We start from the raw sequence: 64,745 nt of genomic DNA on the forward strand, positions 1-64,745 counted from the left end.
ATCTCCACCATCAGAGCAGACCACATGCACGTAAAAGGATGTGTTATCAAAAATATCTATAATGGTGACCTTAAAAAAGTACAAGAAGTGCTAATGAATTTCTTGTTATTTTAGAAAGGGACTTTCTTCTCTGTTGGTGCGGAGAGCTTCCTGAAGCAAAAACAAATGAAGCTCTTCTCTCTTTCTTTTTAAATATAAGTTAGAAAACTTTTTGACTAAGCTTCTGCTCAGCTGTTCTCTAGCTATTCGGAATTAGAAGCTGATGCTCTGAATGAAGATTTCTAAAGTGTGTCTTTGCTCAAAGACTGCATGGCATTAAGCAGGAGAATGTGGAGACGTGCCTGCAGTTACGATAAAAATTGTTATCAACAATTTATTGTTATCAACAACTTACAGGTATAGGGCAGGGGGGGAAGGCAGGGAAGTGACTTCCCCAGGCCACATTTGGAGTTAGTGGAGGAGCTAACATTAAGATGAAGTGCTCTGAGCTCTCCTCTGGGCTCATCGTTCTGATGCTTGTTGCCTTCGGCAACAGGTCTTTCTCATGAAGCTCTCCTTCTCTTAGCTCATCTGGTTTCTCAGTTATGTTTGTTGGCTATGATTTCTTATTTTCAAGCCCTGTGTTGGAGGTGGATATTGCTTGGATGGAGTGTTCCAAGGGCAGAGCCAGGCTGTCCCACCATGGAGAGATCATGGCAGTGTTCATGGTGATGAGTCAGTACCAGAACCTCTGCTCCGACAATGTCACTTGTTGGGGAGCATGAGAAGCTGAGGTTTGGCTGTGCACAGCCATTTGGGATGCCACAGCAACCAGAGTGCAAACCCAATTGCATTACAACCAGTGCAGTTACCTCCTGCCTCCTGAAACCCAAAATAGGACTTTTTCTTCTGAATTTCTCCTGCTAAAAATTATACCATATGTTAGCGCTGACCGGCACTGCTGGCCACACTGAGCCATAGTGAGAAGAGGATGCTGGTTTTGTGCTGAGCTGAAGCAAGCCATATCCTTGGTACTTGTCCAGTTCCACCATGTTTTCTTCTCTCCCCTCCCTCTATGGCTGATTTAGCGAAGCTCTAGGGCAGTGTCCATTGAAGACATAGCAGAAAGACCCCAAGTCTGGACTTTGTGGCATGGTAAAATTCAGTAAGGTGAAAAAAGGATCAAATTATACATAACACTGTCTGGGCCAAGAACTGGGAAAGAAAACATTCATTTTAATGTCTTTATGCAAATCTTGAATTTCTTAATCTTCTTAATTCCACTTAAGAGAGATGATACAGATAAAATCATCTTGGTGGACATGGACATGGTTTGAACACTAAATAGTCAAGCGGTAGATACTATCCTTCTATTATACTTTCTATTTTCATATTATCTTTTATCTGTTCTTTCTGTATTATCTGAGCTGCACATATCTGACATGGCATCTGGAGTACTTTCCTCTTCTAACTTTAAATAAGCTGACAAAACAATCCAAATTGAGGAGGCTCGGTGTCTGGCTTTTATTAGTCACATAAAATATTTCGGGTTTTCCACTTGCTCACCATAAAAACAGCTAATGAGGTTATTTTTTTTGAGCGATACTCTTTGTATCATGCAGGTAACAGATGTAATGAAGATCATCATGAGGACATGTGAGCGAGGGGCAGTTAGAGATACACAAGATCCCACATGTTGCTTTTCCATCCCATTTCTTGCTTGCAGTAATTGTTGTTGTACCTTTTGGAAGCACGAGACCATCCCACACATGGTGGGATTCTGCTGGATGAAAGTGGTCTCCAGCAAAGTTTGCATATTTCTTGTGCAGTTGGGAAATGCAAACAGATTTGAAGCTGGGTGCACTCACTGTCTGAGCTCGGTGTCTCGGGGCAATGACCCTTTTTCAGGACCAAATGCTCTCTAGTTACAATGAGCTTTGTCCTGGCCTGGGGGAGAAAGTTTGAGGTCATTTGCCACACATGAGTAAGTCCTCTGCAACCTCCAAAGTCGACCACTGGGCAGTTACCTTGGTTGGATGGATGCAGGTGATAAAATTGGCTCTGGCTATAAAGTGTGAATAAAGTTCAATTTATGAGGGTCAGAGGAGAACTTCCTCAGGGTAAGTGGACTTGTGTTGAACAGCCTGATAAATAGCTGCTGTTTTTTGGGAAGAACAGCTACAGGGCATGAAATATGAGCTGCTTTATGGAAATAACTCCTGCACTTAATTAGCACGTTTTACAGTCAGCTCAATCCTGTCCAGGTCACCTTTCTCCTTCCTTCTCCTCCCAAGCACTGTAGAGGCCCTGACCATCAGGGGCCCTGAACAGCACAAGTGTTAGGGCTGGTTGGTGTTGCACCTTTTAATGCTATAGATTTGCCAGCTGCAGTTCATTGTTTTCACCTATAATTGCAGTTCACCTTCAAGATTGAAGTTGCCCAGATCTCAGCCCCAAAACGCGCTGTGCTCCAGTATTTATAACCTGTGCACAACACCGTAAGAGCCAGAGAGATGGTGGGGTTGGTGATAAGGTCTGGATCCAGGACTGTGCACAGATATGCTAGTTCATCTGAGCAAAGGGAATAAAATCTGATGGTAGGGAGGTTATTTTCGCGAGGGTCTCTAAGCACTGGGAGACAGTTATAGACACCAAGGCAATGCAGAGCAAATTTCAGTGCTAATTACAGCAGATGGAGTTTGTTTGTGACAGCTGAAAACCAAGTGGGAAGGTTTGGTGGGGATCCTTAGACCAAATGTGACATCTGCAGCATTTGGGCGTTCGGCTTTTTTGTAGCCGGTGCAGAGAAGCAGACAGTTCATCTCACCTAAATGCAGACATCTAAAATAGGTCATCTGAGCTGCGCCTACTCCTCTCCATTGACTGTGGCGGCAGACGGGTGACTAGCTCAAAAGCCTCCATCTGCACCAACATCTAATGTTAAGTGAGAAAAGATGAAAACCACCTTGTTGATCCCGAAGTGTTTCCTTGTCTGGCAGTCAAGCTTCCCTCCAGAGATGGAGTGCTCTGAAATCCTCAACAGGCCTGTTGGGTTACTCAAGAGTTTTGCACCTCAAACATCCGTCGTCTCATGGTCATTTGCTAATCCCAAGGTCTCCATCCCAACCCCACCTTTCTCCACTGTGCAAGTAGTGCTTGGTTCACGAAAATGGTACTAGCATAACAGCAACAGAACGGGTCATGGAAATTCAACCCGATGGAGAGGATACCCACCAGTTAGCTATTTATTTAATATTTCACCCAGAAGTTTCACTCTTCAGATGTCCAGCTCTGTTGACTAGCATCGGTACTCCCTTGTTAGCCAGAGCAACGCTTAATTGCCCTATTTTAGATTGCCTTCATCTACAACCCTTTGAATGCTGGTGTCACTGCAGTATTTGAGAACAGCTGAATGTGCATTAGAAAAACACCCTACAGAGACAATCCTAGAGCAATGACAGGAAATTGTGATTTTAAAATTATGTCCCAAAGCATGAGGTCTGACTTTTGTAGCATAAGCTCTGCCTGAGTTACTCCAGCGATAATTTGAAGGATTACTCTTGATACTGTAAGAAGAGGCTTGGGGACTCATCGAAAAGCTGATGTAAAAAAGTTCTGAGCCTCATTAGGAGCAAAAAAAAAGTTATGAACGCTTATTCTGCACTGAGTAAAAGGGTCAGCTTTAATAATTTATGCTCAAGGAGGAAAAAATGTACATTATTTTCTGTTACTTTAGCCTGGCTGATGCAAAATGTATCTTGACCTTTCTACATTCAGCTTTTCATTTTCTCTCTCTGTACTTCCTTCCTGAGGACCACACCGATTTTCTCGCTCATACACTAACATTGCTTGGTTAGTGGTTAGATTTAGAAACCTCCAGGTTACCTTAGCTGAAGAACTTTTCTAAATATTTCCTACCACTACTATTTGCATTTAAAAGTGCTTCCTTTTGCATTTCTGTAAGGAATCCCCAAAATCTGTACCGTTCAGAAGTTTTTTTCTCTCCCAGGGAAAAGGCACTAGATTAAGATCATCTAAGAGCTGAAATGCAACCGTTTACATTTATTTCCGCGGCACAGTATTTAGCCCCAGTTCTTGGAACACCTACAACAGCTTCCTATGAGGCGGTAAATTCAGAGCTGACTCAACAAAACTCATCCAGCTGAAATTAACTGTGCCTTCACTGAACTAAAGGGAAGCACTACACTGTGCCTTCCTAAGCAAAAGCACCTACCCAGCTCATAAAACTAAGGAAGATGTAGAAAGATGCCTCATGACGTGCAGCAGAAAGATTTCTAATGGTGGTCTTCAACCATGGGAAGTTCACTTGGTAATATAAGAGCCAAAGGTGGGATAGGAATACTATAACGTAACAATCTGTGCTTTGAAACTTGCTGGAGGTCAAGTTCATCTCCTCTGATTTTAGATGCGTATAATAAAGGGCATCTATGTGTGAGTTTACTGTCTAGATCCTCTTTATTTTCAACAGGGAAAACCGAATACTTACAGGGCAAGTTCCGTCTGACCTATTTAAAACATCTTTTCTGAGATACAGCCCTGCCCTAGTTAAGTCTACTCTTGTAGACTACGTGTCTTCATTGACGGTAAATGGAGTCTAGACAGCCAGCTCAGATGTTTGTCTCCCACGTGAGCCGCCAAAGGTGTTATGACTCCCACCTTTGGGGTCTGGTTATCAGATAGGGAAGAAAACCACCGCCTTGGTTAGACAAAAGCAGATATTACATATCCAATGTCTGACTTTTACAGCAACAATACCATTAATTTATGCAAAATGTGCATGTGTGCATTTAGTCTTAAACACCAGTACAGCCACAAGCACCTTTAAAACTGAAGGCCAAGCACTTTCTCTGGGCTAAAGAAGGTATAATTGGTACAAAAATCAGTCAGATGCTGAGACTGCCCAGAGATGTGAGTTAGGTGGAAAATAAGAGCTAATGAGAACGCAGGAGGACTTTGACCATAAATTACAGTGTTAGAGCACTGGTTTCAGCTTGCTGGGCTGTGGGTCCAGAAAGCGAGGAGGAAGAGCATGATTCTTACCAGACCCTAGACTCTAGCGCTGGAAGAAAACTCGAGGGGTGATCTAGTCCATGCCTAGGCATAATCAGCTCCACCTCTATCACTGCTGAAGACTGGTATCTTGCCCCTTTTCCATTGTCATTCATTCAGATTTTCCTTTTAGGTCACGTTTTCTAGACCCCCTCGTTATTCGTATTGCTTTCCTCTGAACTGTCTTCTGCTGGTTCATGTTTTTCTTAATGTGTAGTGCCCACAATGGGGCAGAGCATCCTATCCATGGCTTTATTGTCACAGTGTAAAATAAGGAATTGCTTTGCATGTTTTATACGTTTCAAAATTAGATTTAACATTTCTTACGTGTGACATTGCTAACTGGTCTTTTTGCATAGTTTGTTTTTGGAAGAACAGCTATCTAATCAGTGACGCCACTACTCCATTTCACAGGCTGTTTTATTCTGCCTACATTTAGTTCTTGCACTTCTTCTTTAAATTGCATCTTAATTTTTTTTTGGTCCAGTGTATTGAGGTCACTTTGATTTCCCTTCTTGCCCTCTAACATACGCATGGTCTCTCCTGGCTTAGCATCTTCTGCAAACACAGTAGAGATTGTCTGTATTCATCATCCAGATAACTGTTGAAAATCCTGAATAGCCTAAGGCCCACGTTGCAACCCCGGGACCACCTTTCAATACATCCTTCTCTTCTGACAGTTAATCGGTGCCACTCAATATGCTCTTCCATTTGACACGGTTTTGAACCATTTTAAAGGCACTTTCTTTTCAGGGATTTTCCAATCAATTTTGTACTCACCTTATAATTCAACTATGTTGTATTTCCCTAACTTGTCAGACAGTGTAAAAATTCTTACTAAAGTCAAGCAAAGAGACAGGTAAGGAGCTCACTACAGTGACTGTCTTAAGATGTGTACACTTTGCAGGATTAAGTACAATTAATTAACTATAACTTGATGGTAATAAAAAGGAGAAGGGAAGGAACAAATATGAACACACTATTATATAATTAATTTATCAGTTTATTTTAAGGTCCTGAAATTTTTCTGCTCAGGCTAGAGAAATGATGATTGCAAATAAGAATATCTATAGAAGAAAGTTATCTGTACTATGCAGCTGTACTTGCACGGGGAAGTATTAAAGAACCCAATCTAGGCATTACTATGTTAATGAAGTTGTGGCCATAGTCACTACATGGAAGGTAAATATATCCAAAGAGTTTTTCCTGTAAGCCAAAAGCTCAGCCAGACACTTGGTGGGCCTACCTATGGAGTAGCTGGTGCCATTGTGGTCTTGGCATCTCAAAAATATTTAGTGGATTCAGAGAAAGTCCAGAGAAGGACAACTGAAATAATCATGGGGATGGAGCAGTTGCCTTACAAGGAGAGACAGGAAAGGTCTAGGACTGTTCAACATGGGAAGGGGAGGATGTGGGAAGGTTAACTGTATCATGGAGGTGAGGGGTACAGTGAATGCAGACTGTTAGCCACTGATGGTCTCCACAACAGAACTAGGAGACATTTAGTAGGAGATCAGTTTAAAACAGATGAAGGGATGGATTTATTCCAACACTGAATACTGGACCCTTGAGGTTCCCTTTCAATTTTGTCGTTCTCACATATTTATCGCAGAGCTTGGCACCAGTGAAAGGAAGAGTTAGTAAGAGAATAATGAACCATGTCCAGGATGTTTGACAGGGAAGACTGTTCTCAGTCACTAAATAAGCCATTTAAATTCTCTTTTGAAATTCAATATGTATTTTCATCCAGCTGGATTTTTCTCATCCAGCTGTAGCTGCCTAAAAGGCCTGTCTTTGGTTTAAACTAGTTATGCTGGTTTAACGGTTGTCTGCAGATGGGAGGGAGGGAGGGAGAGAAGTTTGGATGGATGATTCATCCTGTAGATGTTGATGTCCAGAAGAGGAGGTGAATCACTCTCTATATGCACTTGTTGACTGTCTCCACTGACTCAAGGGGGAACTTTGACAACTGTGTTGACCATACAACTCCCTCTTGACTTGAACCTAAATCCTTGTTGACCTTGCAAACATGTTCCATTTAAGACGCAATTAAGGGAAATAAAAAGCAGTTAAAAACAGTTTTGTCGTTATAAATAATTATCTTGGGTGAAAAATTTCTAATGATCTTTTCTAGCACATGGTATAACGAGGGCTTTCCCTTACTTCTGCTTTGCAGCAGGGCTTGATGCTGCTGTGGAGGATGGGACGTGCCCCTTGCATGGCATTTTTAATAACTTTTCTTGAAAATTATAAGCGTGGTGGTCCTCTAAGTAATCTGTAAAGAAAGCCAAGAGTAGCCTATTTAAGTGCAAAACCAAGCTATTCGAGCTTCAGATGTTCAGTACAGAGTAGCACTGTATCCCATGCCTAAGCTAAAATTCCCAATACATTTCCTCCAAGTAAAAAAAAAATAATGTGAGTTAAGGACCACAATTGCCATAATTTCAAGGGCATATAAGCAATATACTGATTAACAGCATTTAGTTAGCTATTAGAGACACCACCACACAGTCCCGGCAAGGTCCGTATGAATTGGTATTCCCCTGAATAGAGGGCTCATGTAAGAGTGATTCATGGCAGAAAAGTTGAAGTAAAGGGAGAAAACACAAAGCTTGCTTATTTTAGTGAGTTATGTGGAAATTTACTGCTGCTTTGAGCTGGGAAGGGTTGCAATAAGATCACGGTGTTGCCTTTTCTTTAAGCTAGCTTGGTTTCGCTCACAACATCATTGGATTTGTAAAATAAGCAATGCCCAACTGAAAATTTAATACTGCTGCTTTATTTGAGATGATAATGTAAAGGGGCCAAGTCTCCCAAGTCTGGGAAGATACAGGAATCTATGAATTTTTGTTTTGTCCTCAGCTTCTAAATGATTCTGGGTTTTTTCCATCAGATAAAACTGCACCAGACACACTGTAAAATCCGCTACTCAGACCTCCAGACTAAACGACTTTGTGCACTAAGAGTTTTAAAAGCACTTACAGGATTTCAAAAAGCCCATGTTAAACCTAGACCTAAAGAAGGCTGGAACTATGTTTGTGTTTTACTCCCTGGCAACTCCATTTCTGCATCTTTCTTGATCTTGTGGCATTGCATAAAAATAATCTTCATAATCTTGTCTGTGGTGACCTGTGCCATGTGACGGTCTCTTTTCCTCCCAGCTCTCTGATGAAAAAAGAGGACTTCTCTGAGCAGCAAAACTCTGGCGATCGATGGAAGAAAGTCAACAAGCAACAGAGACACAAAAACTCTGGTGATTAATGGAACAAAGTCTACAAGCAACAGAGATATCAGCACCTTCTTTTCCTCCTATACCTTCTTAGGTGCTCAAGATGCTCCTATTTCCCTCCATCACTTTCCAGGTTTCCACTGAGTTTTCTCATCACCTCCACTCCTTTACTGCCACACACCTCTGTTGCTAACATCTAATGTTAAACATCTAAATTATAATGCTAATTATGTGGGTTTTTTTCTCATAACCCCCTGTTTTTTTCTCAGCCTAGATAACTTTCCCCTTTGCTGGGTCCCTCAGTTCTCACCTTCCCCTTCTCTACTTTGGGTCAGTTGCTTACTGAAGCAGCACTGTTTTTTCCTGGAATTGTTCAGCAAGCTGACCTATTTCACATAGCTGCATAGCTGACCTAACTAATTGCTCTCACAAGCTGTAACCGTCTTTTTTTTTTGGTTGGTTTTTTTTTGTTTTTTTTTTTTTTAGCTGACCTTTAAAAGGTCTAAATGCCAAGTTACAGGTCTTTCTCATGCAACTGTGCTTGTAGCAATTAACCACCTGGGGTCACCGTTCCTTCCAGTACAACTGACTGTACACTGCGTGTTCTTGCTAGGATGAAAACTCACCGTTTCTAATAAAATCTTACTGGCTCTTATCCACCCACACTCAGTTTTGCTGCTTGAAAGCAAATGGCTGCGGGAAGGAGGGAGCCCATCTCAGCTCACCTGCTGAAAAAAGACCTTTTTTTTTCAGCAAAAGATAAAATTCAGCTTGTTGGGAACCTGTGTCTGCAGTTCAAATTCAGAGTTTGCAATCATTAATTGACTGGCAGGATTCTGAGTAGCTGAGAGAAGCAGATTGAGCTGAAGAACTGCAGAAAAGGTCTCCCATCCCTGCCTCCATCATGAAAATAGCTTTGAAATTAAATAGTCTCACCAGGCAAAAAATAATAGAAAGAGATGTTGGGGAGTAAATCCCTGCATCTCTAAAGAACAGACCACATGTTTAGTAGGGGAAGGACAAATTGTGATAAACAGTCCGGGATTTCTTGCCGTGCAATGCAACAAATGCATCTTATCAACCCAGAGGGTTGCTGTTCTGCATATGCAGTTGCAGGTATCTTGGAAAAAGGTGAAGAATTGGGCTCTGTGATTTTCAGGCAGATGTTTCAAGAGCAAATCTTTCCAAGTCCTTCAGTGGGCTTTGGCATGAGTGTTTCCTATTACCCTGTTAAACATGGAAGATGATTCGGTACTAAAGCAAAGGCAGTATTTATCTATGGAGCACGGAGCAGCCCCTGGGTGAGAAAAGCATTTTATAGACAACAGTTCCTCAAGAAGTCTTACTTGTTCTCTGTGCCCTGTTGCATTTGGGTTTGGGCAGTGATCTCCTGGCCAAAGCCTTGATGCCAACAGACCCTCCAAGAGGACCTACATCAGTGAAGCTGCACGAAAGCTTTCATGAAAAGGACAAAGGGAGATTTAAGGGGAGAGAGAGAGACAGCAGGGGCTGTAGCATCTCTTCTGTCTGCTGCTCTTGTAAGCACTTACTAAAGTCTTGTTTGCACCTTTTTACATGCTGGGAGATGTATATACAAATACTACGTTTGTGCAGTCTCCCATAGATACGACATCTTCATTCACCCCCTGAAAAAAGGTCTGTTTTGGGTCACACTGAAAAGAAGCTCCCTTGTGTCAGCTGCCTTCCACAGGACCATCAACCTTGTGGGTGTGAGACAGGAGAGCCTCTGACAGCGAGGAACAGAGGCACTAACACAGCATCCTCTGTGTCTGTGGCTATGATTGATGGATGCAGCCGTATCACCATTTAAAAATGTATCACATCTATTCCTTAGCACGCCTGTTAGGAAGATTTCATTCTTTAAGGATTTAAGGAAAAGTAAATGTCTAGCACGTAATAAGCGTGATGGAATACCACAGACAGTTTAAATCTGTTTTTCCATAATCTATTCCAACTAATTCACCAGGTACTAACAGATAGTAATTTCTGTGGAAATGGCTGTAGAAACACTACATACATAAAGTGTGATACTTCCCTGATCATTTCCAGTTTTCCACTGACATTTGGAAGAACAAATTTCTCTGGAGCATGGCAAACCCAGACAATTTAGGAGCAAGAGAAACTCTTTCCAAACCTACCAGCCTTATCCTCACAGATTTTTTTTTTTTTTTTATCAAACTGTCCATCCTTCAGAATCTCATCTGTCTCTCAGAGAAACTGCAGACATGCATACATCAAAAAAAAAATGGAGTGTGGCTTTGTCATCATTAGCAGAATGCCTTCAAAAAGCCAAAATGGTACCCCATGGGATCTTTTCTTTGTAGGCAGAGCCCACAGATGGTGTCTGAGGTCCATCATCATGCACCAGACAACCATTCCACGGTGATGGTCCTTCTTGAAGGCCTGTCCAGCCACAGATTTCGGGTCGAGTGGCTGCACAAACCTGTTAAAATCTCGCCCTGTTGTACTGACCTCAGCTGTAGTGGAACAGCTCTGGAGTCAGTAGCTCTGATGTGTCAAACCACTTCCTACACACAACGGCACGCTCCGCCACACTGAGCATTAAGTTTGATTTCCTGGATAAAAGCTACTAATACCTGAACAGAGAGCAGCTTTTATTCTCTTGCGCGGAGCCAGCCAGTGAAACGATGATTTGCTGACCAAAGAGCAAAGTCCTTGCCGTGTACACAGAGTGATACTCCCCACCAGTCTAACCAGGCAGCAGACGGCTCCTTGGCTTGGTCACCACCAGCCCATCGCTTCTGAGAAACTTCACCATCCTCAGCGTTGCAAAGAAAAGATGTGAAGAAGTCCCATGGAGCTCAAGTGCCTTTTGATGTGGCTCTTGTTTGGATCCGTCAAGGGGAACAAGCCAGGTAAAAGACTATTTCTACGTTTTGGGGAGGGAAAATATGATTTGCTTTTTTGTGGTGGCTGCTGGAGGATGTTCACAACATCCTGACTCCTTTCAGGTAAGGAAAGTTGTTAAGATCTTAAGGAATTTGTGATTCTAAGGAAATGAGAGAAATGGGTTTTGTGCCCACAAACCATCAGCTGCAGACAATCCAAAGCATCACAGGATATTTTTTGTCTGAGTAATGTATGTATCCTCCAACCCATCGCTGGCACAGTGGGCAGATCAAAGCAGCCTTGTGCACCTTAGGTAGCTCTTTGAATTTGTTTTTTTTCCATTTTGCATGTAAATTTAGGAAATATAAAAATAGACACTGAAATGTCAGTACCTCTGTAGGTAAAATTGATAACAAGGCTATTAGTTAAAAAGTGCCATCCAAATTTGCTATGGGTACTATAGACATCATGTATTCTTTCAGCCACGCCTCCCAACCAGTAGTGCCTATAAACTGTGAACAGAGGCAGCTAATTCATTCAGCATAATTTTACACATTTATAGATTGTGATACTGCTTATATTTGGCTTATTTATTGTGACAAGTGTGTGCACTGAGAAATGGTCTGGTAATGTGTTAGCATATTTTAATTTCAACTGCTTTGTTCACGGGAAAAAAAAATAATCTCACATTTTCAGTGCTCCATAAATGTGAGCTGCTTCTGTATCTGCTGATGATGTCCAGGTTGAGAGGTACGAGCAGATGCAGCCTAAGGCAGGCTCTCAGATAAAATGGTGCTGTAACTGCTAATGGATCATTTCTAGCAGGGCTGCGAATTTTACTAAGGGCAGGGCATCTCAAGGGAAAACCACGTTGCTTATAACTGAGCTCATTAATGCAGGAAGTACCTTCACAAATATTTAACCCCCAGGTGATTTTATTCTCCTGAAAGTATTTAGCCAGTAAACACTGGACCTTTTCCTTCACGGGGCATTTTCATTGCCAAATGAAGTGCCAGTGCCCACGGCAAGTGTTTTAAGTGCTGCGTGTGAGAGCATCGCTGCAAGACGTTCAGCCAGAGATATGTAAATAGGATCGGTTCAGGGATGAGTCAGGTCCCCTGTATCACGCTTTCTCTATTACTGTGACTGGGACACGCCGTGAGGTTTCTTGCTGGCAGGTTTCATTTATCAGAAATCTTTCTGTTTTTTGGAAAAAAGTGAGGGGTGTTAGAGCAGTTGCGTTTTATGCTATTTGATGTGATTTAATTCTCCGGTGAATTAATAAATGCATAGCATTGCATTCTTCCCTGTATCACTAAGCTCTTCTTCCCTCAGCTTCCTGTCTTTATTTTCAATGTCGCTCCCAATGTTTAAACATAATATACATTTTTTTTTTTTTAAATTTCTTCCTGCAAATAATACGCTAAGGTAGAAACACCACCTTTTACCAAATTAGGGTTTTTTATTGTAGAGATGGCTGAAGGATTGTGACTGTAAGACCTATTGTTTTGAATCCCTTAGGAGGATCAACAAGGAGACCTGGGAACAGACATAAGCAAAGAAAAGGGAAAGAGGCTAGGTCAAACTGGTCAAAAATCGACTGTCTCATTTCATACGACGCTATTCATATTATCTTGCCTTAATATTTTCAGCTCGTCCCAGCACTGCAAGTTCAGCTTTGTAAGTAGATCCTGCCATAGACGTTGTTTGCAAGAGGGTTTCTCGCAAAATGCACTATCATCAGGAATAAACAGAATTAGGGGAATAAGGAAATGAAACTCCTTTGTTTTATGGGAACTTTCAATGATAGGTCTCAAAGTGCTTTCAGAGGGCAAAATCCTCTGCTATATATCTGGGGAAGCTAGGGCATGGGATGATCATTCATTTAGTAAAAATTAAACTATGCATTAGTGCTAAAGAGGATAAGAGAAATGTTGATTTTCTCAGGGACCGCATCACATTTATCTCATTTACTCTGCACAGCAGCAGTGCCTAAAAGCTGCAGGCTTGGATGAGGCTTGAAGAATGCTAGGTGAGGGTCAAATACAAGATAAAAGCCGGTCAGTGCTCCTATGACCTTTCCCTCTTGCTATTCGTCTTACAGGAATACACTGAATAGATTTGCAAGTTAAACCTGGAAAGGATTAAAACTCACAAAAGAAAAAATTTCGTTCAACTGAATTTCATTCACACAAGATGGGTACCAGATCTCAGTCATTTACATGAGAGGAATTTCTTTCCCATTATACTTGCATATTAGTGCCCGCTCCCATGGATTTGCAATGCAATGCAGAATAAATTAAAGTTGTCAAACACATACAAATGTTTCTTGTAAGGTCAACCAGAGAGCGAATACTTCTAGAAACCTTCCAGCTACAGTGGCCCCCAGCAGCAAAATGCCCAACATACAGCTACAGTAAAAAAAAAAAAAAATTGCTAAAATTGTGATCCTGCTGAGGAAAAGCAGATGTTACAGAGATCCTGCAGTATATGCTTTTGCCAGATGGAGAAATCTTCTCCCCACCTCATCAGATATGAGGCGTTATGTCTTTCCCTTTTACCACAGCAAAACCTCCAGTCTTTAGCTACAGCTAGAAAGCCCACTACCTATGAGACCCCACCTGGAATACTGTCTCCAGCTTTGGAGTCCTCAACACAGGAAGGACATGGACCTGTTGGAACGGGTCCAGCGGAGGGCCACGAAGATGATCAGAGGGATGGAGCACCTCCCCTATGAAGACAGGCTGAGAGAGTTGGGGTTGTTCAGCCTGGAGAAGAGAAGGCTCCGGGGAGACCTCATAGCAGCCTTCCAGTATCTGAAGGGAGCCTACAGGAGAGCTGGAGAGGGACTCTTTGTCAGGAAGTGTAGTGACAGGACAAGGGGTAATGGTTTTAAATTGGAAGAGGGGAGATTTAGATTACATATTAGAAATAAATTCTTTACTGTGAGGGTGGTGAAGCACTGGAACAGGTTGCCCAGGGAGGTTGTGGATGCCCCATCCCTGGAAGTGTTTAAGGGCAGGCTGGATGGGGCTTTGAGCAACCTGCTCTAGTGGAGGTGTCCCTGCCCATGGCAGGGGGGTTGGAACTTGATGATCTTTAAGGTCCCTTCCAACTCTAACCACTCTATGATTCTATGATTCTATTGACTTCATAGTCTTGCAGTTTTGGTCTCCCTGCTTTCTTCCTCAAAGTTCAGCTTTGCGTCTCCTGTTTTTCCTGTTGCATTAATTGTATCTTCAAAACCCAGCTTTTGGATGTTTTCTACCCATGGTTTCCATCTCCTGACCCTGGCCCTGAATCTTGGAACAACCTGGCCTACTGAGCCCTTGCTCCATCTCCTCCAATGCTTCTCCAAAACTCACATTTCCAAAGTCCGTCCATGACTTTCTTCACTTGACTCCCTGTTCTTCAATCCTGCCAGGGTAGCAGCACTCTGTCATCTGCTGTTTTTTCTTTATGTTCTTAATTTGCTAAGTGCAAGCCCCCAGACAAAGAATATACAGCCCACTTTATATGGAAAAATGTTTCATGCATTATAAAGTCATAAAATTCATTAACAAATAATTTCCATCCCACTCTTGAGAGCTCCAGCAAAAAGCTCAGTGACCATGCTAAGGCCACAAGTCAAATGAGATGACTCCTAAAGCCACATTTGAAATCAAAAGAATCCCACCAGACCTTTTTTTTTTTAATGTTACACAAGACTGGGACACATGCTTGTCATCCAGTTCTATTACTTTCAGGGAGGATATTCTCTACTGCCCTTCCAACCCAACAAAAGGGAGAAAAAAAAAACTGAGAAAGTTCTAGCCAAAGGAAAGGATCTGAATTTCTGCTGCTGTTTCAAAAGCCAATTTTCTTTCTCAGCAATGTTTTTTTTCCCTTTACTGAAGATGTGGGTGTTACTGAAGGCACAGATTTAAGCAAAAATGTAGCCAAACCTATTCAAAATCCAAATGTCACACACCAAAACAAGGCTTTCACGTATGATATTCTCAAAACCAGACATTGTGTTCTGCTCCCATACCATGCGCAGCGGTTGCCTTTAAAGAGTTTGAGCTCTGTGGCTTTACCACAGAACCAAGAAGGTTATAAACACCCAGAAACAACAGAATAAGAAAAACAAACGTTCGCCATTCTCCACTGCGTACATTTTCTAATCAGAGCACTGTGCTCGGGCTAGTTTTCCTCCCTCTCTCTTCCTTAGGAAACACTCTCCCTCTTTCCTAATGCTCCCTCTTCCAATTCCCCTCTGGGCTGGGGACATTTGCAGTCCAAGACCCCAGCCCAGCCTCCCTGTCTGGGATTCATCTCACTCAACTTCAGCTGTCTGCAGCATCAACTTTTCCACCGAGCTGGACATGTGGACCCCATGTGTAGCCAGGGGACAGAAAGTAGCCCTTTCAGGGAACAGTTAATCTACCAGATCGCAGATAAGGGTGCAGTGAGTCATGTCCTGTAAGTCTCTTTCTAGTGACTTCGCAGGGAATTGAAATGTCTGCTTTTTGTTGTCTGGGTGGCACTCAGTCTATGCCTTAAAATGGGAGTAAATCAGCAATTAATGGGGATGAATAGGAAGGGGAGAAACAGACATTCAGTCAAGAAACATCTGGGTCAGTGGAAGACACAACAACCTCTGCAAGCTGCTTTGCTGGGAACTTACAGCAAAGTGAGCTTTGAAATTATATTGAAATTTGAAATTATATCAATGCATTAGCTAAACCACACTAATTACTGATGTGAGCATGTAAGAATGTTCTTCCACCACTGTAGCCAACAAAAAGAGAGAAGCACCTGTAAGAATTGCTTTGGAAAACTTAATTTAGGAGTCTGGTGTCCTCTAGAGAGGTCTGCCCAGCTCCACTCCTTACAAAGGGAGTTAAGAAGGCAGGTTACTGAGGCGAAATTATGCTTAGCATGAGAAAGCTTAGTCCACTCTCAAACCAACTCTAGCCTTTCTGTATATGGAAGTATTTTTTTTACATTAGATTCCACTGCCTGAGTCAATAGCAAACAGCTGGTTAGTGTGATTAAGCCAAGAGATAAAAGAAGTGCATCTCTCCCAAACCTAATTTCTTATAATCCTAGAAAGAGTTAATAGGCAGCTCCTGCTGGTTCATATTCCAGTTTATTTTGCACTGTTTTTCCAACAGAGACATCTTCTAGTACAGAAAATTCAGAAGGCATTGAACTGCCTGGTCCTTAGAATAGGACATGCCTCTTCTCTACTGCTAGGACTATTACAACCCATCTCCCAAACCCCATAAGGCTGATCTTTCCTCCATCGCTGTTCACATTAAATCTTGTGCCTGGTGATTTCATCTGCATTGCATTTCTGTCACTTTAATTGCAGATTCATTACTGCTAAAATGACTTTGTACGATAAGCTCTACAGTATACCTAACCATAATCTCACAGGCAAATTACCATAAACTTCAGGTTTGCACCCTCGCCCCTGAGCTGGGATCTGTTGACAGCTTAAAAATCCACATAGACAATAAATGACATTAATCAGAGGGGAAAGAAGCAGGCAGAGCTGTAGTTAGTTTGTTAATGGACCCTCTGGGAAAAAGTTTTGAAGTTAGAAAAAGTTCATTACCATTTCAGTCCAGTTGTTGGTATCAGTTCCTTCTCTTCACCCATATCGGTTTCATCTTCAAGAGACCTATTCTATTCAGAGAGCACGTAGTTTCAGACAGCGTATGAACCCCCATGGCTGATTTAGCTTTCCAGCCAAATCAATGGAAGTGTCTTCATTTTTGCATCGTTTGATTTCTTGGTATCTCCAGGGAAAAGCTCTCTTCATCTCTGAACTGGGCAGGTGTGTGAACTGCCTAGTTTCTTCCACTGCTTCTACCCAGATCTTCAGAACAGCCGATCTCCTACCAATCCAGTCTTACCACCTTTGTATTTAGGGGAAAATTGTCCTATTTTTGCACCTTGCCATTTTAACTTGACATTGAATAATGTCGGTGCTGGTGACACACAGCCACATGACAGAGGAAATTCTGAGTTTAGGTTATTGTGGCATGACTCACTGTCTGTCTTTACCTAATACTAAAAATACCTGTTAGAAATTTTCCTCATTCACTTCCTCTGGACAAAAGGTGTTGTTCTGATGCCTTGTCTAACACTGCTCTAGCAACTCAGACATGGAAGAGAAATATGGCAGGAGAGCTTCATAAATCCTAATACTACCAGCACGTATACTATGAGCAGTTATGTGTTGGGTGAGTAACGTATTTGAATGGGAAACCTCAGGGAAGAAACCCAAGCACTGGAAAAACCTGATGGTGATTAAGCTGGTGGGTTTCTTTCTCCTGAGCCTAAATAATGATGCTAGATGCTGAGAGTAACCAAAGGGAGTTAAGCTTTTTTTTAGCACATGGCAATGAACTTGCAAAAGACATGGCATGGCAGGATATTCTGCTTGGCACCAGCTTCCAATAACTCCTATTTGATGATGTCTGACAGCTTATGTGGAGGTCCCAGATGCCCTGAGACACGAATGACATCAGGCACCGTACCTTAAGCAGGAATAGCAGGAATTCCACCTATCTTGTGGCTCAGATCACGAGGAGTGGCTTTCAGGTCTCAGAAAAGTTAGGAAACAATTTTGGGAGCACACCAGAAGATGCAATAACTACTTTTTAATGTTTATGTTTCACAGATGTCTATGATCTGAGTTCACTAGACTCCTCCTAATTCCAAGGACGTGTCTCCATCCACTAAATGATATTTGCTAACAGTTACAAAATTTCCAGAAAAGCTGTAGGCACCAAAATTCCACTAATATGGGGAGAAATGTAGATTCCCAGCTGCCTCAGGAGAGCTACATGTTCTAGCAATTCTGTAACTGATAACAGTGCTAAATCCTGTGAACACAATTACACTATCCTCTCTGCTTGGCCCATTTCAAGACATCATTTTAGTACCTCTAAGGGAAGAGGAATGGAGTCACAGGGAAGTTTTGGGATGTAGGAGATGAGAATGGTAGGTGGGAGGTGATGAAGCTTGTGAATGAAGGAAAGGGAGGACAGAGGACAATGGGCTCGAAAGAGAAGGAGATGGGGGGACACAGCACCTTGTCATGGGGAAGGAGAACTGGAGGATGTGGGGAGGGAAAATGAGAAAGCAAACAAAACCGCAAGAGATTTGAAGGTGGTGTGAGGGCAATCTTAAACCAATCCTTGCAGGAGCGTAGCCCTGGAGCAGCTGTGGAGGGATGCAGAATCCAGAGGAAAGATGGGCTGTGCAAAACTGGCTACAAGGCAGGTTACGCCTAGGTGTGCTGGCTACAAGGCAGGTTACACCTAGGTGTGCTGGCCTTTCAAAGGATTTACACTTTCATATCACACCAACCCAATTGAATTGACAGACTAATTCCCAGCCAAGTGCAAACCAGCAAAAAAACAAAGTTGATCTCCCCTAAAAATGTAAAAGTTCAGAAATCTAGTCAATGAGTAAATCCATGTTGCCATTCCCTAGTTTCCTGGCTTCTTCCCATCCTTTGGCTCTTTTATCATCCACATGGCAGCGATGTTGATATTTTAGGGGCAGACCATGCAGTTTCCTCAGGCACAAAGACTGAACAAAGTTCTAAAGACGATTCACTCCAGAGGTCATTCCATGCAGGCAATTTGATCCAGACCTCACCAGGTCTGCTTCCTCTCTGCACAGTCTTCCTACATGATGCCAGGAGGTCCAAGTGCCATGAAATCCCCCTGCATACCTGTGGCCTCTGCAGTTTTGGGGGATATTTATTCTCCCCTGATGGGAGTTTGAATACAACAATTAGTTTGAACCTGTGATGCTGCTAAATGTCGAAGCACTGAGAGCTCTTCTGGGTTCAACGGCCAAACTCTAGCTTCCATTCTCACAGAGACTTCACTGAGTGTGTAGTCATTGTCACGAGTTATTATCACATCTACTGCCACAATGCCTGGCTTGATAATTAGGAGTCATTTGTGTTAGGCATGGTACAAATACCTGACCAACACAGGAAGTTTAGGATCCAAATACAAGAAAGTACAGAAGTAATACTGATCAGCATGTTGGGTGCCTACCTGCTCTTGAAAGATGGGTAAAAGACTACTTAAAGAAAAGCATCTCTGAAGAGATACAAGATACTTAAAGACAGTGAAGAGGAATAATGGCAATTTGAAATATTCATGCAATGCTCCTCCCAGTGTGAGGACTGGAACAACAATAAGCCCAAAAGCTGCTGAGTTAGATATCAGATATGTTGGTGAGGAGGCCTAGCATAGGAAGAGAAGCCAATGGTTTGAAAGGATGTGATGGTTGATAAAGGGAAAGTTCTTGAAAATAGAAGTAAAATATTTGATGTGACAGCAAAACGGTTAGAAGTCAACAGAGGGAAGCAAACAGAAGGCTATGGTGAGGCCTAGGAAATTAATCTTTCCAAATGCTTTCTGGATCAGAGACAAGAATGTGGTTGTAAAGGCCAAAGAAGCAGATGCTGCAGTGGTTTAGATGCAAAAAGACAAGAATTTGAATGATGTGGATGAAATGAAAAGGCTGGGTGCTAGGAGTGTTGCATGAGATCCAGCTGCAGGGTGGATGAGTTGATCCAAGAGTGCCAGCCTGATGGGCATCGCTATCCATCCCCCTCTGTGCACCATTTCTGCACAATTCTTATCTGATGCGTGCAAGTTTAGAAGAACCCTAACTTCATTTGATCATCAATTAAAACAACAGTTGCCCTTTATGATGAGTAGGCTAAATGCTGTGGGTTTTCTTCAGAAGAGACTAAAGAGTTGTAGGTTTGAGAGCCTCCTGCTGAGATTCAGATCTACAGTCTGCTTCAAAGAGACTTTTGAAGTCTTGAGGGAAGCATGCTTTTAGCTTTCAGGGAAAGTGAGAGTACATGATCTCAACTTGCTGCTAATCTGATAACTCTTTAATTTTAATCACCCTTACAGTCTGTGGTAAACCATGTGGTTAACTATTTCGGGTACAGTCACTTTTCTCGAAGCCACAGTCTGGTGTAGTTTACAAGGCGAATCCTTTGATAACACAAAGACACAAGGGGATTAAAATATCCCTTACACAGCTTAGCTGTTAAACTGCTCAGGATACTTTTCATTGTTGCCTTCCTCAAACTTTGTGACTTTTACTAAGCGGCAAGATAATGAAAAGTAGAAAGGGCAGAAAATATCCAAGCAAGAAAATGATGGGTGGCTCTGGAAGAAAAGGGCACTGCAGGACTGGGTCTGGGAGTCGCTGATTGGGTTGCTGTTGGCAAGGCATGGCTTTATTTCAAGGAGAAGGCACTTTGGGAGTCAAGGGCAGACTCCAAATGATGAACAACTATCAGGGATTCAAGGCCCTTTTGCAGTCATTCTTGCTGGCTGCTAAGGCTGCATTAATTATGGCTGCAGAAAATGTGAAAACACAATGACTAAGAAATTTTACTCGTAATCGCTATTACTATTATGCATAAGCATAAAGGGCCACAGAGCCTTAAATAATCATTAAGTAGTGCCTTTATCAACTTCTGGGTCTCCAGCTCAGCTTCAGTGGGCTTTTCAAGTGCACTGGAATGATCTCACTTAATTCATTCCAACTGATTGGGAAATATATTTAGATGTGATTTGCTGATGATACAGCACTTCATGTTCTTGTTTTGGGACAAGTTATATTTAGGTTTGCAAACTTATTTCATGGTAAGCTGCTCTTTGGTGTGCTCAGACATAACTGAGAGTCTGCTCCCCTTTCCAATGTTTTCTTAGAGATGATTGCAACTTTTAATGACTTAGTTTTGCTTATTATGCCTCACTCCATAGATTCAGGGCTGCACACCCTGGTGCAGCCAGCAGCTCTACGAGGTAATTGTGTAGAGCTTCATTAAGAAAATGTTGGTAGCGTTTCATGTTACCCATCTGCTGGGTGCAGAAAGAAAGGGCTCAACCGCCTGCTTCAGGCAGGGGGGGCAGGAGCAGGCAGATAGGCCTGCTGCCTCCCCCCACAACTCCCAGCTGCTGCAGAACATCCTTGCTCCAGCATCCTTCCCCCTCTGGAAGAAACACAAGGGACTCGAATCAGGCCCTCCTAATTCAGAATCAGAATCAGAATCAGAATCTGATTAATCTGATAAATCTGATCTCCTAATTAAAAGAGTGTAGACAAATACAGGCTTCACGTCACTTGGTGGAGACTCTCCCAAGGGATTTTTCTGCATCCTGAACAAATCTATACTTATGAAATCAATGGCAATGACTAACTCCAATGTGAAGAAGGCTTTGGATAGTGGGATTGTTCTAAAATGAAAATAAAAATTGTTCATTTAAAATAACTAATAGTTTTACCAGACAATCAGAGCCTTTCCTTGGCTTACAGACAATCAGAGAAACAAAGTTTTGCTGCCCTTATGTTCCCTTCATGACATCCAGTTTCATCCCTCAGCTGTGATTTTAGCTCTCTGGCTGGGAGCAGAATTAGGCTTACTTAACTGAGCTATGAGCAAGACAGAAAAATGTGGGAAGCCCTCAATGAATAAGGCAGATGCACAGGCTGTCCTGATTCTCAGGCTTTCTGTTTGCAGAACAATGCCCAGCTCTTCCAAGGACCGAATTTGCTGATGTTACTGCTGAAACATATCCAGTGGGGACCAGACTGTATTATGAATGTGACAGTGGCTACACGAGAAGACGTGGCCAGTACCCGGGAATTCGATGTCAGAGTGTGCAGCAGGGTACTTATTGGGTCTACAACGAATTTGAATGCATTGGTAAGTGATTATTGTCCTTTTCCTACACTTGTAGAGGTGTTTTTCAGATGATGGGTGCTTTGTCTTTGCTCTTCTATTCGTCCTGCTGTAATTCAGCAAATACAACTTTTCTCACAGATGAGAAAATTTTGTTGTCAACGGCTCCCACAGTGGAGTTAGACATTACACAGAAGCCAGAAAGCAAAACACAGAACCCTGCACCCCAGAAGCGAGGAAACCTTCCAGAGTTTGACCAGAAAGGTGAGTAAGAGCCTATTCATTACTGTAACGCTTCTTCCACTGATTTCCATGGAAGCAATGTAAGAACAATGATTAATTTTTAATTATTTTGACAGACAGAGAGAAAAAACCAATTGCTATAATATCTTGGCTGAACAAGTGATATGGTGTAAATGAGTATTCTATAACCTAACAAAGAGTTAGGAAGGCTTGGTATATCCTCTTGTCTATATTTTGTAAAAATACAAATCATGCTCCTTCAAAAAGCAGTAGGTAAAATTTATCTGCTTTAACCATGTGCTACCTTGTGATCCCACAGATTTTTGTGGTCCTCCCAAGACTATTCCACATGCCTCTTTAAGACTGAACAAACAGTATTACTTGGGGCAAGTATTGCATTTCAAATGCCAGAGCGGTTACAATAAGCAATCCCCGACCTCTGGCACCCGCACGTGCAAGAAGGTGAATGGCAGAATCATCTGGACCCCCCTTGACCTGCAATGCACCAATGACAGCAGTTATAGTGACAAGTGGCCAGGTAAGATGGTTGTTTTGGCATCACATTGGTGTCATGACCTGTTCAGGCAGGATCCAGACATCCCAGCTCAACACATCAATCTTGCTTGGGGTTTGGGATGGAGACATTAGCGACTTCAGGGCTCTGACACTGATGGAGATGTCATCTCTGACTGATAGAGATGACCTGCCTGGGAGCATATAGCTGCATCCTATCTCCTTGGGTGTTCTTTCATACTAACTGCAAAATTGCAGGCATTTGTGAGCAGATAGAGAAACACTGTCATGTACTGGGAAGAAAAGAGTAGAACAAGTCTTTCTCTTTCTCCTTCCTCCCGGCAGCTATTGGTTATCTATTGTCACTTCACAGTAAGGCACTCTAAAAAGGTCTGTCTAAGCATCGCTCTTGATTGCTCAGGGTTTTAGGATCCAGAATTTAGCTGGTCCATAGCTAAACCTGAGTAATGTGGCTCAGTTCTTAATTTAATACTCAGGATGCTGTTTTACAAAGAGACAGCACAAAGCCCGCCAATATTGCACTGCAGACTTTATGAACCCACGTTGAGGAGGACAAGCACCATTGTGGTCTGGAAACTTGAGTTTCACTGCTTAGGGAGCCAGCGGGGCTCTCAAGGGAGTCTGCAGAACCTCTGCCTCTTGCTTTTACGCCTTCAGACACGTTAATGAAAAAAAACCAAAAAGACCTTCATGGCCTCTACGTCACCCAAATTACCTGCCTTTTCTGATGGCATCTTTCGAAACTCTACAATCATTGAGTTCAATATGCAGAGAGAAAACAGAGCCCCTTTCCCAAGCTTCTGTGATAGTACTGACGGTCTTGGGCTCTCTCTGGATGGCAAGCAGTGCTATTGTAGGTGGAAGGGCCCAGCTGTCCATCATCTCTACAGTCCTCAGCCTTTCATTACCCTCCCAACCTCATCTGAGGTAGGGGAGTGCTGTGGGCTAATTGTAAAGAGGTGGGAGCCAGGGAAAGGATCCCAAGAGGACTTTTCCTACCAATAAAGAATGGAAAAAATGGGTTTTGCCAGTAGTTTCGCCTTTAAGGGGAAATTAATCTTGCAGAACTGTAGACTGCATAGATGTCTACATCTGAGTTTGATTGCCTTTATAACCATCACCAGGGAATAGGTGTTGATGTTACCTGCCCTATTTCACAAGTCTGTTTTATCATTAGATGAATTGCACCCTTTAAAGGGTTGTTTCTCCCCAGTCACTACAGCAGACCCCAGATGATTGTCTCAGAGGTCACATCTACGTAATGGTAGATCAGGTGAATGCTAGCCCTTGTGACCCATCCCAGGCCATGTGGTAGAGCAGGATGCTTTGTGCAGGCCCTTTTGCCTGCAGAGTGACCTTTCAGGTGACACTTGGCCATCGTTGTCTGTCGTTGCTGCTCTGACTGTAAGAATGAATCACCTTACACACTGGACACACTATTTCAGCATTAACCCAGGACCTTTTCCCCTTCTTCATAGATCCATCTGTTTCCCTGTGGTGCCCAGTTCAGATTGTTTCAGGTACAGTAGTCACAATTTATTGTTTGGTCTTTCCTTCTCCTTCAAGACAGTCATTTTTTTCCATTGGTAATTTCACTTGGTGCTATCAGGATGAAAGAACTTCTTGCTATGATGGAAAAAGCCCATCAACTTACCAGTCCTATAAAATGATATCAAATAGTCAAAGATCACAAATATTTGAAATTTTAAAATTAGTATTATGAAAAACGTGAGACTGGATGATGAAATAGGCCATCTAGGCCTCTCATTCAACACAACAATAACTCCAGTTTCCTGCAAACATACACTCACACCTGAGCAAGGTCAGGTCTTTGCAATTAGCGCACCAAATATTTATTCCCCTCAAATGTAGCCTTTCTCTTTGTTATGATGCTACATCCTTCATGGAGATGGATAAGGAATATCCTCCCCTTTCTCGGTTCTTATCCCAGCATTCAGTACAAAGAGATTTTTCAAGAGACCACTCTTACAAGACCTTTTGTTAAAAACCTGCCCATATCTCATTCTGGCTCCAGTTCAGAGCTTCTTATTCAGGTTAAAGGAGAAATTCAATGAATTTCTTGTACCAGGGAAGTTTTGGATTACATTTCTGGGGAAAAAGAGTTCCTGTTTGAAGCCATCTTTCCAAATCCTAACTTGGCACCTTGAAAGTCATCCTTCCCAATCTTACATGAAAAGAAGATCTTAGCTGTATCCCATTCCCGGGAAGATACAGTTCACTTCATGCTCACCATTAATAGATATTAGATCAGCACATATATTGATATCCAGGCTGGAAACATCTATTTGATGGCCAAGAAATGAACATGGCAATTATTAAGTTTGCTGTGCAGTGGGAGAGCTGTCAGACCTAACCTGACTCTACCCTCGTCACTGCTTTGATGCTCCTCACCAGAAGAGCAAATCGATACAAAATCAAGAATTTCTTTCTCTTCGTAGGTTCAGCTCATCCATCCTTTTCCTCCTCAGTGACACTGCCGGTGACAGGTATGCCATTTTGTTAATTGGACTCAGACTTGACTGATCCCCCAGAGCAGTTACTTTGCCTTTCAATTTGCTGTTCTACCAAAAAGATCTGTCTCTGTCATAAGAGCTAATAAATATACTTCAAGACATGTCTATGCCCATGTATTGGCTGAGAAGTCTGTAAAGCAAGTGTAAATAGAGACTGTTTAAGCACTTAAGCTTTTTATAAAGAGTTTTTAAAAGACTCATAAGGGATGCAAAAGAAAATAGATTGATCTAAATGAAGCAATTTTCAGATTCTTCCTCTGAGACTTTCTGTGAATTCAGTGAATAACTTCAACTGGAAAAAAACAGGAAAAATGTAAACATTTAGATGATGTGTTTCTTTCATATTTTCAAAAGAGTAAAAAAAGGATGGGCAAATAAAATATTTTCTTACAGCTAAACTGATGCATTTAGATCAGTCTGAGGAGATTTTCTTCTCCCTCTTCCTCATCTTCTATTCAACGATTAGCTGCTAAAATAGAAATTGTCTCTTACTGTGCATACACTCAAGACTTTGTACAAGGGATTTCAATTCCAGCTGGAGTCTGCTGACAACTGTAGCACACATCGTAATAAAGAGGAATAATGGAGTGAGACAAAGGAAGGGAAGGAGGAGTATTGCAAATTATGCCAAAGACTGCAGCATCAGTAGGCCCTGGTTACTTGGCCGTGGACACCCTCTAGTTACCCAGGTCCTCTCTGACTGGGTCCTGTTTCCCCTAGTGAGCAAAGCAATGGGGGTGACATGGAAGAACTCTTGCCTCTGGGTGTAGGAGCAAGATGAGCCCCTATCCCAGGTCTTGCCTGTTTCTCCCAGTTGGAGTAATTACAACAATTAAGATAATGCCAGGTGCTAACTGTGCTGATTTTCTGTTTTAACAGCTGTCTTTTTGGTTCTGCTTATCATTCCTACTGTCTTTGTGTGACTCGTCAAGCAGAGAATACAGTAAGCAGGAAGGAGCCAGGAAAATGTGGAATCTAAAAAAAAATGAAGCAGCTATCAATTGGATCAGCCATCTCACTATTGCACTGCTTAGATTTCTGAATATCTTCTTAGATATTAAATGAACGACCCTGGATTTTGGGTTGCCTGGTTCAGCTGTTAAATACTGGCAGAAGAAGAGGAGGAATCAGCTTTTGAAATCAAAAAGCACGCTTTGTCCCAGCCATTGTGGAACTGAGAATGGCAGTTCAAATAATGGGTGCAAAATGAATCCCATGGGGAAATTAAGGTTGATTATGCAAATATGTTGGTTTCAGATAGATTACACAATCAGTCTTCTTCTCTCTGGCTAACCTGTGGGAAGTCTGGTGGAGCATCTGCCAACATGACCACGTAATTCTTCTTCTTTCTTCCCCCTGATTTCTCAGTTGTGTCATGGCAACTTTGTACTTCAGACTTACTTCAGTCTGGCCTCCTCGCTGTTTCTATTACTACACTGAGATGCTCAAAGGCTGTTCCTGTTCACAGGCTCCCCAGCCTACGTAATCCAAGATATCCCTATTTGACACTTGGGAGTTCGCCTCTTCTCTCTCTTTTCTAATCCTCATCCCCATTTCTCCTCATGTTCCTTACTAATTACTGATGGGCTCTGGTTCTCTGCTGAACGGGGATTTTTCTCAAAAAGGAGGAGGACCTTGTGAAACCACATCATTGATGCTTTTTTTTTGCCAGTTCATGATAGAATAAAGCCATAGAAAGCATAGACAATGCTTTGAAACATGTTTTAGTGAAGATAGTCAACTGTGGTGCAGATTGCCTGGGCCATTGTGGGATTTCTGATAATATGATTGGTGAAAAATTGGCAAGAATGATCTACGTTTCACTGACCCTGTGGTGGAACAAGTGATGAAATAGCCAACACCAGATGAGATAGCAACTGAGATTCTAAGCGGTGTTTTCTGCAGAAAGTACCGCATAGTTTCTCACAGTAGCTATAGAAGAAGCCATAGAAAACCTGCCTCTTCACAGTCTTTTTCCTGCTGTGAAGAAGACTTCGCAGGGAATTGTGGCATTCAGATCCAAACTTATGAAATCAATGTCTTGCCACAGAAGAAAACAGATTGCACCAGCGACTCCAAGACCAGCAGTGGTAAACAAGGAGGAAGCCTGGACACTCAAATCCAACATGTGAAGGAGGCAAAAAATATTATGGCTTAATTCTTATGGGGACAGAGTGACTTTCCACCTACAGAGAACGGATGGAGGGAGTGCACCCTATCATTGACAGATGGGGAAAGAGCCCTGCTTGAAACTGCTTCCCAGAAACAGTTCTCCTCCTACTACCATATAGCAGATGTATCGCTAATATAACTGCAGCCTCTCCCAAGCAACCAGGCATACACATGGACCGCTCGCCCAAGCACATTAGATGGCAGCACCTTCATTACAGCCCACACATCACCTTCCCCACAAAGACAGATACTGGACACCTGATGTCCCCCCACCCCTTTCCTACCCAGATGGGCCAAACCCGGTCACACTTTTCTCCTCCTCACACTGTTTCTTTTGGAAAAGGAAATTAAACCCATTTACCCTCCCCACATAAGCTGAGAATCTTACTGGACTGCCTCATGGTTCTGTACACACATGTATTTTCATCACCCCCCTCTTCCCAGTTATTTTAGACTAACCCCTTCCACAACAGTTGCTACATTATTCCTCCAGCTCAGAGAAGGGTGCTGCAGATTGTGGCAGTTGATTAATTTGACAGCTCCTTTCGTAGCTGCAAAGCACCAAAGAACCAAGCACAAAGGCATTTGAGGACAGACTCAAGCACACACGGTACTTGACATGTACCTATATTATTGGGAATTTGTGAAGTTTAACTAGTCTTCTGCCACCTTTTCACCACATTCAGCCTGGACGGGTGGGGTTCATCTGACAAAATGCAAGCATCTATGCCTGACAATGGGAAGAAACAAGTCCCTTTAGAGAACAGTTCATCTCACCCCATTGTCTATATATATGCCTGTATGTGCATATTTATTTATTTATGCCATATATATATATATATGCATATACATATATATATACACACACACAGGCCAAATGACTCATGGTCTAAAGGCAACTGTTTCTCTGCATTGACTCTAAATGGTGCCCAGATTGGCCAGATTAGCTACAGATGTTTACATGGCATATGTCATAAGCAAAATGGGATGAATCCCTTCCTTATAATTCAGGAAGCATGAGATCTTAGTGTAGTTTTCTATTTTGTGACAGTGTGTATGTGTCATTGCTTTACCGATTTGTATTACAGTTGAGTTATTCTCACTCCATAGCCTTGATATTTATACTTCCCATGGCTTGTTTTTATTCCTTTTGGAATAGGAATATTTGTACTACATATCTTTATAAAGATGGATGTGTAATGGTCTATTACATGCTGTTATTTTGTATGGGAGCAAACAACAATCTGTATTTAAGCAATAGATGATAGGTTTTCACACCTGTCAGATGTTTCGAAGGCTGCAAGCAGTGGTGCTGAGCTCTTCTGATTCATTTGGTTGATGCACGTTACTTATTGCTAACATACCTCTGTTAAGCGCTGCAGTTAGGCTGGCAAGACTTGTCCTGCTCAGGAACTGGAGAAGGCTAAATGTTTCATCTGCTCCTAACATGCACATTTTTATGCAGATAACAAGAGCAGAGTCATATGTCTCCTACTACTCTACTGTTTTTAATTCCTTTCCCTAGTCAGCTTGGCTCATGGGCTCGCTCTCCACATTTTGGCTTTGTTTCTTGGAAATTAAGGGAGACACACTGCTGGTAAGGGACCTGTAAGCAACAGTGGGTTATAGACCGGACAACTATTATGGAGTTTAATTTTTCTAGGTTTTGATGTCTACGTAGAGAGTCTGAACCCAGGTCACCTCCAGTATGGGAGCTATATATATACTTTATGTATATGTACTTTATTGGGAAGCTATAACTTGCAGTTGAGCTGTACTTTACCTCTTGGTAGGGCTTGTTGGCCCTCTGGGGAAGTGTTTGTATCTGAGGCTTGAGCCTTCAACACAACACAGAGCACATGAAAACCATTAGGACCCAACTTCGTAGCAAAACACCACCACTGGAGGAGGCTGTGGCCAAAGGGGCACCATCGCTGTTGTGCTTTCTTTGTGGCCACTCTCAACTTGTTTTACGTGAGAAGTGTTGGTTGATATTTTTATTTTGTAGACTTTGACTTTCTCAGCATGGATATATCTAATAAACTATAACAATAAATTGTTCTGGTTGACTGAAAAGCAGCTTGTTCTTACTATTGATCCAAACTTTGAAAAATACAGGATTTATTTTCCATTATCAAAGTTGTGACAAACTCAGGAATGTGTTACATGCTCTAGGCAATCCTGCTTCAGCAGGCAAGTTGGACTAGATGATTTCTATGGTCCCTTCCAACTCTAAAAAAAAATTCAGTGAAATTCAGTGAAATTCAGTGTTTCAGGAAGGTTTATTCTAAAGACCTGTGCTAAAGCTCACATCATATGTATACTATCGCAGCTAACCTTTAAAATGCAGGAAGAAACTAAAAATATTTGAGCAAAAGAATCTCTGGCAACATAGTCTCCAAATTAGCTAATGAAAGCAATTAATAGATTTTTACAATCTAAGGGCAGTGGAGCTCCTGTAGCCCTAATCCTCCCCAAGGGATGGAAACACACATACTCCTGTACCATGGCCAGGAACCCAAGTGTGAGAAAATGTGTTTTTCCAGAAGTCTGCAGTGTAAGAGTCAATTTGCATATTGCAATGCGTCATTGTATGTGCCTTCATATAGGTGTCTGTATGTGAGCTGGTCCCATCACAGTGGAGACAGGAGAGACTCAGCTATCAAACACAGGTGTCCACCCTGGTTGAACAGTTTTCCAGACCCCATGGATTACATCAGCTGGACCTCCATTGATTCTGCTGGGAGCTCAGGCAGCAGCTCACATGGCAACCCCTACAGATTGATCTGGTTGGCTAAAGATGGGTATCTGAGACACCACAGGAAGTTAGAAGCATCTACATAGGGCTGGAAGCTACAATACAGGACCTATGGGAGGCCTGCCCTCCTCTGCACAGGTAGCTGAAAGCCAAGCAGCACCATAGCACAGGAAAGGACACAAACCTGTTGGAATGGGTCCAGAAGAGGGCCGTGAAGATGATTAGAGAGCTGGAGCACTTTTCCTATGAAGACAGGCTGAGAGAGTTGGGGGTGTTCAACCAGGAGAAGAGAAGGATCCAGGGAGACCTTATAGCAGCCTTCCAGTACCTGAAGGGGGCCTACAAGAGAGATGGGGATGGACTCTTTATCAGGGAGTGGAGTGACAGGATGAGGGGTAATGGTTTTAAACTGAAAGATGGGAGATTTAGATTAGATATGAGGAAGAAATTTTTCACTCTGAGGGCAGTGAGACACTGGCTGCCCAGAGAAGTTGTGGATTCCTCATCCCTGTAGGTGTTCAAGATCAGGCTGGATGGGGCTTTGAGCAACCTGGTCTAGTGGCAGGTGTCCCTGCCTGTGGCAGGGGATTGGAACTCGATGATCTTTAAGGTCCCTTCCAACCCAAACCATTCTATGATTCTTTGATTCTATACTTCTATAATTCTATGATTCTATGATTTGTTTGTGCCCAGCCTGCAGAATTACCCACACGTGTAAACACCTACTATAAGATGCCTCAATAAGTGAGCTGGAACCCAGCCCTAGGAGTCATGAAGACTTGCAGAATCTGTCACTCACTTCTGTAAATTCATTGCTGAAAAAACCTGATAAAAATATTTCCTGCCACCTTAAGACAAAATAATTTCTTAAGTTTAAATTTAAGTATTTTTTTGGGGGTTGCAATGACAAATGAAAATAATAGGTGGGGAACTTATACACAGGTACTGGTCAGTGGCCCGTGTCTTAGACAATTTAGACAGTAGCTATAAGGCAAGGTTAAGAAGGAGTGCACGGAGGCAGTGAAACAGTACAGATCAGCCTCTGAGTCATAGCCTTGATGCTGCAGCCACCTACACTTTTTCTAGATTCGTTTTTACATTTTCTATAAGAATAACAGTGTGGCAGGGCAAATATGTGCTCACCTGGGGAACATAAAGGCATGTGAGCAAAGACTTCAGGATGCCAGCTCTGCCAGTGATTTCCAGGTCTCTAATTCTCTAATTATTTTCTCCTCCAGTCTTTCTGCAGAAGAACTTGGGGGAAGATATTCCCTAACTAAAGTTATTCCCTAACTAAATATCATTTTTAAAGCTGCAACATTCATGCTTATACCAAATATGATCCTTTCTGTCAAGAGACTCCAGAGGAGTCATTCCAACCAGGGGGAGGTCCATGTGGGAGGAGGGTGCAGTCCGTGGCTGCAGGGCAAAGAGCTGCTGCATAAAAGGTTTATGTCTTTTGCCAGAAACGAAACTGGTTCTTCTACCCCACCAACAGCCTCCACCTTCCTAACACAGCCCTTTCCACCACCTGATGTACTGCCAGGACCCAGACGTGCAACTAGTCCAAGAAGTCCAGCCGGGTTGAGGGCTCCCAGAGCAATGCTCAGAACCTGGCGATCCTCAGAGAGGATCCCCGGGGAGATGTCACCCTAGGTGTCCCCAAGAAACCTCCCACCTCCTCAGAGAAGCTGGTGGCAGCACCGCTGCAAGCTGACGAGAAAGTTGATTTCGCTCGGCAGGTCTGGGGCGGGAGATGGGTATCAGAAACACCCTGCTTCAGCGTTTCCAGACTGAAATTCTCAGAATTTCCATTTCAAGGGGAATTTGGAAACTCTTGGGGTTTTGTTCTGATTCAGAGTGAAACCACATTTTGAAGTGACAAAATTTCCTGTGCACGAGTAGCCCTGTTTTCCAGCTCGCTCTGCTCAAAACCAGAGGTTTCTCTCTTCTCCAATTTTTAGTGTTTTCATGCTACCCAAACTCCCTCAGTCCTTGCTAAAGTTCTGATTTAGGGCAGAGTAAGAGGAAAATAAAAAAGCTGAAGGTTTTTATTGCAGAATCATAGAATGGTTAGAGTTGGAAGGGACCTTAAAAACCATCGAGTTCCAACCCCCCTGCCATGGGCAGGGACACCTCCCACCAGACCAGGTTGCTCAAAACCCCTGATCTTGAACACGTCCAGGGATGGGGCATCCACAGCTTCTCTGGGCAACCTGTTCCAGTGTCTCACCACCCTTACAGTAAATAATTTCTTCTAATATCTAGTCTAAAACTTCTCTCTTTCAATTTAAAACCATTACCCCTCGTCTTATCGCTACACTCCCTGATAAAGAGTCCTTCCCCATCTCTCCTGTAGCCCCCTTCAGGTACTGGAAGGCCATTCTAAGGTCTCCCTGGAGCCTTCACTTCTCCTGGCTGAACAACCCTGGCTTTCTCAGCCTGTCCTCATAGGAGAGGCGCTCCAGCCCTCTGATCATATTCATGGCCCTCTTCTGGACCCATTCCAACAGGTCCATGTCCTTTCCTGTGCTGAGGACTCCAAAGCTGGACACAAAACTCCAGGTGAGGTCTCACAAGAGCAGAGTAGAGGGGCAGAATTACCTCCCTTGCCCTGCTGGCCACGCTTCTGCTGATGCAGCCCAGGATGCGGTTGGCTTTCTGGGCTGCCAGCACACACTGCTGGCTCATGTAGAGCTTCTCATCCACCTGATGGTACTTTTCTTTTTAGCCTTAACTCACAGTGCACAGTAAAATGAAGACAATTCTATCTTAATTTTATGGATTGGAAATGGGGGCACTGAGGTGACTTTGTAAACCAGTCTCAGTTACAGTCCAGTGCTCCCAGCATTCAAAGATCTCAAAGTCCCAGGAGTAAATTACTATTCACCATTTATGCACGTAGCAATTTGTTAAAACAAGTCTTCATTAACTGAAGGAAGAAAATGTGAGCAGGTTACTCAGCAAGAGATTAGATTCAGGTCACAGAACTGGTGGAAGAGATGTGGATGTGTAATTTGTCAGAAACAGTGCAAATTTACATTATAAGTGCTTTACAGAAGCCAACGTGATACTTGGAAAGCAAACATTAGTTCATAGCAGGACACCTGGCATCTTGGATCTGAAAATATTAATCTCACTGATATCATTATGGCATCCAGAAAAAAAAGCCTTCCCAGCAAATATCCTGGGAGTCATGTAAAATTGTACAGACACAGCCTTTCAGTGTGAACTCAGCACATGCAGTGTTAGTACATGGTTTTCCTCTTCCCCAGTTTAAAATCTTAATTCCTCCAGATCAGATCTGTGATCTCCATTGTCCTTCCTGTAGAAGGTTTTCTCCAAGACTAGTTTATATCTCATCTGACAGAAGTGTTTCCTCTTCCCCATCTGCTCATTTGCTCCCTCTATGCAAATACTTTCAATGACCCCGTTGTTTTGATGGCGCTATTCCCCGTTTATAAGCTCTGAACAGACTTTTCTGCTATCTCAAACCTTTAGTTTGTATATTCAGGGCCCTTCTGTCTACTCCATGCTGGGTTTTGCTCTAGGAGTTGCTGACCATGACACTAGCCATTTGATTCAAGAAAGGGCACTAAAGATCGGACAGAAGACGCTGTAGACATGCAGAGATCCCTGATCCATTGTTCCCCCATTTAACTAGCCAAAAATACTATTTCACGTATTTGGATGAAGAATCAAGAGAGAGAATTGTTTTTCAAGTCTCAAGGCTTCGCAGATTATTCGGTGACCTTGCAACAACAATGCATAACATGTGAAAACAGAGGTGTTGTTTGTTCTTCAATAAACTGAACATTCCACTCTTCTAATAACTACCAGCGAGATAAAGCAGTTAGGTTAGTGGAATGATATTATCTTTTCCTTTTTATAGATCCACATTTAACCAAAGACAGGAAATTCCCAATGGGACCTCCTGTGAGACTCAGGAAATTCCCTCTATGGCTTTGACCCTCATTCCCTGGGAAAAAGCCTGTCCCTCCAGGGTGAGATCAAGAGATGGGCACTCCTCTTGGGCAACCAGCAGGTTGGTAGAGCCACAAGCAGAAAGTGTTTCACTCAGAACCAACCACAGTACGTTTGTTGCCTCCATGAAAGAATTAGGCAAATCCAACAGCAGATGGAGATGGCATCTCCCTTGCCCAGAAGATGGCAAAGTCCCAGTAAGGTGTCCTGGATTGCCTTCCCCATGTGGCAGCCAGAGATGCTCCTAGAGAGCTTTACAAATAACCATATTGCATTTACTCTTGCAAAATGTTATAGCTGCTCAAAATCTGGATGCATCACAGTTTTGCCCAGCTGCTGTCTCAAGCAGAGGCCAGATGATGCCACTTTCTTGTTTCCTTCTTTTTTTGGGACAGGATGTGACAACATGTTCAGTTCAAGGAATATGAACCAGCGGTGGTTTTGGAAAACGACTAAGCAAACTCCACGATCCAGCCCTTTGCAGGGAAGTGAGCTTAGACAGCAGCAGAGCTCTCCGAGAGCTGCGTACCCCTCCAAACAACTCCATCGGGCAATGCAACGAGCCACAGTCTAACGGGCTTTAGCTCCCAGCATCCCCTCACAGCTCCTGAGCAAAATCCTTTTTCCTTTGTGTCTAAAATCCCAGAGACCCACTGGTGCCCAGACCTCTCCCCAAAGACGGACGGACACAGAGCAAACTGTGAAGTTACCTTCCCATCTCAGTGCAGCTGTATCTTCCCAGTGGACAGAGGAGCTTCCCACCCCACCGGGGGCATGTGCACCATGCATGGACTGGTTATGGGCTCACCAAAGGGCTGTATACCTATTCCCCAGTCATAGCCATGGGCAGCAGAAACCAGAGGCAATCACAGATGAAAGCTGCCTGGGAGGATGCTCCTGGAACTGGGGACCATGGGGTTGAGGCAGCCTTCTGCTCAGCTCCAAGCCGGGGTGCTGTGTGAGGTACCTCTGATATCTGCTGGAAGCCAGCCTCCAAGATGATTCATTTAATTTGTTTGGTTTCTTATGTATTTTACATGCTTGCTGTGGAGGGAAGAGCGTTTCTGGGTACTGCCAGGGGAAAAGGTCCTGGGGAGAGCCCCGGGAGCCAATAGAGGGGTGACTCACGGGGATGGTCAGGGAGTGGGGGATTCCAGCAGAACCTGGAAAGCAGAGGTGGCAGGGCATGGGACAAGTAGTGGCAAGGATGAGTGTGGTTTCAAGCACCAGAGGGCGTGAGGAGGACGTTGAGTGAGTCAGAGGAAGCCCTATGAACAAGCCCAGAAGTGTTAGCAGAGGTCTCTCAACCTTAAATCATAGAATTATAGAATCATAGAATGGTTTGTGTTGGAAGGGACCTTAAAGATTGAGTTCCAACCCCCCAGCCATGGGCAGGGATACCTCCCACTAGACCAGGTTGCTCAAAGACCCATCCAGCCTGGCCTTAAACATTTCCAGGGAAGGGGCATCCACAACTTCTCCTGTTGTGGCAACCTGTTTCAGTGTCTTACCACCCTCAGAGTAAAGAATTTCTTCCTAATATCTAATCTAAATCTCCCCTCTTTCGGGTTAAAGCCGTCACCCCTCATCCTATCGCTCCACTCCCTGATAAAGAGTCCCTCCCCATCCCTCCTGTAGACACCCTTTAGGTCCTGGAAGACTGCTATAAGGTCTCCCTGAATCCTCTTCTCCAGGCTGAACAACCCTGGCTCTCTCAGCCTGTCTTCAGTGCTCTGATCATCTTTGTGGGCCTTCATGGCTATGACTGGGGAATAGGTATACAGCCCTTTGGTGAGCCCATAACCAGTCCATGCATGGTGCACATGCCCCCGGTGGGGTGGGAAGCTCCTCTGTCCACTGGGAAGATACAGCTGCACTGAGATGGGAAGGTAACTTCACAGTTTGCTCTGTGTCCGTCCGTCTTTGGGGAGAGGTCTGGGCACCAGTGGGTCTCTGGGATTTTAGACACAAAGGAAAAAGGATTTTGCTCAGGAGCTGTGAGGGGATGCTGGGAGCTAAAGCCCGTTAGACTGTGGCTCGTTGCATTGCCCGATGGAGTTGTTTGGAGGGGTACGCAGCTCTCGGAGAGCTCTGCTGCTGTCTAAGCTCACTTCCCTGCAAAGGGCTGGATCATGGAGTTTGCTTAGTCATTTTCCAAAACCACCGCTGGTTCATATTCCTTGAACTGAACATGTTGTCACATCCTGTCCCAAAAAAAGAAGGAAACAAGAAAGTGGCATCATCTGGCCTCTGCTTGAGACAGCAGCTGGGCAAAACTCCTGTGATGCATCCAGATTTTGAGCAGCTATAACATTTTGCAAGAGTAAATGCAATATGGTTATTTGTAAAGCTCTCTAGGAGCATCTCTGGCTGCCACATGGGGAAGGCAATCCAGGAGCACCTTACTGGGACTTTGCCATCTTCTGGGCAAGGGAGATGCCATCTCCATCTGCTGAATCAGACACACTGAAGCTATTGGATTTGCCTATCTCTTTCATGGAGGCAGCAAATGTACTGTGTATGGTACATTTAATTAAAACTGTGGACAAGTGGAAGAGTTTGGTTTCATTCCCGCTGCTCATTTGTTCACAACTAAACTGCATGGATTTTTCTCCAGTTCCAAAAGAAGTGTGTCCACAGAAGGATTTTAAACAGCCTCACTGGTCCACTGAAAGAGTTCACCCAGGCTAGCATTTGTTGATGGCAGTTACATGGAAAAACTTTTTGCCATCCCAGGCTGGCTTGCTGCAAATTTCTCTGTGTGGGATTTCACCATCAGGCCTTTTGAAATCTTTAAACAAGTTTCCGTTGCGTTATTGATATCACGGCTGGGTATTGATTGTATGACCTAAGCTGGTGTCTGTTTCAGCTGCTTACTCTTTCACTGTGGAAATTTTAATTCCTTTTTGAAAAAAGAAGAAACTTGATGTTGACTGTCTGTCCTCTTCCTTTCTCTGTACACAACAACTTTTTGTGAGCGGCAGCACTCCAACCATGACCTGATACTTTACTGTGTTAAAAGCAGAGGACCAGCAAGGTTTTCCTGGAGATCAAGCTCAGCACTTTGGACCTGAAAAATCATCGAGTTCCAAAACCCTGCCGTGGGCAGGGGCACCTCCCACTAGACCAGGTTGCTCAAAGCCCCATCCAGCCTGGCCTTAAACACCTCCAGGGATGGGCATCCACAGCTCCTCTGGGCAAGCTCAGACCCAGAGGGCAAGGGCAGAGCTCAGGGAGTGGAATCCATTGGGAGGAGCTTCCTATAGATGCTTTTACTGGGTACAGGAGGGACCATTTGACCAATCAGAGAAACTGAACCCTTGGAGTTCAGAGATATATGGAGTCAGACACACAGCACGTGACCTGGGGATGAGGGGTCTAATAGAAATGAAAAATTTACCGTAAAATAGCCATGTTCCCTGCAGCTTTTAACCAAAATTTGTATGAAATATTGCCAGACCCCTTTAACTCTGCTCCAACATGTAGCTCAGGATGCGGGGCCCTTCTTAGAGTCCCTGACTTTTTTCATACCCATTTCTGATGACTCTTGGTCATAATCATTAGTCCCATTTCCAACCCAGTAATAATGTGGGAAACCAGCACCTTTCGTCCAGCTGTCCTTGAAAGACCAGAGGAGCAAACCCTTCTCATTCCCTCTGCCCTCTGAGGTCAAGCGAGTGCAGCCTAGCAAACCTTATTTTCTGTGTCTATCCCCTCAAATCCTATTTATCCACTCTTAAGGGGAGAAAACTCTCTCCGCTAAGCCACCTTTCGGGGCAGATTGGGATCCAGTTAGAACATAGGCTCAACAGTGGCTGTACCGCAGCAAGCAGAGACCAAGCTGTGCCTCCAGGATCTGTGGGATGTCATTAGTAACTGCTGTTACAAAGGCTTTGCAACCAGGGGAGGGAAAATATGTAGCCTGACCTTACTAATTATATTCTGAGAGGCTGGTAAAGAGCAGACTATGAACATCTGTGTATACTCAAAGACAAGCTGGTAGGTCTAATGCCACCAGAGGTGGTCTGCTGGGGACAGAAATGCATGTAGGTTCTGCAGCAGCAGCAGCGGAGACCCATGGGGAATGAGGAAATGGAAAGGGAAACCACCAGACCCAGTTATGCTGTGGCAGACACGTGATGCTGCAAGTCAGCAAACTTGGGAGAAATCCTGAGGAAGAACATAGAAATTGTCACCTCATTTCTGGGCAGGCATAAATAAATCTCCCCTGAAAAACAACAGTAGAAATCTCTTTTCTCTGAGTATCTCTTTTTATGAAAAGAGGCAGTTTTATGACTTGCTATATATAGCAGGGGGACTCTTGGGGGAACAGATGACCATTTCTTGAGGAAGAAGAGTAAAGCAACAGTTCAGCTGCTTGTTCTGGAACTCTGCTTGAAGGTAAGCTCTTGCTCCTTTCTAATCATTGACTGCAATATTTATTTTAAAGGTTTTCCCTAAGCTTCACAATAAATACAGCAGGCAAAGGGTAGGCTGCAGTTGCTGAGCTCCAACATCCCCTCTCCAAGGAGAAAATCAGAGTTTATGCATCCCCTGTATTTTGCAGCTCTTTACTTTTTATATTAGGGAGGGTGAAGACAGAAGATATGATGAGCACGGGAAAGCATATAGACAGTTAAAGATCTGGAGAGTATTAGAGAGACAATTAGAGGCAGAAGAGACTGGAAGAAGCTGGGAAATTGTCACTACATGCCCTAATCTCTGCTCTTTGAAAAAATAACATCAGGTGTGCTCTAGAAAAAAAAATTCACTTTTGGTGGTGCTCGGGTCAAAACTTCACGAAAGGAATGTTATTCCCAAAGGGAATAAACTACCCCACTTTGAACTGGCACTCCCAGAAGCTGATGTCCCAGATCCCATTAAATCTGGAGCCCTTGGCAGCTCTGGCAATGTGTCCCCCCCACATCTGGGGAAGTCACCAAAGCCTGGTGGGACGCTCTGAAGTGGTGGCAGTATTCCCGGTGCTTGCCTGCTGCCCAAGGTAAATGCTGGACCTGCCCAAGGATGCTTTGGGGAAACAATAAGTATGGGAATCCTTGGGAAAAGATAGGCAAGGAGATGCCCGATGGTGAACTGAGATCTCCAATTGTAGTAAAACAGATTCTGTCTTGTTTTTGGGTTTTTTTTAAGTTATTCATCTTGATAACTGCAATTTCTCCTGCCTGTCTTGGACATCTCTTTGAGGATGTAATATTCCCTAGGCTCCAGCAAGGTGTTGGTTAGATAAGAGTCAACACCAGGCATCGGGTTTTGTCTGAATGCCCATGTCTGCTACACAGGCATCGACAAAGTTTGTAAAAGAATCACTGAAGATGTTTGGGTGCAGAGTCCCCTCCTGATCTCAGAGGGTGCCAGGCACACCTTTACACCTCATCTGGCAACATCACTTTTATGAATTATTGTCTGTTGATTATGGCATGCACCAAGCAGATGGGAGTTGGGTTTGTACCCTCTTTCGTGTGCAACACTGGGAAAGGGTAGATTCAAGGTCTTTGGCCCACTGACAGAGTTTGGTTCACAGATGTAGGGAACTCCTAATTCAAGGTTATCACAAATGCCATAAAACACCTTACATAATTAAGTTTCTGTTGCCAAGTCACCTGGAAAATTCACATCAAACTTGAATAAGAGAGGGGGGAGCTTACTGAGTACCATACCTCTGCCCATGACCTTGCAAAAGGCTTCTGGAAAAACACAAGTCCTGGCTCCACCCCTGCACAAACTTCCCCTAAACCCCTTTTGAGAAATCTAACAAAATGGAATTACACAATTCTTCCTTCCTGGAGATCATATATAAACCCCTCCAAGGTCACAGACAGTTTCAGGCTGTAGCAGAGGCATTTGAAGCTTCTCTACCACTTTGCCAGCGGAGTCCTGTGCATAGAAATACTGTTTGTGTGCTGCTCTTTCAGACGGTAGGTTGGTTTCTATATATCTGATATTAAGTTAGCTAGCTATATTTTCAGCTTGTGGAGGGGGTGGTGCAAAAGAAGAACCTTTCAGTAACTTTTCTGCCTGAGCTGGGGCAGATACTACTCTCACGCTTGGGAGAGTGCCGGAATAAGTCACTTCTTGTGGTTCACTCTTCTCAGGTTTCAGCTTACAGGTCTCCATATTCCTGCTCCAGCATTAGTAAAGAGATAAGGGACCAGATATCTTGGGTCAGAGCAAGGGTATCTCTAGCTCAATATCTTGAATCCAAAGGAAATTAATACATGAGGGTCAGGGAAAACAATAAGAAAAGGGCAAATGCACAAAGGGAGTTTCCAAATCTCCAGCAGTCCTCGGTTCACACAATTCCCCAGCCAAAAGGGGTTTATCTTTTAGAGGCCATGACAGATTTCTCTCCCATCAGTCCTTCTAGCTGCTTGTCCTGCCTACCTTATTTAAAATGCCAGTTATTTTAAAAACAATCTGTAGAATGCCTGGCAATAAAAATGGAAATATCAGTGCTTATCCCAAAGCCTGTGTTGCATCTGAAAGAAGATAAAGCACTTTGTGTTGCTCCCAGCATCACAGAGAATTTTTGAGCAGTTTTCTCCAAGCAGAAAGATCTTGCTGACTGCTGAAAACCATGTTAACATCTGAGTAAGACAAACCGGGACCTGTTTATATTCAAGAAATAGAAATTCACACACCAGTGCTTTTTACTGTACGGGAAAAACAAGCAGCAAAGGTAAAGATTTGGGTCAGCAGGAATCCCATGCAACCATGAGAAGAGCTGCCCCTCAATATTGCTACAGCAGCAGCCAGGGTTCTGGTGAAGATGCAATCCCTTGTGCTTGCTGCTACCATCTCTTGGCCACTTCTCGCTCTATAAGCTCATAGAATCACAGAATGATATGGGGTTGGAAGGGACCTCTGGAGATCATCTAGTACAACACCCCTGCTAAAGCAGGACCACCCAAAACAGGTTGCAGAGGAACGTGTCCAGACAGGTTTTGAACATCTCCAGAGACGGAGACTCCACTACCTCTCTGGGCAGCCTGTTCCAGGAGTCTACCACCCTCAAAGTAAAGAAGCTCCTCCTCAGGTGTAGATGGAACTTCTTATGTTTGAGTTAGTGCCCGTTACCTCTTGTCCTGCCACTGGGCACCGCTGAAAAAAGACTGTCCCCATCCTCCTGACATGCACCCTTTAAGAATTTATAAACAATGATAAGATCCCCCCCTCAGCCTTCCTTCTCCAGACTAAAAAGACTCAAGTCCCTCAGCCTTTCCTCATGAGAGAGATGTCCTACGCCCCTAATCATCTTTGTAACCCTTGGCTGTACCGTCTCCAGCAGTTCCCTGTCCTTCTTGAACTGGGGAGTCCAGAACTCTACAAAGTGCTCCAAATGGGGCCTCACCAGGGCAGAGTAGAGGGGGAGGATGACCTCCCTCGACCTGCTTCTTATACTCTTCCTGATGCACCCCCGAATGCCATTGGCCTTCTTGGCCACAAGGGTACATTGCTGACTCATGGTCATCCTGTTGTCCACCAGGACTCCCAGCTCTTCTTCCACAGACCTGCTCTCCAGCAGGTCAGCCCCCAACCTGTACTGGTGCAGGGGTTTATTCCTCCCCAGGTGCAGGTCCCTACATTTGCCCTTGTTGAATTTTATCAGGTTCCTCTCTACCGAACTCTCCAATCTGTCCAGGTCTTGCTGTATGGTGGCACGGCCTTCTGGTAAAACCTGCTCAAGGTACATTCCATCCCTTCATCCAGGTCATTGATGAAGATATTGAACAAGACTGGACCCAGTACTGATCCCTGGGGAACAGTTCGTTTTCTGAGGTTGGACACCTCAAAAATGCAAGCTGAGCAGCAGGGCACACAATTCTCAATCTCAGCTGTCTGAGAGCCAGGACCTCAAGCTGGACCACTTTGGGTTAAAGATATGACCTAACTTAGAGGGAGATTAGACATGCTGCGAGCACAGAGGAGTTATGGAAGATCTGCATGTCTGTGCGAACTTGGATGGGGACAGAGATAAGCAGGAATAGCAACATTGCTGCTATTTCCCTTCCAAATCCTCTCAAGACTAAAGCCCAGCTCAACATTGCAGGTGGTTGGGCAAAGAATTTGCCCAGCTGCTGGTGCTCTGCTGTGGAAAGGTCCCCAGAGCAGAAGGGAGCAAGGTGATACACTGAAACAGTGGCTTCCAGCTCCTGGGTGCCTTCAGGCTTGTTTCTCCAGTGCCAGTACAAAAAACCAAAACCAAACCAAAACCAACCATGTTGGTCGTGGTATTCAAGACCGTGCCTTCCCACTGAGCTCTTGGCCAGCACAGGTATCTGGAAAAGGTGGCCCTTTGCCCAACAGCATGCCTCAGTTGCAAGAAAATTTTGCAGTGTGAGCTGATTAGACATGGGATAAGTTTGGATCACTCCTCAGAGGGGCTGATTTCTCCCACCACTGCCTCGTCTAGGTAGCTAAAACATATTTTACATTTCACCTTAATTCCCCTGTTGATTTCTCCATATCTAAGAGGACAGAAGTTGTCCCCTCCTTAGTCTCTGATATTCCCCTCCTCTGCTAGCCTTGTCCCACAAGTGCAAAAATGACTCCAGGCCATGATGAGCTTCCTCTAAGCTTAGTGTCTCTCTGCATTTGCCCTCCAGGTGAGCAAGAGCCCTTCACTTGAAATCCTCCCCGCGATGCTGTTGCTGCTGCTCCTGCAGGTCTGGGCGAGCTGCCTCTGGCTGGGACACAGCGAGGTGGTGACATCCTTTCAAACTTGCCCTCAGTTTTTCTTCCGGGAAACACCCCCAAATGAAGCCCTGAAGCCAAACAACGCAGCCTGGATCTGCCAGCGTTACAACAACCAGTATCACTATGCCACCCTGTACAACAGAGACCTGCGTATTCCTGTATACTCCGCTTACCTCTACCAGCCTGGACCTGGCAAGAGACCTAACATCTGGATGGTTGAGCCCCAGGTGAGTGTCCTCTCTTACAGCACATCACCCTCCAGTCACTAAAAGGTGAACTGCAGCCTTTAACCAAACACTTCCTTTTCCTCCCACCCCCCACACACATGCAGATGGATCCCCTGGATGGGATTCATCTCATCTAACTTCAAACACTTTGAGCTTACGATTCCTCTGATGTGTTTGAGACATCAGCAGGAGGATTAGATGAGTCATATCCTAAAAGTGCCCATTCTTCCTCATTGACCTTCAAGGAACATGAGATTAGAGGAATGCAAACACCAGTGTTTCAGGAGTGTGGTACACTTGCAGCAACCACATAAACTTTTTCTCGAGTGAGGGGTGAAACAGGAGAAGAGCAGAAGGGTCTGAGCCCTCCTCATCTCCTCCTGGTAGGGCTCCATGGCTCTTCTGCTCATCCTCATCTCATCCTCCATCCTGTCCACCTTCAAGGATGCCCTAAGACACCTAAACTTCAAAGACAATATCTGTGTGCTTGTTTTCCCTTAAACTTGTAAAACACTAGGCTGTTGACAAATTGGACAAAAAAAGGCATGAAAACCTGTTATGGAGACTGAGAGAGCTCTTGTGGAAATGGGGCTGAACAGAGCAAAGGCCAGGGCTGATGAGAGCGTGATTCGATGCAGGTGATGGAGGTTGGATGTGCTCAATGGGGGTGGGAGGAACTGGGGAGAGGCCTGGGCAGTTGTGGGATGTGGAGAAGGGAGGAAAGGGAACAAGATGTGGCAGGAGAGGTGTCTCACCAAAGTCACCTTTCAAACCTGAGTGTGGAAAATGCTCCTTGTCTCATGCGTCCACCCAGACTCCCACCACAGGCTGCAGGCTGGGTTTCAAAGGTCACAAGTCAAATCGGGAGCAGTCAAATTCCGAGCTTTTTTTGTTTTTTAATATCTTCTTTGTTTGTTTTTTAATATCTTGTGTTCATTGGTGAGAAGCAGCTTTATGATTTATCTCATGCATTTTTGTACACTGAGATGACAAAAAATGGGTTCTCGGCACTCAGAAACTTCTGCTCCAGAGAAACCTGCTTCCTCACTCCCATCCCCAATACTAACGCCTTTTCCTCTTCTTTACCTCTCAAGCTGATGGGTCAAACTTATCCCAAAGCTATGGAAAGAGAATGGACCCTCTTAAATAACTTCAAAATCAGCTTAGAGCAACTCAGCGAGAGCCAGGCTATCCTCAAGGACTACAAAAACCTGACGGGTTTGAACCGTGGCCATTTGAATCCCAGTGGCCATCACTCCAACTCCAGTAGCAGGACGGCTACCTTCACCCTCACCAATATAATCCCACAGAATGAGAAACTCAACGGTGGTGCCTGGAACAACTATGAGCAGCAAACAATGATCAGTAAGACCAAGGGCTGTACCACCACCTACGTTGTCGTGGGTGCCGTGCCTGGGAACAACTATATCGCTAAGGGGAGGGTTAATAAACCCAGCTATATCTGGTCCAGTGCCTGCTGCGAGATGGGAACCAACCAGAGGAAGACTTGGGCGGTCATTGCCGAGAATGACAAGAATGAAGTTGAGCTCCTCACACTAGGGGAACTGGAGAACAGGCTGACCAAGCTCTACAAGAGGGGCCAGGTTTCTCTGTTTCACACCGACTGTCCCCGTTAACAAGCCCCACTTCACATGCCGGCTGTAAAAGGCTCGTCACCCTTCACCACTAGCAGCAGCACCACATGTCCCGTGCAGTGTCCGTCCTGCTTCCTCCTCTAGTTCTTTTCCAGCTCTGTCCCTCAGAGCACCTTCTCCTCTGATTAAAGGGAGAAAGACGTCAGCAGAGACTCCTGCTGGTTTGCTTTGCTGCCCACCCTTGGAGGGAGTCCTTGGCCTGGCCCCTCTGAGGGGCAGGTTGGAAAACAGCCCATGGGCAAGGAAATCAGAGCAGCTTTGCCTTTTTTTTCCTTTTCTCCATGCCCATACATAGATTGTAGTTCCTTCCTCTCCTCCTTAGCTATCCCTGATATTGTGCTGGTGACTTGTCCCTCACCTCCTCAGGAAGGGGGTTGTTCTAGGGTAGCTCAGGTTGCCCAGGGACATTGTGGAGTCTCCATCTCCAGAGACAGTCAAAACCTGACTGGACACAGTCCTGGACAACCTGCCCAAGCTGAGCCTCTTTCAGCAGGGGTCTGCTCCAGAGGACCTCAAGAGGTCCCTCCCAACCTCAGCAACTTGGTGACTCTGTGATTTATCTGGGGACCATGAAAGCAAAGGGCCCAAGGATTGCTGAGAGCCTGGTAGGAATATCCTACAGATACTTTCTGACCAACACAGCGAAGGACAGCGAAGGAAAAGGGAGAGAGGAAAGGTGGGAAGGGGGAAGACAACTAAGCACAGGAGGAACATCCCAGCTCTCCTGAACTCTGTAGATAGGTAAAGCAAGGAGAAGGAAGGAAATAACATAGATCAATCACTAGGCTCCCTGTCCCTGAACATACATGATGGCTGTGCTTATTTCAATTTATTAGCCTGCTTTTGATTGCTTGCTTTTGGACCATGCACCTTGAGAGCAGGAGCTGAGGTATCAGACAACCGGGCTCAGGGATCAGCTATACAGCAAGCTTTGAGCAGTCAAAGGTAAATTTCTGTGATACACTGGTTGGGTTTCATTCTCTGCTCTACTTCTGAACCTGTTCTGCAGATTTATGTATAACTGATTTTGTGAAAGCTATTCCATGGGTGTGAAAGGTCAATGTATGCCATAGAATTTACTTCCTGAGTAGCAGAAAATAAAAATTATTTGCTGCAGTGCTGGCTTGTGGGGTCACCTTATGTGTAAACCATAATTTGCTTCCCACTGAAAGTTCCACTACCAGTAATGCCCCAGCACCTACAGCACCCACCCTTGCAGGAGGCAGGCTGTCCACAGCCAATCTGCAGGTGCCATAGCACCGACAAAAGTGTCACCATCAGACTCCAGTGACTTTTCCTATGGATGTGCATGAATAAAGTGGACCATGGTGCAAAGAGCTCATAGAAACTCTCTCACAGAGATACCAGCTTGAGCCTGAACTTCTCGGCTCAGGAGCTCTTCATCAGCCCATGGGGTCTCACTGCTCACCCCAGACAAACCTCTTTGGAGGCTGCACAAAAATGAGGGATGGGATTCAGGTGCAGAATCAGGCACCTACATGCAGGTGTCTCCATGTGTGCTGGGTGTCTGAGCTCTGATTGCAGCCAGCAGAGATCCAGGCACTGCCCAACTTCATAAGCAGTGGTGTCCTTGGCCTCTTGAGGTACCCTGATGTTTGCAAGACACCCAGTGGGGCTGGCTGATCTGTTCCAGGATCTGTGAGATGCGAGCTCCCCTAAGTGAATCTCCAGTGGCTCTGGACACCTGAGCATAGGCAACCAGATCCACCACACACCACTGGGCACTGCCCAGTAACATCGTGGACTTCTGCTCCTGTCGAGTGTACCCTCAGCAAGTCTGCTGATTATACAAAACTGGGATGTTTGGCTGACACACCAAAAGGCTGTGCTGCCATACAGCAAGACCTGGACATGCCGGAGAGTTGGGCAGAGAAGAACCTGATAAAATTCAACAAGGGCAAATGTAGGGACCTGCACCTGGGGAGGAATAAACCCCTGCACCAGTACAGGTTGGGGGCTGACCTGCTGGAGAGCAGGTCTGTGGAAGAAGAGCTGGGAGTCCTGGTGGACAACAGGATGACCATGAGTCAGCAATGTACCCTTGTGGCCAAGAAGGCCAATGGCATTCGGGGGTGCATCAGGAAGAGTATAAGAAGCAGGTCGAGGGAGGTCATCCTCCCCCTCTACTCTGCCCTGGTGAGGCCCCATTTGGAGCACTTTGTAGAGTTCTGGACTCCCCAGTTCAAGAAGGACAGGGAACTGCTGGAGACGGTACAGCCAAGGGTTACAAAGATGATTAGGGGCGTAGGACATCTCTCTCATGAGGAAAGGCTGAGGGACTTGAGTCTTTTTAGTCTGGAGAAGGAAGGCTGAGGGGGGGATCTTATCATTGTTTATAAATTCTTAAAGGGTGCATGTCAGGAGGATGGGGACAGTCTTTTTTCAGCGGTGCCCAGTGGCAGGACAAGAGGTAACGGGCACTAACTCAAACATAAGAAGTTCCATCTACACCTGAGGAGGAGCTTCTTTACTTTGAGGGTGGTAGACTCCTGGAACAGGCTGCCCAGAGAGGTAGTGGAGTCTCCGTCTCTGGAGATGTTCAAAACCTGTCTGGACACGTTCCTCTGCAACCTGTTCTGGGCGGACCTGCTTTGGCAGGGGTGTTGTACTAGATGATCTCCAGAGGTCCCTTCCAACCCCATATCATTCTGTGAATCTATGATTCTAAGATTCTTTCTCCAGCTGCAACAGCACTTGCTTGTGCCAGATTTCCAGAGGACCCAAAATAACACAGATGGTTCCTTCCTTGACCTCCTAAAAAGCAAAAAGTTCTCCTACCTCAATGAACAGCACCATCAATACTATTTCAGTGCCTCTATCTGCTGACTCATATAGGTGTGGGTGTCCATGAGGATCCTGCAGCAGATCAGCCAGCCCCACTGGGTGTCTTGCAAACATCAGGGTACCTCAAGAGGCCAAGGACACCACTGCTTATGAAGTTGGGCAGTGCCTGGATCTCTGCTGTCTGCAATCAGAGCTCAGACACCCAGCACACATGGAGACACCTGCATGTAGGTGCCTGATTCTGCACCTGAATCCCATCCCTCATTTTTGTGCAGCCTCCAAAGAGGTTTGTCTGGGGTGAGCAGTGAGACCCCATGGGCTGATGAAGAGCTCCTGAGCCGAGAAGTTCAGGCTCAAGCTGGTATCTCTGTGAGAGAGTTTCTATGAGCTCTTTGCACCATGGTCCACTTTATTCATGCACATCCATAGGAAAAGTCACTGGAGTCTGATGGTGACACTTTTGTCGGTGCTATGGCACCTGCAGATTGGCTGTGGACAGCCTGCCTCCTGCAAGGGTGGGTGCTGTAGGTGCTGGGGCATTACTGGTAGTGGAACTTTCAGTGGGAAGCAAATTATGGTTTACACATAAGGTGACCCCACAAGCCAGCACTGCAGCAAATAATTTTTATTTTCTGCTACTCAGGAAGTAAATTCTATGGCATACATTGACCTTTCACACCCATGGAATAGCTTTCACAAAATCAGTTATACATAAATCTGCAGAACAGGTTCAGAAGTAGAGCAGAGAATGAAACCCAACCAGTGTATCACAGAAATTTACCTTTGACTGCTCAAAGCTTGCTGTATAGCTGATCCCTGAGCCCGGTTGTCTGATACCTCAGCTCCTGCTCTCAAGGTGCATGGTCCAAAAGCAAGCAATCAAAAGCAGGCTAATAAATTGAAATAAGCACAGCCATCATGTATGTTCAGGGACAGGGAGCCTAGTGACTGATCTATGTTATTTCCTTCCTTCTCCTTGCTTTACCTATCTACAGAGTTCAGGAGAGCTGGGATGTTCCTCCTGTGCTTAGTTGTCTTCCCCCTTCCCACCTTTCCTCTCTCCCTTTTCCTTCGCTGTCCTTCGCTGTGTTGGTCAGAAAGTATCTGTAGGATATTCCTACCAGGCTCTCAGCAATCCTTGGGCCCTTTGCTTTCATGGTCCCCAGATAAATCACAGAGTCACCAAGTTGCTGAGGTTGGGAGGGACCTCTTGAGGTCCTCTGGAGCAGACCCCTGCTGAAAGAGGCTCAGCTTGGGCAGGTTGTCCAGGACTGTGTCCAGTCAGGTTTTGACTGTCTCTGGAGATGGAGACTCCACAATGTCCCTGGGCAACCTGAGCTACCCTAGAACAACCCCCTTCCTGAGGAGGTGAGGGACAAGTCACCAGCACAATATCAGGGATAGCTAAGGAGGAGAGGAAGGAACTACAATCTATGTATGGGCATGGAGAAAAGGAAAAAAAAGGCAAAGCTGCTCTGATTTCCTTGCCCATGGGCTGTTTTCCAACCTGCCCCTCAGAGGGGCCAGGCCAAGGACTCCCTCCAAGGGTGGGCAGCAAAGCAAACCAGCAGGAGTCTCTGCTGACGTCTTTCTCCCTTTAATCAGAGGAGAAGGTGCTCTGAGGGACAGAGCTGGAAAAGAACTAGAGGAGGAAGCAGGACGGACACTGCACAGGACATGTGGTGCTGCTGCTAGTGGTGAAGGGTGACGAGCCTTTTACAGCCGGCATGTGAAGTGGGGCTTGTTAACGGGGACAGTCGGTGTGAAATAGAGAAACCTGGCCCCTCCTGTATAGATTGGTCAACCTGTTCTCCAGTTGCCCTAGTGTGAGGACCTGGACTGGATTGTTGCCGTTTACGGCAATGACCGCCCAAGTCTTCCTCTGGTTGTTGCGCAGGATGCAGCAGGCACTGGACCAGATGTAGCCAGGTATATTAACCCTCCCGTTAGCGATATAGTTGTTCCCAGGCACGGCACCCACGACAACATAGGTGGTGGTACAGCCTTGACTCATGTTGGCCATCGTTTGCACCTCGTACTGGCTCCAGGCACCGCCGTTGAGATTCTGATTCTGTGGGACTATGTTGGTGAGGGTGAAGGTAGCCGTTATGCTGTTGTTGTTGGGTTGATGGCAGCGTGGATTCAAATGGCCACGGTTCAAACCCGTCAGGTTCGTGTAGTCTTGGGAGACAGCCTGGCTGTTCATGATTTGTTGTAAGGTAACCTTTGACTGATTCCTGAGCGTAGTCTCTGTTTGCATATTATTGGAATAATTTGGACCCATCAGCTTGAGAGGTAAAGAAGAGGAAAAGGTGTTAGTATTGGGGATGGGAGTAAGGGATCATAATTATAATACCTTTCTTTTCTTATTTAGGGAAACATATTTAACCTTCCTATGGAAAAGGGCCTATGGCTTCCTTCTGTGGCTCATTTTCACCTACATTTCCCACTGCTACTGTGTCCCTAGCAATGACCTGAATTTCCTCTTCTTCTGTTGCTTAGTATTTTTTACCTGAAGGCCTGAAGTTTTGGTGAAGGATATTTGGGGGGTTCTATAGTTTGCAAAGGTCTGAGTATCTGGTGGATCTTTCTGAACCAAGCCTAAGGCAATGGTGGTAAGGGGCAACTGTAGGTGGAAGTGGAGATCAGAGACCAGCACAGGTGGTCCCTCAAATTTATCTGCTGTTGGTTGTCTTTTCCTCATCGTTTGTTTCCCCACCACAGCATGGGACAGGAAGAGGAGTCATTTGACTCAATGTAATGTAAACTAATGTAATGTAATATAAGATTCCTTTAAGGTCAATGCAGAAAAATGGGCACTCTTAAGTTGTGACTCACTCCATCCTCTTGCTGATGTCTCAAACACATCAGAGGAATCCTATGCTGAAGGTGTTTGAAGTCAGATGAGATGAATCCCATCCAGGGGATCCATCTGCACATGTGTGGGGGGTGGGAGGAAAAGGAAGTGTTTGGTTAAAGGCTGCGGTTCACCTTTTAGTGACTGGAGGGTGATGTGCTGTAAGAGAGGACACTCACCTGGGGCTCAACCATCCAGTGTTTAGGTCTTGGACCCTGTCCAGGCTGGTAGAGGTAAGCGGAGTATACAGGAATACGCAGGCATCTGTCATACAGGGTGGCATAGTGATACTGGTTGTTGTAACGCTGGCAGATCCAGGCTGGGCAGTTAGGCTGCAGGCCATTAATTGGGGGTGTTCCACGGAAGAAAAACTGAGGGCAAGTTTGAAAGGATGTCACCACCTCGCTGTGTCCCAGCCAGAGGCAGCTCGCCCAGACCTGCAGGAGCAGCAGCAACAACATCGCAGGGAGGATTTCAAGTGAAGGGCTCTTGCTCACCTGGAGAGGAAACGCAGAGAGACACTAAGCTTGGCAGACCTTTCTGCAGCAGAGATTTCAATATTTGCATATTTGCACTTTTCTTATTCTTTTCCCTGACCCTCACTTATCAATTTCCATCAGATTCAGGGTATTGAGCTAGAGATATCCTTGCTCTGACCCAAGACATCTGGTCCTTTATGTCTCTACTAGTGTTGGAGCAGGAATATGGAGATCTGTAAGCTGAAACCTGAGAAGAGTGAACCACAAGAAGTGACTTATTCCGGTACTCTCCCGAGTGTGACAGAATCTGCCCCAGCTAATGCAGAAAAGATACTGAAAGGTTCGTCTATCCATAGAATCATAGAATCATAGAACGGTTAAGAATTGGAAGGGACCTAAAAGATCATCAACTTCCACCACCCACTAGAGCACATTGCTCAAAGCCCCTTCCAGCGTAGTCTTGAACATGTCCAGGGATGGGGGCATCCACAGCTTCTCTGGGCAACCTGGGCCAGTGCCTCACCACCCTCACAGGAAAGAATTTCTTTTGCACCACCCTCTCCACAAGCTGAAAATATAGCTAACAAAGTTAATATCAGATATATAGAAACCAACCTACCGTCTGAAAGGGCAGCACACAAACAGAATTTCTATGCACAGGTCTCCGCTGTCAGCCCCAAAATGGTAGAGGAGTTTCAAACGCCTCTGCTACAGCCTGAAACTGGCTGTGACCTTGGAGGGTTTATATATGATCTCCAGGAAGGCAGCATTGTGTAATTCCACTTTGTTAGATTTCTCAAATGGGGTTTAGGGGAAGTTTGTGCAGGGGTGCAGCCAGGACCAGTGGTTTTCCAGAGAGGCCTTTTGCAAGGTATCTCCTTGTGCATTCTTTCCTAAGGCTTCCCATAGTTATTGTTTCCCCAAAGCATCCTTGGAGAGGTCCAACAGTTGGCCTGGGCAGCAGGTGAGCAGCAGGAATACTGCCACTACTTCAGAGCGTCCCACCAGAATTCCCCAGTTGGGTGCCAGAGCTGCCAAGGGCTCCAGATCTAATGGGATCTGAGAGATCAGCTTCTGAGAGCGCCAGTTCAAAGTGAGGTAGTTTACACCCTTTTGGGAATAGCATTTCTTTTGTGAGGTTTTGATCTGAACATAACCAAAATTGAATTTTTTTTTTTCCTTAGAGAATACTTGATTTTATTTTTTCAAAGAGCAGAGAATACCTCGTGTAGTGACAATTTCCCAGCTTCTTCCAGTCTCTTCTGCCTCTACTTGTCTCTCTAATACTCTCCAGATCTTTAATTGTCTATGTTTTCCCATGCTTTCCTAAGCCATACATTCTGTCTTTACCCCTCCTTAATATAAAAAGTAAAGAGCCACAAAACACAGTGAATGCATAAACTGTGATTTTCTCCTTGGAGGGGGGATGTTGGAGCTCAACAAGGGCAACCAGAGACAGAGACTCCAGCACCTCTCTGGGCAGCCTGTTCCCGTGCTCTGGCACTCTCACAGCAAAGAAGTTGCTCCTCAGGTTTTCATGGAACTTTCTATGGTCAAGTTTGTGCCTATTGTCCTGTAAAGGACACCACTGTGCTCTTGTCCTATAAAGGGCACCACTGAAAAAAAAAAGGTCCCATCCTCCTGACAACCAGCTTTTAAGTAAGCAATCTTATCATTGATGATGATGACACCTCAGTCTTCTCTTCTCCAGACTAAATAGACCCAAGTCCCTCAGCCTTTCCTCATCAGAGAGATGTCCTCCACCCCTAATCATCTTTGTAGCCCTTTGCTATACCGTCTCCAACAGTTCCCTGACCTTCTTGAAATGGGGAGCACAGAACTGGACACAAGACTCTAGATGTGACCTCACCAGGGCAGAGTATGGGGGGAGGATGACGTCACTCAACCTGTTTGTTGCACTTTTCTTGATGCACCCTAGGAGGCCATTGGCCTTCTTGTCTACCAGGGCACATTGCTGGCTCTCGGTCATCCTCTTATCCACCAGCACTGCCCCGCGGCAATGGAAAAATCCCTTTTTACGTGCTCTGACCATCTTAATATAACCAGGATACTTTGATCTGCTGCTCAGTGCAGAGGGTAGTTTATTGATGTGTGATACCTACAAAGCTGGAAGTACCCAGAAGCAGCAGATACCTTCAGCTTGCCTGGCTCTCAGAGACTCTTCTGACATACTTCAAAAATGGCCTCCAGAAGTTGTCTTGGGGGACTGGAGCAAGGTGAGAAGATGCCAGCAAAACCCACTTGCAACTCAGCTCTTGCTGGCTTGGGTAAGCTGGGTTCAAAGATGAAGAGCTTTTCTGCTGTGGGGTAAGGATCCAAAACGGCTGGATTGCTGCACTCATGCCAGTCCTCAGCCAAAACCAAGGTGTCGTGGTCTCCGTAACTGCTGTGTTAAAGCCTTGCACCACTTCTACATGCGATAAATGAGTGCTATCGAGCACACAAACCCCTTCCCTGTGTTGAGGCTTGCACCACTTCTTACACGTGATAGCTGAACGTTATTGAGCACACAAACCCCTTCCCTGTGTTGAGGCTTGCACCACTTCTTACGTGTAATAGCTGGACACTATCGAGCACACAAACCCCTTCCCTATATCGAGGTTTCTGACACTGAGCAGAGCAGCTTTGCTTCTCCAAAAAAACCCAAAACAATGAAAAATATTCTGGCTCTGCTTTCCAATTGCAAAGCAGGACAGAGAGATGGTGGCTCCTGGGGAAAGCCCCTTCCCCAGGCGAGATGGCTCGGCTTCAGGAGAGCTGACTTTGGCCTCTTCAAAAGTACTCCCAAAGGCTAAAGCTCTAGACGGAAGGAGGTGTGCTAGAGAGCTGGCTAATGTTTAAGCACCACTTCCTCCAAGCTCAAGATCAGTGCATCCCATGGAGCAAGAAAGCAGGCAAAGGAGGCAGGAAACCTACATGGATGAGCGGGGAGCTTCTGGAAAGACTCAGGTGGAAGAAGGGAAAAGAGGACTGGATACTTGGGAGGAGTACAGGAGCGCTGTCAGTGTGCTCAGGGATGCAACGTGGAAGGCTAAGGCCCACTTGGAATTAAACCTGGCAAGGGATGTCAAGGACAAGAAGAAGGGCTTCTTCCAGTACATCAGCTGTAAAAAGGAGATAAGGGAAAATGTGGGTCCACTGCTGAAGGTGTTGGAACAGCTCACCCTGGGTGTCATCTCTAAGCATGTAGAAGAAAAAAAGGTCATCAGGAGTGGTCAGCATGGATTCCTCAAGGGGAAATCACACTTGAACAATCTGATAGCCTTCTACAATAGCTACAACAAGGGCTGCGTGGATGAGGGGAGGGCAGTGGATGTTGTCTACCTTGACTTTAGCAAGGCTTTTGACACAGTTTCCCATGACATCCTCATAGGTAATCTCAGGAAGTGTGGGTCACTTTAGAGGACACTGAAGAACTGAGGAGTACCACAGAAGAAGTGGCTGAGTCGCAGAGCTGAGTGCAGAGTCCAGTGGGAGGACTGTAACAAGCAGGTCCTCCTAGAAGGTTACAAAAACTCCCCTGAAATTCCTGCTGGATTGACAAGCCAATGTCATGAGCATGAACGAGGAGGGGCTGTTTGCCTCAGAGATCTGTCCATAAGGAAAGGGTTTTGAAAAGGATAGCTTTTGTATTTTTATGTTATGCTTTGGCTAAGTAAATATTATAAAATAGGCATCATGTATATAGAGATGGGACCATAAAGTGGATCATCATGCTGTGGACATGCGAGCTGGCCCTCCCTGCCATGCCACATCCAGAGGCCTCAGGGGGTGCCAAGTCCAGCAGAGACAACCCACGGCACAACAAACCCTGAGCAAAGGGGTGCCTCTTCCCAATTAGCGATGGGGCTTTTCCTCTGGAGTTTGGTCTGACATTCTTTCCGCTCACAATCAACAACCTCATTTCCATATAGAGTGGGCCATCAGCCTCACTGGAAATCTTCATGGTGACATAACTGCTAATTACCCTTGGCATAATTAATGTGCAGTAACACAGCCTGTGTTTATTGCAGATGGGAGATGCATCTACCATTGGGCCATAGAAACGCTAGCTGGAAACTTCAGCTGGAGGAACATCATTCAACCTCCTGCTTGAAGCGGAAGCACTGTCAGCTCTAGACCGGTTTAGCCAAGACTTCTTCCAACTAAGCCTTGAGTCACCTCTGCAATTCATCATTTGTCATTTCCCAATCACCTGTCGCAGTGCTGTACTACCCACCTAGAGACATTTTTTATCCTGCTGTCCAACATGCACTGGCCAAGCCACAGTCTGTGGCTGCTGCCCTTTGGTGTAGTTTCTGGCTCAACCACAAAGAGCTTGACTTGGTTATCTTTGCCCTTCCAAGTAGCTGTAGGCAGCTATTGGGCTGCCCTTCAGCCTCCCCTTTGCCAGACTGAACAAGCCTGAGTCTCTCAACCAATTTTCCTAGGAGGAGTGCCCCACGCCTCTGACCACCTTGGGTTTTGTATGAAACCACCGCATGAATTATCTTCCGTACAGACCAACCCATTCATGAAATCAAAGCACAGTTGTGAGTGTTGCTATAGCTAATGAAGAAGTATGCTTTTATCGCTGCATGGTAAAAGCAAGGAAATCCCACAAATTCCAGCTCCATAGCTGCTTTACTGTCTTGGGACTTCCATTTTACCTGAGGAACAACAGCGAGGTGTGAGATACTTTCCAGTCCAACCTACTCCCCTGTGTTTTCCCTTGCTGTCAGCGAGACCAGCGGTCAACTGGAGCAGCGCATCAGCTTGGTGCTACTGCATTTCTCCAGATAAAGTTTGCACCTTGCTGGAGGTCAGAGACCCACTGCCTGTAAAGGTGAGCAAAGCCTGGAGGAGGGGTATGGGACGTGCTCCCAGGTTGCAGGAAAAGTGCATTTCTTCACCAAATTGCCTTAGCAGGCTGTGCTGAAGGCTGGGGTTGACTATTTTGGGTATAGCATCAAAGCTGCTGAGTTGAACGAGGGAGCCCTTTGAAGGAGAAACAAAGTGGAGGGATGGAAAAAAGGAGTCTCATGAGCCCCACAAAATGCATAAGGACACCTCCCACATCTATCTCAACCTCCCCTTTGGTGCTAATCTTTCATGACCAAGTGAGGAGGCATTTCTAAGAAGGTCTAGTCAGGAGCGATCTGTGCTTACTGACATGAATGTGCGTGGTTTGTCTTTTCCTCTCATGAGCATACACCTCCTCCATCCCTGAACCCAGCCCTAACCTCAATGGCACGATTTCCCCATCAATTCAACACTCGACCTTTTTCACACAGAACCATAAAACGAGGAAGAATCCTCCCCACCCTGAGTCATGGTGTTGAGGTTCTTGGACTTTGAGCAAACAATTTTTTTTTTCAGTGGGGAAACCCGTCTGTCTGGCAGAAGGTAAACTGCATCTGCAACCACTTCTGGTCCACAAAAGGTGTGAAGACACAGAAGTTTTCTGCTCATTTTCATACCACCGTGCAAGAACCAAGTTTCTTCCTGGGTACGTGGGAAAAAGCTGCTTTGAAACCTGGAGCCGTGACCTCAGGGATGGCGTGACTTGGCCTGTAATGCTCTTCTAGATGTACCCCAAAACCAGAGTCACCAAGAGAGGGGGTGGATTTATTGTGCAAGGCTTTATGTGTCTCTAAGTCAGACATCTGTCACCGAAATACCAGCTTAGCCTGCCTTTGTACTCAACACAGAGTAAACACTTTAATTCGAACTATTTTCCACACTTTCACATTTTACACCAAATGCCAAATGTGGACCAACAGGACCTCGTCTCTGGAGACACCTTTTTCTCTCCATTGACAATAAAGGGCAGATTCAGAAATCTGTTTATCAAATGCCTGAATTAGGATGAATGAATCCCAGAGAAAGAGATCCTGAGGATGGGTGTCTTATTATTTCTTCCTTTGCAAGATATTTATGCAAGACTATTTTAAGATATCCATGTGCTATAAGATAGACTCAAACACAGCGTCCTTATTTTCCTCCTCCATCGATATTACATCACCGCTTTTAGACATCTGCATTTTATCTCTGCTCCCAGGCAAATATCCTGCTTTTTCCTTGCTGCCACCTCTTCGTCCACCAACGCCCATCCCGCAGAAGTATCAGCATGCACCTGGGCCAAAGGGTTTCGGTTATCACCTAACCCTCCCCATCAGACCCCGTGCTGCCGCATGAGAATCAGAAAGTGAAAATAACAGGCTGATTTTTGGTCTGCAAAGCTGAAGGAGACTGAAAGAGTGAAAGTAACCACAGGCAACTCGACAGCTCTCAGCTGGTGAGTATTTGTAGCAGGGTGGTGCTTCACCAGTGACAAGAAGAAGACCTCACTGTCCCCAAGTGTTACCCACTCTACACACACAGGGACAGGCTGGTGGAGTTAATAGAACTCAAGTTACCCAAATCACGTGCCAGCTTTCCCAGCTGAGCTGTAATATGTCAAAGCCACTGCTTGATCCTTATGGGGAAAGGATGGGTTGAAGACATTTGTCTCCGCAAGGCAAGGATTGCCATAAGCGAGCATTTAGAAGAATACCTCATGGTAAATTGTTTAATAATATCCACCTGTTCTCCTTGGAGGGATTAGGCATTTTTTATATCATTAGTTATTTTCCTGAATTTTTTCCCATGACTGTGATGCTTTTTCCATGGCCGTGGGCAAGGGTTGTGTTGTTTGCAGGGGAGGTGGGCCATGTTCCTTAACAGAGACCTGCTTTGAGACCCCTTCTGGAACACTGAGGAGGGCAGAAGTAGCAGCTGGTGCCTCTGCTGTGCACCTCCAATCTTTGGTCTGGTCTGGGTCAGCTTTTCAACCTGCATTAGTCTGGTCCACAACAACCCCGTGCATTGCTACAGGCTTGGGGAAGTGTGGTTGGAAAGCTGCCTGGAAGAAAGAGACCTGGGGGTTCTAATTGACAAGCGGCTGAATATGAGCCGGCAGTGTGCCCAGGTGGCCAAGAAAGCCAACGGCATCCTGGCTTGTATTAGAAATAGCGTGACCAGCAGAAGTAGGGAGGTGATTGTGCCCCTGTACTCAGCACTGGTGAGGCCACACCTCGAGTATTGTGTCCAGTTTTCGGCACCTCAATCCAAGAGAGATATCGAGGTGCTGGAGCGAGTGCAGAGAAGGGCAACGAAGCTGGTGAAGGGCCTGGAAAACAAATCGTATGAAGAGCGGTGAAGGAGCTGGGACTGTTTAGTATGAGGAAGATGAGGCTGAGGGGAGACCTCATCACTCTCTACAACTACTTGAAAGGACACTGTAGAGAGGTTGGTGCTGGTCTCTTCGCACAGGTAATTAATGACAGAACGAGAGGGAATGGCTTCAAGCTCCAACAGGGTAGGTTTAGACTGAACATTAGGAAAGAATTTTTCACAGAAAGAGTGGTCGGGCATTGGAACAGGCTGCCCAGGGAGGTGGTTGAGTCACCATCCCTGGATGTGTTTAAGAGACGTTTAGATGTGGTGTTGGGGGATATGATATAGGGGAGAACTTTGTAGTGTAGGGTAGATGGTTGGACTCGATGATCCCAAGGGTCTCTTCCAACCTGGATGATTTGATGATCCTATGATTCTATGATTCAATGCTTACAAATACTTAAAGGGAGGGTGTCAAGAGGATGGGGCCAGTCTTTTTTCAGTGGTGCCCAGGGATAGGACAAGAGGAAATGGGCACAAACTTGAACATAAGAAGTTCCACCTAAACATGAGGAGGAACTTCTTCACTTTGAGGGTGGCAGACCACTGGAAGAGGCTGCCCAGAGAGGTGGTGGAGTCTCCTTCTCTGGAGACATTCAAAACCTGCCTAGACATGTTCCTGTGCAACCTGCTCTAGGTGGACCTCTTTTGGCAGGGGGATTAGACTAGATGATCTCCAGAGGTCCTTTCTAACCTGATATCATTCTGTGATTCTGTGATAACAGCCCAGAACAGTATACGTCTCCTCAGTTCACACGGTTCTCTTCCTTGCATTTTGTTTTCACGTGCCCATTTGGCTTCTGCTGCTGGGATTTACTCCTTCCTGAAGGCCTCCACTGCTCAATCTCCTTAGTGTCTCTTTGGCTACTCAGTTGCTTCTTCCATGGGGACCGAAGACTCAAGAGAAGGCTCTGCTGGCACCTCTTTCTCTGCAGCAGAAAGAGTGCCCTCCTCTGACATTGCAGGCTCAAAATCCCATTTTTCCTGCACTGCAGTCGCAAGAGGTATTTGCATTTCCCTGCATTTGGACAGCTACCTCATAGCTTGCCCTGCTTTGAGCAGGAGGTTGGACTGAGATTGTGAGCATCTGATAGACAGAAAGCTGACGTAGCTATCAGGAGAACATCCTTATGGGGAAGCCAGAGCTGGACTTCAATACACTCTCCCCTCTGACCTTCACAAGTGGAAGAAATGGAGGTTTTTCTTATGGGACAGACCACATGGGAGCTGGCCTGCAGGAGAACTCATTCAATGTCACTCACATCACCTCTCCATCCAGAAAGTGCACAGCTCTGGACAACACGTAGGCACTGCCTATGCTGACATGAAAAGTGGAAATCAGGTCTGACTAACCTGATAGCTTCCTACTATTGCATGACTGGACAGAAGAGGAGGGAAGGGCAGTGGATGTTGTCTACCTTGACTTCAGCAAGGCTTTTGAGACCATCTACCACAGAATTCTCATAGTGGGATGGATTGAAGACTGGCTGAAAGAGAGAGCTCAGAGAGCCTTGATTACTGGCATAGAGTCTAGTTGGAGGTCGGTAACAAATGGTGTTCCCCCGGGGTCAGTACTGGGTGCAGTCCTCTTCAATCTATTCATCAATGACCTGGGTGAGGGGACAGAGAGTATGCTCAGCAAGTTTGCTGATGACACAAAACTGGGAGGGGTGGCTGACACACCAGAAGGTTGTGTCGCCATATAGTGAGAACTGGAGAGGCTGGAGAGTTGGGCAGAGAGGACCCTAATGAAGTTCAACAAGGGCAAGTGGGGAGTCCTGGAGGACAACAGGATGACCATGAGCCAGCAATGTGGCCTTGTGGCCTAGAAGGCCAATGGCATCTAGGGTGCATCAAGAAGAGTGTGGCCAGCAGGTCGAGGGAGGTCATCCTTCCCCTCTACTCTTCCCTGGTGAGGTCACATCTGGAATACTGTATCCAGTTCTGGGCTCCCTCGTCCAGGACAGGGAACTGCTGGAGAGGCCATAATTATGGGCTGCGAAGATGGTTATGAGACTAGAAAATCTCTCTGATGAGGAAAGGCTGAGGGACTTAGATCTTTTCAGTTTGGAGAAGAGAAGACTGAGGAGGCATCTTATCACTGCTCATAAAAACTTCTAGGGTGGGTGTCTTGAGGATGGAGCCAGTCTTTTTCCAGAGGATTCCAATGACAGGACAAGACATAACGGACACAAATGTGACCATAGGAAGTTCCATGTAAAGCAGAGGAGGCACTTCTTTCCTGTGAGGGTGGCAGAGCCCTGGAACAGGCTGTCCAGAGAGGTGTTGGATTCTCTCTCGCTGGCTGATCTGCTGCAGGATCCTTGGGGACGTCTGCACCCATATGCGTCAGCAAACAGAGGCCAGGCAAGTTCCCCAAGGACGTCCCCAGTGGCTCTGGACATTTGAGTATCGACAACCAGATCCCACCACAGACCACTGGGCAGTTCCCAGTAGCATTGTGGACTTCTGCTCCTGTCGTCTACAGCTGCAATAACCCTTGCTTGTGCCAGCTTTCCAGAGGACCCAAAATAACAATGATGGTTCCTACCTTGTCCTCCTAAACAGAAAAAAATCTCCTATCTCAATGAGCAGCACCATCAGTGTCATTTCAGTGCCTCTGGCTACTGACCCATATGGGTGCGGCTGTTCCCAAGGATCCTGCAGCAGGTCAGAAAGCCCCACCGGGTGTCTTGCAAACATCAGGGCACCTCAAAAGGCACAGGACACGACTGCTTATGAAGTTGGGCAGTGCCTGGATCTCTGCTGGCTGCAATCAGACCTGAGACACTGTTGCAGACGGAGTGATTAACTTCACTGGTTAGAGTGAAGTAGTGAAATATTTATTAAGGTGAAACAGTGATTTAACAAAATCAGTAGTAAGTGTGATAAAACCAGTAGTAAATGCAATAGTGTTTTACGAGATTCAATGTCAAGGTACACTCTATTATTTACTGCATAGAGGACAGGGTCAAGCAAGCTGTCAGGGAGACCCTCCCGTTGAGTCACGAGGTTCAGAAAGGACCCCCTTGCTTTCTAAATTCCTTCTCAGAGAGGAGTCTGGGTGCGGCTGGATCCAATCCTAGTCCCAGACTTGGTCAACGGTTTATGTCTATAGGATTATATAAATGCGCAATCAATCCTTTACATTATTTAGCCAAGATTTCAAAGTTTAGCATGCTATTAGTCACTTACCGAGAATCTGTTGCGGCAAGGAATCTCTCAACCTCGAGGAGTAGAACCTGAAGTGAGCGTCCTCACAAAAGGGGAGATCCTGGCTTGCAGCCCGCTGCCATACAGGAGAGCTCAAAGGGCTCTTGGCCTGTCCACTATTTATACAGTAAGGTAATTGACCTATAGTCATATTCTCATGGGAACAAAATTTCTAGGTGCCCACTCCAGACAGTATTTTGACTATGTTGCCAGCCATCCCCCAAAGTCCAGCTGCAAGTTATCACAACTGATGTTGTGATGGCCATGGTGGCCAAGGCCCAAGCAGGAGCCGGGGGGGGTGAGGTGGGGAGAAAAGCAGGGAGAGCACACCACCACAGACACCCAGCACACATGGAGTCACCTGCATGTAGGTGCCTGATTCTGCTCCTGAATCCCATCCCTCATTTTTGTGCAGCCTCCAAAGAGGTTTTTTCTGGGGTGAGCAATGAGACCCCATAGGCTGAAGAAGAGCTCCTGAGCCAAGAAGTTCAGGCTCAAACTGGTATCTCTGTGAGAGAGTTTCTATGAGCTCTTTGCACCATGGTCCACTTTATTCATGCACATCCATAGGAAAAGTCACTGGAGTCTGATGGTGACACTTTTGTCGGTGCTATGGCACCTGCAGATTGGCTGTGGACAGCCTGCCTCCTGCAAGGGTGGGTGCTGTAGGTGCTGGGGCATTACTGGTAGTGGAACTTTCAGTGGGAAGCAAATTATGGTTTACGCATAATGTGACCCTAGAAGCCAGCACTGCAGCAAATAGTTTTTATTGTCAACTACTCAGGAGCTAAATTCCAAAAGAAAGCAAACCAAAACAAGCTAATAAAATGATATGAACATGGCCTTCATGTAAGTTCAGGGACAGGGAGCCTAGTGATTGATCTATGTTATTTCCTTCCTTCTCCTTGCTTTACCTATCTACAGAGTTCAGGAGAGCTGGGATGTTCCTCCTGTGCTTAGTTGTCTTCCCCCTTCCCACCTTTCCTCTCTCCCTTTTCCTTCACTGTCCTTCGCTGTGTTGGTCAGAAAGTATCTGTAGGATATTCCTACCAGGCTCTCAGCAATCCTTGGGCTCTTTGCTTTCATGGTCCCCAGATAAATCACAGAGTCACCAAGTTGCTGAGGTTGGGAGGGACCTCTTGAGGTCCTCTGGAGCAGACCCCTGACCAGAGACGGTCAGCTAGAGCACGTTGTCCAGGACTGTGTCCAGTCAGGTTTTGACTTTCTCTGGAGATGGAGACTCCACAACGTCTCTGGGCAACCTGAGCTACCCTAGAACAACCCCCTTCCTGAGGAGGTGAGGGACAAGTCACCAGCACAATATCAGGGATAGCTAAGGAGGAGAGGAAGGAACTACAATCTATGTATGGGCATGGAGAAAAGGAAAAAAAGGCAAAGCTGCTCTGATTTCCTTGCCCATGGGCTGTTTTCCAACCTGCCCCTCAGAGGGGCCAGGCCAAGGACTCCCTCCAAGGGTGGGCAGCAAAGCAAACCAGCAGGAGTCTCTGCTGACGTCTTTCTCCCTTTAATCAGAGGAGAAGGTGCTCTGAGGGACAGAGCTGGAAGAGAACTAGAGGAGGAAGCAGGACGGACACTGCACGGGACATGTGGTGCTGCTGCTAGTGGTGAAGGGTGACAAGCCTTTTACAGCCGGCATGTGAAGTGGGGCTTATTTCCGGGACAGTCAGTGTGAAAGAGAGAAACCTGATCCTTCTTATAGAGCTCGGTCAACCTGTTCTCCAGGTCCCCTAGTGTGAGGGGCTCGACTTCATTCTCGTCATTCCTGGCAATGACACGCCCAAGACTTCCTCTGGTTGTTGCCCATGTCGCAGCAGGCACTGGACCAGATGTAGCCGGGTATATTAACTCTCTCACCAGCGATATAGTTGTTCCCAGGCACAGCACCCACGACAACATAGGTGGTGGTACAGCCTTGGCTCATTTTGGGCATTGTTTTCAGCTCATACTGACTCCAGGCACCTCCATTGAGTTTCTGATTCTGCGGGACTATGTTGGTGAGGGTGAAGGTAGCCTTCTTGCTGTTGAAGGTGGGGTGATGGTAGCTGGGGTTCAAATGGCCGTGGTCCAAACCGTTCAGGTTCTTGTAGTCTTGGGAGATAGCCTGGTGTTGCTGATTTGTTCTAAGGTAACCTTTGAGACATTCATGAGTGTAGTCTGTTTTTCCATAGCATTGGGATAGTTTGGACCAATCAACTTGAGAGATAAAGAAGAGGAAAAGGCGTTAGTATTGGGGATGGGAGTAGGGAGCAGGTTTCCTGGAGCAGAAGTCTCTGAGTGCCGAGAACCCACTTTTTGTCATCTCAGTGTACAAAAATGCATGAAGCAGAGAGAAATCTTAAAGCTGCTCCACCCCAATGAACCCAAGAAATCAAAAAAACAAAAAAAAGCTCAGAATCTGCCTGCTCTTCCTTTGACTTGTGACCTTTGAAACCCAGCCTGCAGCCTGTGGCCTCTCCCGAGTTCCTCCCACCCCCATTGAGCACATCCAACCTCCATCACCTGCATCAAATCACGCTCTCATCAGCCCTGGCCTTTGTTCTGTTCAGCCCCATTCCCACAAGAGCTCTCTCACTCTCCATGACAGGTTTTCATGCCTTTTTTTTTGTCCAATTTGTCAACAGCCTAGTGTTTTACAACTTTAAGGGAAAACAAGCACACAGATATCGTCTTAGGGCAACCTTGACGGTGAATGGGATGGGATGAGGATGAGCAGAAGAGCCATGGAGCCCTACCAGGAGGAGATGGCGACGACTCAGACCCTTCTGCTCTTCTCCTGCTTCACCCTTCAATGGGGAAAATCTATATGTGGTTGCTGCAGGTGTATCACACTCCTGAGACACCAGGGTTTGCCTTCCTCTGATCTCTTGGGGATATTTGTTGGGAAACCAATGCTCGAGGGTGAGGTTTCCCTGGGAGGGCTATAGTTCATTGTGAGGATGAAGCTTCTTGCTCCGTGAGTAAAAATGGCTCAATGAAAGTGGGATCTGCTTCTGCAGTGCTATTAATGAGTCTCAGAGCTGATCTGTGCCAGGGAGCACAGCTGTGTTCCTTCTGCAGCATCACTGAAAAGAAGTTAAAATTACCAGCCTCTTAATGGAGCTCATAATGCCCAAAGGGACCTTGGGACCCTAAGTAACAAAACCACAGTTTTCTCAGATGGCCTGGCTCCATGGTCCAGAGGAAAAGAGAGAAGTTTCCATCCCCTCTAAACGTGGAGGCTGCAGTGGTGCAACACCAAATGTGTTGCTTGAGTTCCTATGAGGTACAAGTTCAAATGCCTTTTTTTTTTTCATATTTATAGCACCTTTCTTTTTCATATTTAGGGAAACATATTTAGCTTTCCTCTGAAGAGGGCTATGGCATCCTTCTGTGGCTCATTTTCACCTACATTTCCCACTGCTACTGGAGCCCTAACAATGACCTGAATTTCTTCTTCTTCTGTTTTCTGATTT

At 45.3% G+C, this 64,745-nt stretch overlaps 4 protein-coding genes across 4 annotated transcripts in view; 2 read left to right on the plus strand and 2 right to left on the minus strand.

The window, feature by feature from the left end:
* The first annotated feature begins 11,114 nt into the window (after positions 1-11,114).
* LOC141462388 (interleukin-2 receptor subunit alpha-like) lies at positions 11,115-26,112 on the plus strand. Its single transcript, XM_074144196.1, has 7 exons — positions 11,115-11,175; positions 21,717-21,902; positions 22,020-22,142; positions 22,441-22,659; positions 24,134-24,175; positions 25,115-25,162; positions 26,069-26,112. Exons 1-7 carry the CDS (start codon positions 11,115-11,117, stop codon positions 26,110-26,112), a joined length of 723 nt encoding a protein of 240 aa, XP_074000297.1.
* A 13,837-nt stretch (positions 26,113-39,949) lies between these two features.
* On the plus strand, positions 39,950-45,815 carry LOC141462541 (endonuclease domain-containing 1 protein-like). Its single transcript, XM_074144447.1, has 3 exons — positions 39,950-40,039; positions 42,728-43,045; positions 44,140-45,815. Exons 2-3 carry the CDS (start codon positions 42,764-42,766, stop codon positions 44,680-44,682), a joined length of 825 nt encoding a protein of 274 aa, XP_074000548.1. The 5' UTR covers positions 39,950-40,039; positions 42,728-42,763; the 3' UTR covers positions 44,683-45,815.
* A 3,434-nt stretch (positions 45,816-49,249) lies between these two features.
* LOC141462661 (endonuclease domain-containing 1 protein-like) lies at positions 49,250-50,823 on the minus strand. Its single transcript, XM_074144647.1, has 2 exons — positions 50,542-50,823; positions 49,250-49,792 (listed from the first exon to the last, which is right to left on the minus strand). The coding sequence occupies exons 1-2, from the start codon at positions 50,821-50,823 to the stop codon at positions 49,250-49,252; spliced, it is 825 nt and encodes a 274-aa protein (XP_074000748.1).
* Positions 50,824-62,916: 12,093 nt separating this feature from the next.
* The window catches only part of LOC141478764 (endonuclease domain-containing 1 protein-like), a 3,004-nt gene continuing 1,175 nt past the window's right edge, over positions 62,917-64,745 (minus strand). Inside the window, 3 exon segments of the mRNA XM_074167750.1 lie at positions 62,917-63,066; positions 63,068-63,405; positions 63,408-63,486. Coding sequence (XP_074023851.1) covers positions 62,917-63,066; positions 63,068-63,405; positions 63,408-63,486 — 567 coding nt within the window.

The sequence above is a fragment of the Numenius arquata genome, chromosome 2 (assembly GCF_964106895.1).
Source record: "Numenius arquata chromosome 2, bNumArq3.hap1.1, whole genome shotgun sequence".
NCBI lineage: Eukaryota > Metazoa > Chordata > Aves > Charadriiformes > Scolopacidae > Numenius > Numenius arquata.

Excerpts from the sequence above, each read along its gene's own strand:
- LOC141462541 (XM_074144447.1), top strand. The coding sequence starts at position 42,764 with ATGCTGTTGCTGCTGCTCCTGCAGGTCTGGGCGAGCTGCCTCTGGCTG. Across the intron at positions 43,046-44,139 it reads TCTGGATGGTTGAGCCCCAG|CTGATGGGTCAAACTTATCC; the intron begins GTGAGTGTCCTC and ends TTACCTCTCAAG.
- LOC141462661 (XM_074144647.1), bottom strand. The coding sequence starts at position 50,823 with ATGTTGTTGCTGCTGCTCCTGCAGGTCTGGGCGAGCTGCCTCTGGCTG. Across the intron at positions 49,793-50,541 it reads ACTGGATGGTTGAGCCCCAG|CTGATGGGTCCAAATTATTC; the intron begins GTGAGTGTCCTC and ends TTACCTCTCAAG.
- LOC141462388 (XM_074144196.1), top strand. The coding sequence starts at position 11,115 with ATGGAGCTCAAGTGCCTTTTGATGTGGCTCTTGTTTGGATCCGTCAAG. Across the intron at positions 21,903-22,019 it reads CAACGAATTTGAATGCATTG|ATGAGAAAATTTTGTTGTCA; the intron begins GTAAGTGATTAT and ends CTTTTCTCACAG. Across the intron at positions 22,143-22,440 it reads TCCAGAGTTTGACCAGAAAG|ATTTTTGTGGTCCTCCCAAG; the intron begins GTGAGTAAGAGC and ends GTGATCCCACAG.